Here is a 71,100-nt window from a genome sequence, read left to right as displayed (position 1 = left end):
CAGTATGTCTTCTGGAACTGCCATTCCGGAAAGAACAACAACCATGCCATTTTGACCTGTTAGTGTTTTGTTGTATGTAAACAGTATCATGGGATAGCAGGTGGAGAGTTTTACAGATTCCTTCTTCAGCAACAATTGTCTGATTAATATTGTCAACACATGGCTTAGTTCTCTTGTCAAGAGCAGACAAGTGTCATCAGTGCATGTTTGTGTGTGTGTGTGTGTGTGCGCGTGTGTGTATAAAAGTTGTTAATAAATCAGCCGCTTTTCATGTGAACAAAGCCTGCATCTCCAGCTGACATCTTAATTCTAGGGCTCAGAAAACCCAGGACAGGGATAATGAGACTTTCTGCTTGTAAGTAACACATTAAGAAATTCCTTGACTCCGTGTGGCAAGAATGGCCATACAGATATCTCTGGTTATTGCTTTTCATCAGGAATTTTGTTACTGCTCTCCTGCATAGGAATTAGGGTGAAGCACCTTTCCTACCAGTAATGGATTTGGTGAAATAGTTCCCAGAGAGGACTAATAAGATAAGAATGGCTTGAAGGTGGCTCTCTGTTTCCCAAATAAAACATGTTCTTTCATTGTGTGATACAATAAAATACCAATTTAGAAAGGATTTTTTTTCTTCAGTTGTTTCCAAGTTTATAAAGTATGTTCCCACTCATTTAATTCTTGAAATAGTCCTGGGAAGTCTCTAGAATCATCTCCATTTTGTAGATGAGAAAACTAGGAGCCAAACTGAAAGTTAAATAAATATTAGTGAATATAGGTAGGACCACTAGAATTCACGTTATACGCTCTCATGTATTCACACATTTGCTTGTTCATTCATGCCTTTATTTATTTATTCATTCAACATTTACTGAACACCTGCTATGTCCCTAGCATTGAGTTAGGTTGTGGGGATCTGGAGATAAAAATGTGAGCTATTTTGAGCTCTCTGAATAGAGGCTAATGAAAGAGGGAACAAGTCAATTATTGGTTTATTCTTCGGAACTCTAATTGGTGTTATTTCCACTCACATTTAAATACAAATAAGCAATATTAGGATCTATGAGTCTTCCGGCTAATTCTCCAGTCCCTAAAGACATTTTACTCTCACTTATTCATCTGCACATTTTTGGGTGTTCTATTACCTGCCCAAGTTCAATATTTGCCTCAGTTCAATATTAATTACTTCCTGGATGCATTTCCTTTCTCTTGGTTGCTAAAAAGAAAATGTTTCAATGTATCTGTGTGTTGAATCTATATCAGATAACTTTTCCACTTGAGTCATCTCTATAAATGTTGTCCCCCACTTTCCTTTTCTGAGCCTTCTTGGAAAAGATGATTTAATTCCAAATGCCCATAATTTCAACTTTATAGAATAAAACCTGTTCTCCCTCCTTTGTGCTCCCTTCTGAAATTACTTTGTATTTTTAATATCACACACCACACAGTGCCTTGGAGTATAGCTATATGCTTACACATCCTGTCTTCCTTGCTAAATGGTAAGCTCGCTGAGAGAGAGAGAGAGAGAGAGAGAGAGAGAATCATGGTATATTCAGCACTACACCATTCACAGAACCTAGTACATTCCATGATAAGTTTAAGTGTTTCAATAAACATTGATAAATTGAGATCCCAGAGAGCCAAAGCCCATCTCTCCAAAAGATTCCTTCTTTTTAAAAAAAAAATTAATGTTTATTTATTTTTGAGAGAGAGAGAGAGAGAGAGAGAGCCATCAGAGGAAGGGCAAAGAGAGGGAGACACAGAATCTGAAGCAGGCTCCAGACTCCTAGCCACCATGTCAGTATAGAGCCTGATACAGGGCTCAAACCCACGAACCATGAGATCACGACCTGAGCTGAAGTCAGATGCTCAACCAACTGAGCCACCCAGGCGCCCCTCCAAAAGATTCCTTCTTAAGGGCACCGTAAGTGATGCCACCAGTGTCCTCTCCCCTTAGAAATGTGACCTTGACAGTGAGCCCACCCACTACCACTTTTCAGTAGCCCATGACCTCTCTCGCTGGGTGTTTGCTTTCCTTGCTCCCAGTTTGCTTAAACATTCTTGGGTTCATCAGGCTCTTTGGTGAACACAAGTTCTTTTGCTTGGAGTTAAGTTGGAATCTTTGAGCATATCAGGATGCCTCATCAGAGGCCACACCTGAGGGTTTGTATTGGCCAAGCTGTGGTTGTTCTGTGTCTTCCAGATACCATTTGTGTGGGTGTTGACTGTTTCCTCAAGAGAACACTCAGAGACCTGGTCAGTGTAGGGAGGAACACTGAACCCCATAGAAGAGAAAGAGACTCAGAGTAAATGGGATATGAACTTTTCTGTTCAGATCAAGGACATGGGCAGGTGCTGCCTGGGAATGAAGGGCAGGGAAGTACTTGATTTGGGGTCAGGGATTTTACTACTAAAGTCTTGGGCTGTTCTGAAGGTAAAATTGCAAAGTTATGTAGATCTTTCAAAATGGTTCATTTCAATGTATGGATGTATTGAGTCTGCCCCTTATCCTCTGTGAGTAGCCAAAGCAGGTAATAGGTGCCCATTATGGGACAGTACTGTTCATTATGCAAAGATCTCCCTATTGGACAAGGCTGTGGCTGAGATTATGGGGGTACCAAGAATCTCCATGCCTCTTAGCTTGCACGATGCGCAGCTGGTCTGGGGAAGACAGGTTTGTTACAACCCTTGAAAAATATAGGCCTGTAGCTGGATCCTGCAGAGTAGTTTTGCTGTGCTAAAGAGAAAAAGAGACCTGGACATGAGCTACACTCTTCCAAGGACTCTGTTTACCATCTGTAAAGAGGCGATGCAGTGTTCCATATACTGATATACCTTCAGGGATCAAGTGGGTGATGTCATGGAGAGAAGTAGGCCAAGTGTAGGCCAATAGGGCATGAGGAGAACTGGGGGTGGGGGGAGGTGCAGGACCTGCATAAAGGCTCTCAATTTTAAAATTTGTCAAGCCACGAATTTTCAAGCTCTGTTGTAACATGTTTGGGCTTATCCTTGGAAGGAAGGTGTTATACAAGTCTGTCATTATTATCATCAAACAGTTAGGTAATAGCATTATTTTCATGCTCCCTATGGGTAGGGTTCAATACCATGTGCTGAAGAAGAATACACAAAAGTTTCTACCATATGACCCCTGTTTTTGAGGATTTGAGTATTTGGTCTAATTTTGTAGACAGATGGTCCATCCATCCATCCATCCATCCAAGAAATACTTATCAAATGTCCGCTATGTGCCTTCCTCAGGACTATGAGCCCAATGTGGGTTTGCAGTGGTGATCAAAAGCCCAAGGTCCCTGCCTTAATGGAGGTTACATTTATTAAATACAGTTAAGTCCCTTGAAGGTCCCAAGGGACACAGTGAAGGCCAATATGTGGGCTTTGCCCTCAAGTTGCTCATGTGCTGGTGGGAGGGACAGATATCCATATGACCCCCATTCTAGGCATGAAATGTCACTGCTAGAGTAGAGGTATGCTCCAAGTTCTGTGGCTGCAACTAGAATGGAGGATTATTATACCCTAGGAAGGATCAAGATAGACTTCCTAGACGAGGTGACATTTTTGTGTGTCCGGATTTTGATAGGTAATACAGTTCAGGTGTGAGTGGGTGAGGATGAGTTTTAGGGAAAGAAAAGTATATGAGGGACCCAGAGGGGAAAGGCTGTCAAGAGGTGGTAGTGCTGGGTGACTGAAGCCTCAAGGGATGCTACATGGAAAAGAGGGCTGGGAGATGGACAAGTCATGGACGAATGCACTTACCATGTGAAGGAGTTTGTGTTTTATTTCCTTGCCATCAAGGAATGGTGGAAGATTTTGGACGTTGCAGACTCTTGCAGCAGCTCTCCTCCTCTCCCACCTCAAAGGATAACTCCATTCCCACTTTCTTCTCCCTCTTCTGCCTCAGGAACAAGTTTAACTACTTATCCACACAGCCTGAGTCTGACTTCTCCACAGGAACTCTTGACCTTTGTTTAGCATTTTTCTCTCATATGTCCTCATCAGATTCTCTCTCACCTGCATTTTCCAAATTTTCCTGCATGTCTGGACCCTACTCCCCTTCCTATAAATATGCTCAGTTTCCTCTTCTAAAGTCAAAACTGAAAAATCTTCTCTTAGCCAGGCACATAGTGGGTGCTTAATGATCATAATTATAACTATTACTACTACTCTTTCAGGCTACTGTCTTATCTTTTTCCTTTGGCTATGCAACTTTTTGGTCTACTTCATTGCCATCTGCTTTCACTTTCTCTTCACTCACTGATTCTTAACTCCTGGCCCTCTTGTGTGTGCCTCACTCCTAGCAGGGGCTGGGCTTTCATCCTGATTGTCATATGTTGTGGCCTGTCCCCAGCAATTGCTCCCCTCAGCCTCTATGATCTTTGAGTGTGCTTGATCCAGGAATTTACCTGAGCCCCTAGGGTGGGCTAAATGAGTTGTCCCTCATTAGTGCCTGGTTCCTGTGGTACCTCAGTTTCTCTCCTTTTGCTGCATTTGTTTGGAAGTATCTGTGTAGCCAGCCTCTGCTCCTCGAAGGCCCAGACCACACTTAACTCATTTTGGATCCCCAATATCCAGAATAACCAATACTTAGCGTTGCCCATTATGGTAGCCACTAGCCATATGCGGCTACTGAACACTTGAAATGTGTCTGAATTGAAAGGTGCTAGAAATGTGAAATATACATGAATTCCAAAGATTTAGTACAAAAACATAAAATATCTTGTGAATAATTTTACAGTGAGTACATGTCAAAATGATTATATTTTGGATATGCTGGGTTAACTAAAGCATATTATCAAACTTAATTTTACTTGTTTCTTTTGACTTTTTAAATGTGACTATGGAGATATTTTAAATTCTTTATGTGTGGGTTCCGTTATATTTCTATTGGACAGTGCTGTCCTATAACATGGCTGGGAAGACGGGCCCTCAAACCATGGTTACTAAGCTGAATTGAATTGAGTTGAACAGTATCCTGTCTTTTGAACCTCCTTTCTTATTTCAGTGGTGAGCCTTTCTTGGTGTTCCTCTACCTCTGGCTCTTTCATGTCCCATCCTCTGAGCATTGGTCACCATTAGATCTGAGCCTTTACTCAGCCTGTGTGTCCCCAGCAATGTGGAGACTGACATAAGAGGATGAATAAATGTACAAAGCCATGGTGATATTTTTTAAAGCAAATGAATGAAATAAAAAAAATGAATGAGCCCTGCCAAATGGTGAGAGTTAGCCATTGAAGCCTTCCAGGGTGAGGTGACCTTCCCAGGAGGCTTTTGGAGGTGAGGCACAGGAAAGGGCAGGCTGGCAGGCACAGCTCTCCTCCACCCACTTGCATAAAGGCTGCTGTGAAATGCAGAGCAGTATTTTAAGTGCAACGAAGGTCGTGGATTGAAAACTGAGAGACCTTGAAATCGAGACGTGTTTGCTGTAGTAACCATGGGCGTTGCCTCTCTGGGTAGGAACAGCAGGGAGGCCAGGGTGGCATTGCTGGACTCCTTCTGTGAAGAGCTCCAAGGCTCTTCAGTCCTGTTCTGGAAGAAGGCAGCTGACAACCATCATTGCAGCTCAGGGTTGGGCAGGGGACCTTCCCTCTGCTGGATCACTCCCTGCTTCTGTTTTGAGCGATGGTCAGATTGAAGAAACTTGGATTCTCTTACTGTTGCCACACCTTGCTCTGGAACGTCTCAGTGCCATGACTTACAAGCCCTTCCCTTTGCCTTCTCAGAGCTTGGGGAGATGAGTGATATATAACGGAAAGGATCCTGAGTTTCTCTAGGTAAATGTGAGATCCCAGCTGGAGTTCTGTTACCAGGAAGTCTGCAAAATACTTAACCAATTTGGGACGATCCCCCAGCTCTATTTGCCCCAGTGACAGGGCTTAGATGGTTTAAATACTGATTGTTAATAGTATTGATTATTCAGTACACCCTATGTCCTGGTCCTCTTGCTGGCCAGTGAGCTGGATGTTAATATCAGCATCATCATACAGTTGCTCAAAAGATCCGACATGCAAGGAGCAGAGCTGGAATCTGAGCCCATATGTGTCGCATGCTGTTTTCCTGTTATTACAGACAGCCCTCAGAAAAGCCAGGAGCCCTGAGGCCATGTTATGTATTCAGTTCTCATTCAACAATTAGCCTCTCCAGCACAATTTCATTTGGCCCCAAAACTATTAGGATTTGATAGATAGATGGTGAATGGTAACCCCTAACATTTAACTGTAAAGTTATATTCCTAACTTTCTGGAAAAGTGAACTGGACAAGGATTTTTCAGTCATTTCACAAATAACTAATCTAAGGCTCAACACAGTCAAGTGGTAGGTTCAAGGTCACACAAGGAGTGACTGGCCAAGCTGGGTGTCTGGATTCTGGGAAGGGACCGGTGGAAGGAGCTGTCCCTTCCCTCTGCAGAGACTTGAAATTCAGAGGGTACAAGTTCCCAGGACAGAGGATCAGGCTCTTCCCAGGCTGCTCTTGAGGCTGGGGGAGGGGAGAGGGCTGCTGTCTGCGCATTGGCGTGCCTCTGTCTCTAATGATGCCATCTGTCCCTGCAAGCATCTTGTGTGGTGGCGGCATCCTGTTCTCCCTTGCTTGTATCCTCAGCATGGGTCTCTCCATGGTCTGAGGACCCATTGTTCAGGATTGCGGCGGCTTAGAAGAAAACATATGAGCTCCTTCAGAATGGTGGCAATGCATCTTACCTTAAAAACTGCCTGGAAACAAATGACTCATGATGTCCTCTGTTTCCAGGCAAGATCACACCTACAGCTTCCCCGACAGTGTGTGGGGAGAGACAGTGAGTTACTGTTCTTAATGGTCTGTGTGAGGATGACATAACCCAGTACCTCGTGGGTAGGCAGCTCCTCTTCACATCAAGCTTAAGACTAAGGAGTCAGAGAGGGAGTAGGACTCTTTACTCAGGATCTTTAAGGAAAGGGTGGGTGGCGCCTGCCTCCTGGGGCTGACCAGGCAGGCACCATGAAGCACTGAGCAAGCACCATGGGACGATGGCTGAGACCAGAGACGTGTCCCCTGGGCTGAGGGTGCATACAGGCTGGTCAAGGTCAAAGGCTAGTCTGGAGGCCTTTGGTGGAAGTCCTTCATTTTGCAGATGGAGAAACTGGGCACCTCAGGCAGTGGTTCACTTCTATCAGTACCAGGTCAGAGGCCAGATCAGAATGTTTAGTGATTGCCCCTTCTCCCTTCCTGGAAGGTGTACGACCAACTAGCCAGAGATTCTCAACCCAGACTATGCATGGGAGCCTTATAGACACACCCCTCCCACCACGGAGTCTGAGTCAGTGTTTGGGGTGGGGGTGGGGGGTGATGAGATTTTGTTTTTAGCCTTCACAGGTGATTCTAATGTGTGGCCAGGTTTGAGAATGGGCTCGTGTGAAAGTGGAACAGCCAGGAAGTGAAATCACCAATATTTGGTGATTATCTGCTGTAGCCAGTAAGGTCTTTGGTAGTTAGGTTCCTCCTGGGATGCATGGAGGTAGAAGGCACAGTTCCTGTCTTCCAGGAGCTTGAAGCTTATTGTTTATTTGGGAGGGAGTAAGGCACACATGAAAAACAAGAGGCACAGGAGAGTTGTGTTGCACTGAAATTACTAACGTTATTTGCCTGTTTAGCTTTGACAGAGAACAACATATCCCACAGGGTGCTCTGTACAGGTAACACAAGCGTTGTATGCGACATAAGATAAGGCAGGATTCCAACACAGAAGCAAGGGTATTTCTGTCTTAAGGATGACTGGCTCCTTGTCATATAGGTCTCAACTCTAGTGTTATGTCCTCTAGAGAGGCCTTCTAGAGTGTGCCTTCACCTGTCAGTCAGGCTCTAGCACATTACACTGTTGATTTTCTTACCTTGGACTGGAGTCATTTCTTTGTTTCCATTTTCCACCTCTTTCCACTGAAGCATAAACTCCATAAGAACAGAGAGCTGGTCTTTTTCATCTCCCACTGTATCCCAGCGCCCAGAACAGAATTTGGCACATTGTAGGTGCTTTGTGAACATCAGTGCAGTGGATTGTCAAGGAAGGAAGTTTGTGGTGAAGGTAGCATATGAGTTTTACTTTGGGCACAAGTAAGACTCTCCAAGGAAAGGGAAAAACATGGATGTACAGTGGGTTGGGTGTGGGGCCTGAACAAAATTGTCCATGTGAAACAAAGGATGCATGTGTCTGGGGAGACAGTAAGTCAGACTGGCTGATACAAAGGGGTGTTCTAGGGAGAGCAGTGGGAGATACTGCTGGGAAGGTGAGTCTGAGCTTATTCATGAAGGTTTTGAGAGTCAGGTGCAGAAGTGTGGCCTCTGTCCTGTGGACAGTGGGGTCCACTGAAGGCAAGTGAGGAGGAGAGGCATATGGTCATTCAGCAGCTGCATACAGGTATTTGAAATTGAGAGACCAGCCAGGGACCCTGGTGTTGCAAGGTGATGACCTAAGGAAAAGAAGTCTTAGTCCCTGTGCTCCCCCAAGTACTAGGCGGCTGAAAGCTGAGCTGGAGCCCTCTGCTTGGGAGCTGTGTTCCCCTGCTGTGGTGTCAGTTGTGCTAGAGAGGAGTGCCCCCATGGGAGGTGATGGTGTCGGGTGAGGGGGAGGGGCAGGCGGCCATGGGGATGGGCTGGCATTGCGCCCTCACTGCTGACAGAGAGTGACTCAGATCCCCTCCTGGCACCAGCCTGCTCCGGCAGTGCAAGCTGTTCCTTTGGCTCCTAGAGACTGGGCTGGCTCTTCCCTTCTCCCCTAGGATGGAGGCCAGGGAGGAGGGGTGCTGGTGTCTGTGTTCCCACCCCCTCCCCTTCTCCCAGCGCAGGGGTGGGAGAGGAGGAAGTGCAGACTGGGGTTCTGGGCTCAGGGTGCACTTCCGACAATGCTCTCACACTGTCGCAAGCCTGTTTAGCACACACACAGCAGGATACCAGGCATGCTGGACAGATGACCAGGTGATGCGGTACTTGCATAGAAGGCTTTCCTGAAAAGTTACCATCAAAAACTGGGTCAGGTGAACAGATACTGATGGAACATGGGCAGTGACTCAATGGCATGACCTAAGATTGTTCAGCACAAAGTGTTTGTACAGTACTTTGTAGCTTGCAAACTCTTTTCACATTCTTAATGTCAATTTCCTCACAACCACCGCAGGAGCAAAGCGGTATTCCTGTGTGTGTGTGTGTGTGTGTGTGTGTGTGTGTGTGTGTTTAATCTGAAGCTCAGAGAGGTTAAGTCACTTGGTCACTTGCTGAAGGTCACATAGATGTTGAAAGACAGAGATGAGAACCTTAACCTGGATCACTGGTTTATAAGAGTTTTATTAACCCACACACTTGTGCCAGTTTTCATGAACTCTTAGACATAAGCAGTTGTCATATTTTAACCCTTTATTCTAATGTCACATGAAGAACTATGATTATCACTGGTGCCTCTGGAGACATCCACACCTTTTATGCAGGTGAGTAAACATTGGGAGTCCCTAAGGTTTTGAGTGATGAGTCACTCATTGATCAAATATTTCCTATTTACCCTGTTCATTAGTTATTACTATTCATACTTAGTCTGACATATTTCATTATGTTGAACCATCTGAAATTGCCATTTTTTGTTGGTCAAAAATGGTCAAATATCAGCCATATTTTGAGGTTCAACTTAGTATATCAAAGATGCCAGATAAACATCTGTATTTGATTTAAGAGGATATACAACATTTGGGAGTTCATATTTTCGAAACAGAGTCTCCTTCCTCAATATATATCATGGAGTAAATACAACCCCAGAATGTTGTTGGAGGATAAATCAGATATACATAAAAGAGCTAATTTACTTCAGTGCCTATGAGATTACTCTGAAATTAGCTTCGTCTGAGCCCTTGCCCTCTGTAGACAAAGGCAGTTGAGACTTACCCATCCAGGAAGACTCCAGGGATCTTGGAGTCTAGTGGTTGGTCAGAGAGTGTTAAGACCAAGACCTTGGGTTCAAAGTTCCTTGGCTGGATTTCTGGGTCTGCCATATGCCTGCTCTGTGACCTTGGGCAAGTTACTATTCTCTCTGCTGCTCGGTTTTGTTATCAGTGGAACAGGAATAATAGTATGCTTATCTCACAGAGTTGTGAAGATGAAGACAATGAATGCAAGGGGTTAGAATTATTCTTGGCATCTAAAAAATGCTCAATTTTAGCTGCTACTGTTACCTTTATAATTATTCTTAATATTCTTATTCCTTGGGAGACAGCTCTCTTGGCACACGATAGAAGATCCTGCTGCCTACAACCTCAGGGATAGGTTTGTAGCTTCTGGGAATGCTGTTATGTCTGATCTTTGAGATTCCTTTGACTAGGCTCTATGACTAGGTCTCCCTTCCATGGGAGAGGTCTTCATAAAAATTTGGGGAGTGGAAGCCAGTAGAATTATCCTTGGCCACCCAGAGCATCTGTTGTCTGAATTCCCTGGATTGAGTGAGACTTCTCATGTTTCATATCTCTAATTATATGAAACACTGTGCAACATTTGGGGGAGCACAGTCCAAATAAGACCACTTTCATCTCTGACACCAGCTATAAGTTCAGAGGTCCCTAAGACCACATTTAGTTTCAGTAATTTGCCAAAAGCATTTGGAGAACTCACTGAAAGCTGTTATACTTATGGTTATGGTTTATTACAGTGGAAGGTTACAGCTTGAAATCAGCCAATGGAAAAATCCCATAGGGCAGAGTCCAAGAAAAGTTCCAAATGTGGAGTTTCTAGTTGTCCTCTCCCTGTAGAATCAGGACAGCATTAGAGAATTACAGTTGACCCTTGAACAACACAGGGGTTAGAGGTGCCAACCTCCTGCACAGTCAGAAATCATGTATGACTTGACTCCCCAAAACTTAACTACTCATAGCCTACTACTGACCAGAAGCCTTACCAATAACATAAAGTCAATTAAGACATATTTTATATGTTATATGTATTATATACTGTATCCTTACAATAAGTAAGCTAGAGAAATACTATTAAGAAAATCATAAGGGAGAGGTGCCTGGGTGGCTCAGAGTATCCAACTCTTGATTTTGGCTCAGGTCATGATCCCAAGGTCATGGGATCAAGCCCCACATGGGACTCCATGCTGAGCACAGAGTCTGCTTAAGATTCTCTCTCCTTCTCTCTCTCTCTCTCCCTCTGCTCCTTTCCCCCCCCTTGTACACATACTCTCTCTCTAAATTAAAAAAGAAGAAAGAAAGAAAGAAAGAAAGAAAGAAAGAAAGAAAGAAAGAAAGAAAAGAGAGAAAGAAAGAAGAAAGAAAAGAAAAAATCATAAGGAAAAGAAAATACATTTATAATACTCAACTGTATAAAAAAAAATCCACATGTAGTTAGTGGATCCATACAGGTCAAACTCATGCTGTTTAAAGGCACTTTCCTGACATTGATGAGTGACAGTATACATGAAGTATTGCCAAACAGGGAACTCTTCCTTCAAGCCTTGGTGTCCAGTTTTTGCTTGGAGCCCCATCACACAGGCATGACTGACTTCCCATGTGGCTAATCTCAGTTCCCCAAGCCCTCAGAAGGTTGAGTGTTACCATGTGACCCAAAGCCTTCACCCTACATCATGGTTGTTTTTTGTGGCTCAAAACTTACACCACAAATCACATTGTTACTATCTAGCTGGCTTTAGATCCCCAAGCAAACAGAGATACTCCTATCAGCCATGACTTTCTAAGGGCTTAGGGATTGTCTCCTAGAATTCAACATTAAAGGAAGCCCTCTTTCTGGGCAAGGTTAAATTCTTTACCACACAGGTTCTATGTAGGCCCTGTGGACACCAAGATAATGGGGCATAGCCCCTATTCCAGGGAGCTCTTAGTCTACTGGGATAGAAGGTAAGTAACCAGTGTAAGTGAGCCAGGGTGTGGTTGCTGTAGCACCCAAGGTCACTGGAGGACGTGGTAGTGAGGTTCTTCCTGGGAGAGTTGGCATGACTGGTGACAGTGGGAATAAGGCCAGCCTGGTTAGTGAACTTTGTGTCCCAAGGTTTGGAGATAAGAGGTTTATGACTTATTCTGACACACTGATCAGTTCCACTGGCCCAGAGGATCTTCACATCCAGCCTTCCTCCGTGGTTCCCTGACTGTGGGACCTGGAAGGCAAGGGGAGGGTTGAACCTCCCAGAACAAATGGGAAGCTCAGCATCTCAGTAGGTTGAAGTAGCCTCCAGGCTGAGTGGAAGTACATGAATGATTGGAGACAAAAGTGTGTAGACATGATTATGTAAGCTCTCAGAGACCTGTCCACCCATCAGCCCTCACTTGGAAACTGCTCTGTCTAATAATTGTAACTGCAACACAGGATGCCTCTGGAATCAGATCAATGAGGGGGCAAGGCTGTTCTCCCTCCTCCTCAGTCTTCTCAGTGGCTATCCTGGGTCCCCCTGGGTGGGAGGAACACCCTCAGATGCTCTTTGGCACAGTTTACCTGCTGGCCAGTGCCATGTTCTCCACCAGACTCATTCCCATCTCTCACCACTGCCAGGAGTTTGCTTATCCTGACACTGACCTCACCATCAACACTTTGATGGAAAGCTAAGCTCCACATCCCTTTTCCCCTCCACCCCCACGCATTTCATGTTCTATTTCTGGCCCTCACATTCCTTCTTTGGGTCCATGGGGAGAAGCAACCCTATTAGACCAATTCAGAGGGATGGTCACACCTGTCAATCTGTAGAGAAGTGGCCTTGCCAGGGGGACTGTCAAGTGTCAGTGGGGACTGCAAAGACCACACCTGGACATAGCCCAGTGCAGTGGGACCCCATGGTCTTATGTCCCAGGATGTTTCACCATCCGACTTGATTTAAGCCTTGTTTACGGGGACTGGGCTGCACAGTGCTTGCCACAGTCTTCCCTTTCTTCAAGGAAAACAGCAGACTCAGGCTGTCATCTCAGAGCACCAATCTCAGCAGCCACCTTTGCATAACTTGATGACTGATGATGCTTTTTTTGGGGGCGGGGGAAGGGGGTTTCCAGGCAGCTTTATGTTTTTACACTTCATGATATTTCTCAAAACCATGTCTTGGCTTCTCTGTATATGACCTCAGGGCAACAAGTAAAAAGAAACTTGATTCATTCAATTCATGAATATCTATTTAAAAAATTCACTATAAAACTGACACTACTGAGGTGCTAGGAATTCAGAGATGACAAAGACAAGGTCATGGTGCTTGAGGAACACACAGTCCAATGGGGAAGACAGGCATGTAAATAATGAACTGAGCAGTGAAGTGGCCAATGTTAAGAGGAGAACAGATGATTAATTTTTCTGTAAGGAGTGACAACTGGGGAGGGGTTCCCAGAGAAGGGAATGGTTCAAGCTGGCCTTGAAAGAACACTAGAGCTCCCCAGTTGGAGAAGAGAGAGAAGCTGTACAGTCAGAGAGAGCTGCATAGACAAAAGCAAGGGGGTGTGAGAATGCATGATGTGTTCATTGAGGACACAGAAGAATCAAGGACAGCACCCACAACTGCAGCAGCTGTGTGCTGTACAACTCCAGGGGGTCAGTTATCCAGGCTGCAGTGTGAATGGTGCAGTCTGGCATCCTGCAGGGTGGTGGCCAGAGTGTAAATGGAAGAAGTGCAGGAGGTATAGCGAGGGATCATGGCAGGCTTCACTTTCATGTCATCTGTTGTTTGGTCATCAATAAAACATTGCTCAGCAAATATTGGTTCAGTAACTATTGAGTATTTGGGATTTTAACATATTTCTGCCATTTGTATCTACCTTGCAAGTAGAGGCTCTTGAGGCCTGTCTCTAATAATACTTAGCACTCCTGCCTAGCAGAAGGTCAGCACTCTTCAAACCTGGGAGGCATCATTAGCTCACATTTCAGTGACAGGTGCATGTAAGTCAGTAGTGTTGAGCCTCTATCGCCCAGCATCACAGAGATCTTTGAGCAGTAGGGGATGGTCACAAGCATCTAGTTCAACAACCTCGCCAAATGAATGGGGAACTGAGGTCCACAGGAGGAAATGACTTCTTCAGAATCACACAGGTAGACACTTTTAGAGCATGGACTAGGAGACAGATCAGCTACCTTGAACTTAGCAACATTTCCACCAAATATCTAAAAGAATTGTAATTGAGTACCATTTATTTGTCCTTCCTAGAAAGGAGGATTGTGCCTCCACCAGTTTAAGTAACTCCAGCTGCTCTGATAGTAATCCTGGAAATCCCAGTGAGCTGACACAATAAAAGTTTATATCATATTTTCATGATGGCCTAGTGGGGAGACAAAAGGGTGTGGGGCTTCTGGCTTGTGGCAGAAAGAATGGAGAAGATACATTCATTCTTAACTGCCTGATCTGGGGGAGTGACACACATCCCATTGGTGGGAACGATCACAGATTGCATTTAGGTGCAAGGGGGCTGGACAATGCAGTTTAGCTGTGTGCCCAGGTACATAATATGCATTTAGCGAGCATCCAACCACAGTTATAATGAGTCTCTGTCATAGCTGTTATCCCCAATGCTAGCAAAACAATGGCAGTCAATCAAGTAGTTACCTGGTCTTTATCCCTGAGCCTCTCCCTGTGTTCCATTCTCAAAATGGAAACTCTGGCCCACAAAATGCAGTGGCCTGTCTAAGGTCAGATCCAGTTATAATGTCCCAGACATAAACCCAGGGGTTCTAAATTTCAGGGTGCACTCTTCTCTCTTCAGGTGTATCTGAAGGCATCTGTGTCTTCTCTCAGAGGACCAAGTTCTCAGCACACCTCTGAAGGGTTGTGTGCAGTGGTGGGAGGTCCAGGCAGGGGGGGCCCTAGGGAGGGAGAGGAGAAAGGAACATCTCCAAGATGTTTTTCCTCATCTGCCAGCCCTGCTTTCCTCTTACTCTGTCATGGAATTGTTTATTTTTCCTGACAGCGGGCACCAGGGCTCAGAGTACTTGCCTGCAGGAAAGAGCAGTGGGGAAGACTCCTGGGCCCGGATGTGTGTGGGTATGTGTGCTGTGGGCTCATGCTCACATGGTCGCCTGCTGCTTTGGTTACAACTTTGTTTGTCCTGTGGTGTGGGGCAGAAAGCAGTTTCTTCCCACCTCTGGGCACCAGAGGTCATTTCTGGGGGAAGATTATTTTTGGGAAAACATTGGGTTGGAAAAAGGCATGCCCAGTCTCTTGAGCCCTTGAGTAACATCTGAAGCCCCTTCCCCTGGGGTTAAGGGAACTCTTCCCGGGTACTTGGTACATGTGTCACCCCTGTTTCTTCTATCCCATCCTTTCCAGGGCTCACCAGACTCCTCATTCACCGCCTTTGGGTATTCCTACAGGCACGTGGAGGGCAAGAGGAGGGCATGAATCATTTGATTTGAATCCATTCTGAAAACATGCCAACGGATTGTTTGGCCTCTTTAGAATCACTTCTCAGTTCCTGGGGTCACCACCCCTTAATCTTTAAGCCCTTTTTACTAGCAACCTTAATTCAGGTTGTTGAAGCTTAAATACAACAAATTTCTCTGTCTCTCTCCCTCTCTCTCTCTCTCTCTCTTTACCTATTTATTTTACTTGCTTATTTACTTATTTGAGAAAATGGATGTTAAAATTTCTTGAGCTCTTTGGTGATAGGCACTGTGTTAACTGCTTTCATTTACTTTACTATCTCATTTTATCTTCAAAGCAACATGGTATCAGTCACTGTGTGGAAGGCACTTGATTAGACACCGCACAGGTCAAACATGATTTTAAAATGGTGAATTTAAAATGTAATCTCTGTCATGAGTGATAGCACGGCAGCAAGGCCTTGATTACTGAGTGAGCTCATATTTTGGGTCAGGAAGTGCACAAAGTACTGGATACGCAACACCTCATTCATCCCTCAGAAGGAATAGGAGGTAGACAATCCTAGGAGATAGACATTATTATACCTATCTTAGAGTCTAGTAACCTGAGTCTTAGAGAGGTGAAACCACCTGCCCAAAGCACTGAGCTGGTATGTAACAGAACTTGTGTTTAACCCGTGTCTGGCTGACTCTAGAGTTAAGGAATGGACTGTCTATCACAAATAATGCAAATAGAAGCCAGAATCATGGAAAAGACAACACCAGAGTTACAAGTGGAGAGCCAAGGAAAGGGAAAGGTTAATTAATTCTCAATGGGGATCTTTGGAAGGTGACCTACATGCATTTGAATTTGAATTGGTCCCTAAAACTTGTCAGAGCTCCCTAAGGCAGAGTTACACAGGAGCAAGTCTAATGGGAGAGAACTCCATTTCCCAAAGCTAGAGCTTCTGCTTGAGACAAGGTCTCAGGAGCCCACCGGAACCATAGAAAGAGCCAGTTCATGTTTATCCCCATTTATCCGACAACTCTGTCGAGTATTGTAATAATCCCGATTATTACAGAGATATTTATATGATGATAAGAATGATTGCATTATTGTAAAGAGCAGGGTTATCCCCTCCCATTTGGTACACGGGTCATTAAAGGTCTGCTCAGAACTGCTAAGGCCCAGAGAAAGTTCCCTTCCAGGCCTGTGGCACCCGCACTGTGGGAGCTCTAGGCACATCCCTCCAGGGAGAACAGGCCTATGGTGAGCTGAGAGGCCCTGGAGCAGCCTGTGGCCCCTGAGGCCCCGGTGAGGGCAGTGAGGCAGCAGCTCTAGGATAGGGCAGCAGGTGTTCTCTTGCCTGCCTGCCTGCCTGCCATGCAACCTCCATTCTCCTTGAGCTCTGAGCTTCCCAAGACAACAAAACAGAGTCTGTGTATTGTCATCTCAGGAATAGCTTGAGCCATTGTTCCAGGATATTTCCAGTCCTTTTCTCTGGAGGCAGAGGCTATAGAACCAAATGTAGGGAAGCAAGGGGCCCCCCAGCCCACCCAGCTGACCTCTATTCCCTGCTTGCTCTGTGCCCAGCTCTGTGCCTGAGGCCAGTCCATGCTGCTGCTGTCCCTGCTGATAAAGGCTTCAGGTCTCTTCTCGGAAAACAATCAGAGATGAGCCAGAAAACAGACGGTGACTCACTGTCATTAAGCAAATGAAGTGTTATTGAAGTAGTGATGTGCTGAGGATAGAGCAAGCATAATCCAGCTGCAATTACAACAGGAGAGACGGAAGGCTGGCAAGAGAGAGATCTCCCTGGTTGTTGGGATGGGGAAACTGAACAGACCGGCAAAAGCTGTGTGTGACTTCTGTAGAGGTTTACAATTAGGATAGACATGCCAGATTACAGGAGGAGGGGGCAGTAAATCTTGAAGGGTATTCACTGTGATCAGGAACCCTGGGGAGAGTATTCTCTGCTTCTGGGGGAAGGCAGTGCTCCTCAGATTTTAGTGCGTCTCAGGTCACCTGGAGATGCTGTTACAATGCAGACTAGGCTTCAGATGCTCTGGGTGGGGCCCAAGAATCTGCATTTCTAACCAGTTCCTGTGGATCACTGTTGCTGCTGCTATTGCCAGGCTGAGAACCACACATCCAGAGCAAGGTGGCAGAGAAGGAAGCAATAGGATTCTTCCAAAGCAAGTGGGTTTAAGACTCAGCCATGACTTTTCAAGATTGCTTTTTTTTTTTTTTTAAACATCCCGAAGTATTTATCTGGGGGTGGAGGAAGTGAGGACCAGGCACAGAGAGAATGGATTCTGTTTGTGCAAGATGAGCCAAGGGCTACTTAGGAGCCTGGGTCAACCACTGAACCCAAGGAGCTACCCAGGACCCAGTCCCCAGAAGACCCCCATGTGCCTGGGGCCCTGGGAGTCATGTTAGGCCTCAATGCCCTGGGGCCGCAGGAGAGGGCCTCATGGGTGGTGGTGGAGACAAATGATTCTAGCTTTTCTCCAAAAGGCATACATTCCAGCCTCACTTGTTAAGACCAACAGAGTCTGGGAATAGCAGGATATTCTGAATTCATGAGAAATCCAGATTATGGAGTTTGTCAAGAGCTGTCCTGAGGTGACATCTGCCATGGGCAAACCTACACGTCCTGGGTCCTCTCTCCTGACAGACAGTTCACCTGTACCAGTCCCGTAAGTGCTCCTGGAAGTAGGTGCCAGGCAGGAACTTAGTTAGCCCCCTGTGGGGTGTGGTGGGGCAGAACTCGCGCCTGAGCATCTTGTTTACACCACCTATCAGCTCTGGTCTTCTTCCTTTCAGCTGAGGGAAAAAGTAGACTTCAGCCCAGGTTGGTCTATTTGTGACAAGTACCAAATTATGAGGATCCGAACTATAAACCACCCTGAAAACTGGAAGGGTCTGTATCATTTATTTACACTGGATCTCTACGGGGCAGGGCAGGACACTGTGGAGGCTTATCCCAGAGAGATAGTCCTTGGCTGAGGGACCAGGTAGTGGTCAGTGACATGGCCTCTTGAAACCGCCTTCTTGGCTGGATTGCTTTGTTGGCCCCAGCAGTCTAGCACTCTCAATCTGCCTCTTTACAACCTCCGATTATTAGCAACTGCACTCTGAAGCAGGGCCCCTAGACCAGCAGTTCTCAACCTGGTGTGATTTTGTTTCCAGGGAAATTTAGCAATGTCTGAAGACATTTTTGATTGTTACAGTTAAGGGCAGGTCCTACCGGCATGCAGTAGATAGAGGCCAGGGATACTACTAAATGTACTACAATAAACAGGACAGCCTTGCACAAGAAAGAATCATCTGGCCCAAAGCGTCAGTAGTGTAAAGGTTGAGAAATCCTTCCCTAGACAAGTGTCCAGGGGTCCTGGGCTGACCCAGGGGAGCTGGATACACAGGAAGCCCAGCTGGGACTTTGTCAGAACACTTGCCTCAGGGCAAGGTGTTAGGGCTCATTTTCTCCCCTTAAAATAATGAGGATCCTTATAATTTGCCCTTTTACTTGCCTTTGTCAACTGCCTTTCATATTGTTGTATTTTGGTGTGTCTAGCACTGAAGAGGTTTTAGTAAGTAGTTCTGTGATAGCAGGTGAAATAGTGGGGGCACCAGAGTCTTTCCTTGTGTTATATTCCATACTGGCCGTTCTTAGCAACACTCCTTAGTTAGGGTCAGGTAGGGAAAAGGCACAGACTGTAGCCATGCATCAAACCATGCAAGCATTAAAACACCATGGATATTTAAGAAATGGTAACTAGCATGGTTATAAGCACCCAAAACTTTTATGAAATGCTTGTTTTTCCTCCCAACCCTGGGTGGCCAGGAAGAGAAATTAAGTCCCTAAAGTCTAGGAGTAAATACACTAAAGATGGCAAAAATCACAGGCAGAGAGAGATTCAGGATTCATGCTAAACAAAATGGTTACATCATAACTCTACGTAAGCGAGTGATCTGCTCACCTATCTGCATACTGAGTTGCATTTTGCCAAACCTCAGGTCTGAGGCAGGGGGTGTTGGAGATGGGTTAGTAGTATAGGTTAGAATGTTTGGGCATGTGTGCCTCTGTGGATGCCATGTGGGTACCAGGATGAGGATACTCCAGGGCGCCATAATGGGTAAACATATTTGTGGCTTGGTGCGCAAGACTGTGTGCGGTCAAATGGATTTGATTTCCTGACAATATATATGAGCACTTTGGAGCTTAGTCTTATTTTGTGTTTTTTATTCTTCTTAGCCTCCATTAGAGGTAAACATACTGGCATTATATAAATACTATACTTTTATTAGTTTATTTAGACTTGTCTACTGCCTCTTTCCCCCTCAAAAAAGGATCTGAGATAGGTCACAACTAAGGATACAGAGGATACAGAGAAAGGCATAGATGTAGGTAGACTAAGCTTTCTAAAGCAGCAATGTATTGTGTACCAGGTTTAAAAAATTATGCTAACTCTGTAGGCCAATCTAGTCACTGTGATTGTCATGTTTGTCTCAGAGCATCTTTCCAGCTAAAGTAAAAAGGGAAAGGGGATAAAATAATATAAACTTTTTATGTGTGACCTTGAATGACAAAGTGAACAATTCTCCCAACTATGATTTTACAAACAAATGCCAAAGTGGTTTTGATAACAAATCTTAATAGAAGCTGAGGGCACAGTATTCAACTGCAGGTTAGTGAAGACAGCTCCCCAAAGCTCCTAAGGGGCCACTGCTCTTGGGGTTTCACTTGTATGGGCTCAAACTTGAAATGCTCAGCAGAGTAGAATGTCACCATTCTTTATATTCTCTTCCCTAAATATAATTTCTTTGGCTGCGCTTTTTGCCAGGAGTTGTTTACAGATAATTTGAGGCGTTACTTCCTTATAAACTCCTGGATGTTGGTCTTCTAGATCATAATTAGAGAGATACCTTATATAAAAGTGCCCATACTTGATTTTGGCATCAAGTAGGCACTCTGCATTAATCTTTTTGTTTATTTATTTTTTGCATTTGTTTTTTCATCTGTCTGTTCATCTGCCCATCCATCCATCCATCCATCCATCCATCCATCTGTCCAACCCTCTCCTAATTTTGAACAGAGTGGGAGGGTGTAATGGCTGACATGTTACTTATTTAGATGAGCTTATAGGTCTGTGAGATGGAGGCTGCCATCCTCCAGGCCCCATAAATGCCTGATTGTCACCTGGAATTGTGAAGGCCCATGGGACAGACTGGAGATGAACAGGCCCAGTTGGTTAGCAGGGAAGCAGTTGGTGATATATGGACAAGCCAAGCTGTGGGAGGGAAATCTGAAAGGCCATCCTCAGAGTACCTAATTAAATGGGTTCACCAACTAAAACCAGGCTACAAAAAAGGCTTTGTGGTGTTCCTCTCATAAAAGGAAAATAACCCATTGCTTGTTCCATTTCTAGTTACATATTTGTAATTGAGGCCATGCTTGTTTGCACAGCCAATTCTATGGGTGCAAATCAATTTATTTTTGTTTTTAACACTATGCTATTCAGTTGCCAAGAAACACATCAATTGCTTAGTGGTTTATCTAATTCATCCTGTTGGTTGTCTGCAATATGATCCATTTCTTTGTTCTCGGTTAAACCAATCATGTGACTAGACTGTGCCTGAAATTCTGCTCTTATCACCATCCCCCATCTCCTGGGCAGGTGCACATACATCCATGTACACATGCACATGTACACCTTTGAGGGCCCAAAGCTTCAGAAAGAGCAGATAGCTCAGAGCAGGTACAAGCATCCTCTAACCCTCTGAAATCCCCTTGTGACAACCCACATAGCTGTCACATCCTGAGAAACTAAATTTGAATTCTTCAGGAGCTGTGCTATTCTGGCTAATGAACTATGAACTTTCTTAAAGTTAACGAAAACATTCTTTCCTTGTCATTTTTTGGTTGTACCATGCTACTGAGAATATTTCTGTAACCCATTAGTCCCTTTTCCTACCTTGGCAAATACCATAAATAATTAAATCTACCTTTGAATGATTAAAACTCATTATAAGGATAGAGGCTCATTAAGGCATAAAGGATTTTGGAATGAGACATATGTGGCACTGGATTTCAGCTTTAAATGGCACTTACAGGCCGTGTGACTTTAGACAAACTGACTTAAATTTTATTAATCTCTGTTTTCCTTTTTGGTCTGCAAAATTAGAGATGATCATATTTGCCTTATAGGGCTATTATGAGACTTGGAAATAATGTAGGTAAATTGCCTGGAGCATAGTAGTACCCTGCATATGGTAGCAATGGTTGTCTTGGCTTTTATTATTCCAGAGAGTACCAGACAAACAGAGTTATAAAAGGTGCAGGAAATTGAAATTGAGTCCAATGTGAACTGTGCTCAGAACAGCCTTCTGAAAAATTGAATTCTGATGCCAAAACCAATATCCTTTTTATTAATAACATTGGAGTTTCATGGGTAAAGATCCACATCTGATGTGTCTAATTGGTGTTCTCCTGAAAGCTGCTGTTATAAGTGGTCTGTGAAGGTCTATGGCACCCACTTGGGGGAGGGTTCCATTTCTCCATCACCTGGCTTTGCTGGACCAGGGAAGAAATGCAAGAGTGGGAGTCCTAAGGACTTTCACCACAGCCACACAGGGGAGTGAGGAAGGGGCAGAATTGGACCTTCTGTCCTGGATCCTGCAGCTGTTATCTGGTCCCCAAGCCACATGGGTTTCATTCTTCACTCCATGTGATGGGGGTTGGTTATGCTCAGCAGAGTGACCTGTTGTTGAGCAGAAACAGACTTGAAGAAGCAGACAGACAACAAAACATGGTTGTTGGGCATCTTAAGCCTCTAGTAACTTTTAAGGCAAAGGGCATTTTGATGAAATACCAGCAAATCATAAACATATGGATTGCAGTTCTTGGCCTCGGATTCTTAGATGCAACCTTAAGGAGCAGGGGGTTGGCAGAATGTGTTGTTGAGAAGTTACCTACTTGACCTGACAGCTGAAAATCCCCATGTAGGGGAAGATCCAGATGATGATGTCAAGAATAATGGTGGCTCCCAAGAATCATGGCCATACCACATTTCTAAGAGCAGAACTGTATTCAATCAGTCATGTATTTGCCAAGCCACAGCTTACAACCAAACCTCAAAGAGTCCACTTGAGGGAAAAGAGCTAAGGCCACTTAAATGCCTTTCCTTCCCTTTCTCTTATTCAGAATGTCATAAAATCAAGCCTGGCATCTTCAGCTAATAAGGGATTTGTGGGACAAACCTTAGAAGAGGAGAACTAAGAAATACTCAGCTACCAGTCTCCTGGGACTATCTGTTTCCAAGGCTGGATTTTTAATTATTAATTAATTGCAAATTAGTGAATAACAATAAATGATTAAAAAAAGTGTTACAATGTCTTCTGGTACTCTGGAAATGTTAAATGGCAATCCCCATAGTAGATTCTCAACAAATATAATTAAATTACCTACTACATGTCAAGTGCTCTGCTGGGCACAATGGAAATCATGGAGAAGCACTGTTCCCCCCCCCCCCCCCTACTCTAAGGGAACTCAGAGTCTGGGAAATTCAGGGCCATCATGAAAAGGCCACTGGCTATACCAGGCAGTAAGTGCCAAGTGTCATGGTGAGCTGGCCCCCAAGTTCCAGGAGACCACTGGACCAGAAAACATGTTAGGTGGGAATCTGTTTTCTCCTTGTGGGTTTCAATGACATCAGTTTCAATGGGAGAAATTTCAACTGGATATGTTATGTCTTCCAGACAGTAAGAGTTTTTAAATCCCAAGGGAAGAATTTTTAAAGGGGTCAGGAGATATCATTTTTTCCTGGAACCTTTGCTCCAAGTGACCTGTATTTTCAAGGGGAATGGGCCATAATGCCCTTGTTCTAAGGACTTAACATTCGTGACATTGAGTTGCTACCTGAACTGAGCATGTACTACACCCACATGCATGTGCAGTCGAAGCTAGACCACCACCACCTCCTGCTTCCCCCAGGACCCTCTACCCTGCCCAATGTCCCAGCCAGGGAATCTGACACCAGAGAACCTTCCTGGACATAACCAGTTCTTACTGCTAATAGAGTCTTTGCCTGATTGCCTGCTAGATACACTCAGCATTGATGTAGCCTCTGTTTTTCTTGTGACAATTTGGCTCTGCTCAGCCTCCTCCCTGGAGTTAAGCCACCCATTCTTAAAGGGATGCCCCAAGGCTGTCTTGAAGCTCTCTTTCTTCTTCTCTTCCTTGACCTCCCACCATCTTCTCAAATCTCTACTTGAAAAAAAATTCTCCCCTAAAATTTTCCAAGTATTTGAAGCATTGTGGTATAAAGGAATGAGCTCCAACTTTGGGGATAGATAAGTGTCCATTCAAAGCAGGACTTAGCCACTTGCTAGCTATGTGGCTTTGGGTAAGCAAATTGGCCTCTCTGATCCTAAATTTCTTCATCTGCAAAGTAGAGTCGCTAGGAACATTAGAAGATGCCATGGGCAAAGCATCTAGTATGGTGACCAGCATACAGTAGGCAGTTGTTACTTTTAGTGCGCCCCTTACCCAAATTTCATTTCTTTTCACATGCTTGCTTACACTAGCATAATTAACTTAGTTCATGAAGTGCCATTTTATGAGACAACACATTGTTAAATACTTTCCTAGTCACTGTCTTGTTTAACCCTACCAACTGGTTGTGTGTCAGAGATGCTATTTTCACCATTTTTTAGATAGAATTATAGAGGCCAGAGATCAGCAATGTGAGACAGGCTCCCAGAGGACTCCTGTAGCACCCCTCCCATCATCTGTCCCATTTGCCTCATGGTTATTTACTTATCTCATTGAAGCTGGTCAGACATATCATACAAAGGAAGCTATAGCCCTGTCCTCAAGGAGTTTCTAGTCTGGTTGGTGGGAAGAGAGAGAGAGAGAGAGAAGGTACTGTGCATACTTGCTGAGGACAGGACTGTCCTTTTCTGTTCCTACTGGAACCTCTTCCTGTGGCTGCCAGCCCAGGGCTCAGTCTGGCCCAGCAAGCTGCTCAACTGAGGCACCTCCATGGAGAGCAGAGGCAGAAAAAATTTTCAGGGAAGGAGGCAGGCCAGAGACAGAGATGGCCTGTGTTTCAAGGTGGGACATGCAGGCCTATGCTAAGGCACTTCCCCAAAGCTCCTTTTCATGGCTATTCTACCTGTCAACAAGGTCTATGTTTCTAGGTATGAAGCTTTAAATGAGGGAAGGCAGAAAAATGGAAAGACAATCCTGGCCCACTGAGAGCCTAGTTGTCAGAAAGAGCCCTCTACTAAGCACCAGAGAAATGGATGCCAATGCACAAAGTGCCATGGGTGTAGTAGCCCAGGGTGGGCAATGGGACAGTAAAAAAAGGATGGGGGCCTGGGGGTCTTTGAACATGAGCTTTATGTGGTCTTGAAAAAGACAATATTACTAGAATGGAAGAAATAGCTCAAGAATAAAGGGGTGGAGATTGCCATATTGAGAACCAAGAGGAGCCTTTGTAAAATTCAGGCCACACTGGGTAGAAGAGAGAGGATGGGGAGAGGATGGCATGAGGGGAAAAGGGATGCCCTGACTATATTGTCAAGAAACTGGCAGGTCTGTTAAGTGACCCAGGGATCTTGGTGACAAAGTGAGGCAGCAATTTAGAGAAGTGGAAAAAAAAAATAATGGGGTCTGGACCCAAATACAAGTCCTGACAGTGTTGTCACTGGAACATGGCAGCCCATTTCACTCTCAGCCCAGTCTCCTGTCCTTCATAAGGGTGAGGCCACCCACCTCAAGGGTGCTGGGGAGAAAGAAAAGCGGACATGACACCCCACTCAGCAGGCGGGCTCCATACCTCTCCCTTCCCTCCCTACCTGCTCTCCCAGATGCTTTCACTTCAACCCAGGGCCCCAGGGACATTGTCTTACTTGTCATGACAGAGGTTTAACAGCAGAGAAAGTCCTCTAACCTTGCAGAAGGAAGCACCTTTTTCCTTTGGTGGAAACCATGGGCCCCAAGTAGCTGGGCCTGTGGGCCAAGATGGACAGAGGAGTGGTGGCTCCACATCCCAGCCTTCAAGTCCGGAACCAGCTGCCCTCCTCCATAGGGCACCAGCCCCTTGGAGTTTGCTTCAAGATGATCTTTGCCATTTCTGGAGCTGTGGGATGCAGCCAGGTGTAGTTTTCCTCCCCTGTGGCCTGACCCAGTTCTAGTTAAGAAGTATTCAGATTTCTCATGGAGAAGAAAAACAACAAACCAACTTTATACTCCTTTCCTGCATGTTTTTTTTCTTTTAATTTTAAAGCAATCATTTAAGTAAGCTTCTTATGTTTTGAATGGTAAACTGAGACACAGAGAAGAATATCAACATGCCTTTATCCCATAGTGAATCAGGATCAGGGGACTGGGATGCTGAGCTTGGCTCCAAACCAGAGTTTTAGAGCCTTAATGTACATACAAAGCACCAGGGCCTGTTAAAAGTGGACACTCTGGACCCGCTCAGTGGGAGTCGGGTGGAGGAGGCCTGGGTCGGGGCCTGTTCTCAAGGTCCCAGGGCCTTCTGACCCCGGAAAAGGGGGATCTGGTGACCACACTTGAGATGCTTTTGCCACCTCTGTTCCTTCCCCTCTCATGACAGAGTGTCTTTCTCAGAGTCCTCCTTCACTGTCCTGCTCAAACTTCTGGTCTGGGCATGGTCTGGTGACACCCTGTGAAAACCACTGTTCCAGCCATCTGTCACTACCATAGCCGGCCCATAGATGGGGCCCTGGCTGGCAAGCTTCCTGTGTGGCCCAGAGGGACCACTTGGAGGGCTCCTGGACATGTAAGCCAGGCCACAGGCATGGCCTCAAAGACAGGTGCTTTGGGCCCTGCCCCCCTCTTCTCTCCCTCCTTGGTGGCTGGGTGTTTGCAGCAAGTCTGGGCCAGAGGGTCCTGCCACCCTGGAACCTCTTGGCTGGGCATGAGTCGGCTGTACTTCCTGGGCCTTCTGCTTCGGCCTTAATCTCTCTGGCTCTCATACTGGTCTTCTCAACTCTTAGCTCCCTGAGCTCTTTTGCTCTGTCTCCCAATCTCCTGTCTGATCTCATCCCACTGAGATCCCCAGCATCCAGCCTGCCAGATCGGAGCTGGGAGGCTGTGACTAATGGGCTTGAAGGTGAGTCATCTGCTAAATATAAAAACCCACTCACTCCTTGGAAGCAAAAGATTCCAAGAAGCTCTGCGTCCTTCCCACCCAAACCCATCCTTCCTCAGAGGGTCAAGAGAAGTTTATTCATGAACAGCAAACAAATAAACACCAAAGAGTAGCAACAGCTGCATTGTTTCATTGCCCTTCGGCTCTCTCCTGAGGATCTCTGAAGGCGGTGAATTTCTCTGGTCCCTCTACCTGCTCTAGGAGGAAAGAGCTGAGTTAGGAAGACAGTGGCTTTGGCCCCCTGTGGAATTATGAAGGAGGCAGAATTTGTCTTCAGGACTCCCTCTCCCCTCTTTCTGCCCCATCCTTATTCAAGAGACACCAAACTGCCCATCCTCCTGCAAAGGTAAAGATGAGCCTTATAAATACATACGCGTCTTGCAGGAATTAGACAATGCTTACCCATGCATGATTGAATAGCAAATGGAGGGGTTCGGGTATGGGGTCTCATAGTTGGACAGGTGCCCTCCCTTAGTGTCACTCTGTTACCCTCCACAGCGTGCTTTCTGCTTGGCTTGACTGCTATGGCTCTTTGGCACCCTTAGAATATGAGTCCTTGTAGTAGATGCATAAAATATCACAGGGATATTTAATACTTAACCCTTACTTTGTGCCAGGTACCATGCTTAACATCTTGTGTGGATAATTTCAATTAATTGTCTCAATCCTGTAAGTCTATCACTACTCTCAATTTACAGGTGAGGAAACCAAAGTTCACGAAGATGAAAACAATTGTGTAAAAGCCCAATAATAGGGGTATTAGAACCATGATTTAAACCAGTACTTTATACTTTACCTCTAAGCTAAGCTAGTGACTTTCAAGCTTCCTTTGATGACAACCCATAGCAGGAAAAATATTTTGTCATGATGCCACGAATACACACATACACATATACATATATATCTGTACATATGTGTCTATCCGCACACGCATGAATATGAGAAAAATGTTTGGGGAAACAACACTTACTCTTACTGCCTTCTGACTCTATCATATTTATTTATTTATTTATTTGTTTATTTATTTATTTATTTATTTATTTATTTATTTATATTTTGAGAGAGAAAACATGGGTAGGGGAGGGGCAGAGAGAGAGGGAGAAAGAGAGAATCCTGAGCAAGCTCTGCACTGTCAGCACAAAGATGGATGTGTGTCTCAAACACACAAACCATGAGATCATGACCTGAACTGAAACCAAGAGTTAGAAGTTTAACTGACAGAGCTACCCCGGTGCCTTCTATTCTATTCTATTCTATTCTATTCTATTCTATTCTATTCCTTTCCATTGTAGTCTAATTTTATTTTAAAAGTTGTGTAGACCATCAAATTGCTTTCATAGCCTTCTATAGGTCTTTACTTATTATTTGCCATTGAAAGACGCTGGGCTAAACCATACTTAAACTATAGTGATTGTTCCACAGGAAGGTGTCTGGAAAGCCGAGTTCCCGTCCTAGGACAGCAACTAAAATATGTGACTTTAGACAGTTGTCTTCACTTCTAGGACCTCATCCTGCTAAAGCCTGATGTGAAATGGAGTTTAATGAAATGCTATGGGGGCCCAGCTCATGCTTTTCTTTAATTTCCTCAAACCGTCTGCTTACATCTTTGTCTGGGGAAGAACAGTGGGTGCCCCTCCCCCCAGCCTTGTATCTCACATCTGCCTACCTGTGCACACAGGTGATGCAGGAACAATGGACTGATGGCCTGGTGGTCTTCACCCTAGCTTTGGTGGTAGGCTTGATCACTGCAGCATGGGTCACAGAGAAAATATGGTTTCCACCTGTCTGTGACTTGTGATCTGAAATGAAGCCACACGTTTTCTCATGTAAAATGTTCATTTGATTCCCCTTCCCATCTTTTTATTTGCCTGCTTTTGGATATCTTTCCTTTCTCAGGCTTTCTGAAAGGCAGAGGAAGGATCATTCCAGTGGAGACTGGGAAATGTGAGTGGCAGGAGAGATACAGAGAAAGAGAAAAAACTAACAAATCAGATAAACCAGAATGGTGTGTCTGGATTCAACAGGACTGGGTCCCGGTATCCCCTTGACCATGAGTGGCTATGTGACCTTGGGCATGACGCCCACCCTCTGTGGGCATGTATTGGATATGAGGGACTTAGCTGAGGTCTCATCCAGCCCATTCTAGAATTATGAGTCCACACATTGAGACAGAGAGAAGAGAGAATGAGCCCTGGGTGGTGCTTACCATGAACGGCTAGTCCAAGAAACCCCTGCGGATGAGAATTCCTTTGTTTTTAATAACTAAAATAGCCTGTCATTCTTCCCTTGGCCTCCCTCAAAAGGTGTTTATCTCATTCCAGTGAGTCTCAAACTTCCAAATTGGCTGCCTGTGGTAGGTGAGCTCCTCGGTGGACAGATTGCACACCCGTGCCAAGTACCAGCAAGTTACTAGAGCAGATCTGCACACAGGAGTTTCCCGTCCCATAGATGAGGTCTGCTTGGGTCCCAGGCTAATTGGTTGCCCTGGTCTGTGAGTGATGGTCACGACGTCTGTGGCTGAGGCCGAGCCAGTTCGACTGTGAGGTTGGCTGGTTTACATGCAGGTCCTCGTGTCTCTGAATGGGGGGTGAGGATTGCGTGGGGCTGGTATGCTGCCCCCAGCTCTATGCAACTCAGGTGGCCCAGGAAAACATGCTCTTCCCTGGATCCTGGCCCCCAGGTGGCAGTATTGGCACCGACACCCCTGCAGCAGCTTGCACTCCACCACCTGGAGGCCCAGCGCAAGGGCAAGGGCACCACTGGCATGTGCTCTGTCTGGAGGCTCTGCCCTGCACACACCCTTCACCTCTCTGGTGAGGACGCAAGCCATTAGGCCTGTACCCCTTAGCCCTCTGCACTGTTTTAGGACTGGGGGTGTCCTGGGGGTGCTCAGGAGGCTGAGCTGCTTTTACCTGTCCCTAGGCTCCTCTTTCCTCTCCCTGGCAGCCCCTCTAGGAGACTACTGTGCTCTCCAACTGGCTACAGAATTCACAGACTGAAAGAGACTTGAAAGGGTCACCTTGCCCCGCTACCCAGAGGGAAGACACAGAGCCATTCTGTGACCACGGTGTCTGAGGGCAGAGGTGGGGCGAGCTGCTACCCTGGTGTAGGGACTCCCACAGGCAGAGAGGGCCGCAGCTAAGGCTGCCTGTGCATTCTCCCTCTCTTCCCATCAGCAGGGGAGGCTGTCTCCGCCTCTACCAGGGGCAGAGAGACCTCTGGCTCCCCTTGAAGAGGCAAGAGGAGGAAGATCCCAGCATTGCTACATTCCGGAGCAAGTCCGGTCCGCGTTTCCGACAACTGCTTTGTAAAAAATGAGCCACATACCTCCAGCCAACATTCACGGATCACCTGTTATGTGCTAGGTGCTTCCCCATTCTTAAAATGAATTTGTGCACAGCAGCAGGCCCCGGTTTATCTCTGGAATGATATGCGGGCAGGAGGTAGGTTCCCCATGTGCTCCTGCCCTTCCGATGACGATAACAGTGTACGACCAAACACATAGGTGCTGCCTCCTCTCCCTTCTCTGCCCCAGTTAGTTAAGGAGAAGAGTGCTGTGCCCCGCTCACAGCTGGGGAAAAGGAGCATACGCCTGCAAAATGTTTCCTACAATTGCGGCAGGAGAAGGAGATGCAGTTATGTTGGCTTGAGCCAGGTTCTGAGCCGACACTGCAGGTAAGGAACCTGGGGTGCTGTCTTCTCGGGGAGAGAGGTGCTGTCACTCAGTGGGTGGGAGGACCCAGCGGTGCTGTGACTGGGCCGGGCCCAGTGTGAGCCCCAGCCTCACTGTGTCTCCTGGGAACACAAGCCTGGCTGCTAGCATTACAGGCAGTGAGAAAGGGCGGGAACTAACGAGTGTAGGACCTGTACTTGACACAAGCCTTGTTAGGACCTGGAGCCTGCTGACAGTGCTTTGTCCCTTGGATGCCCAGAAGCTTTTGCTGCCCCCTATCCCCTACCCTTGTGGTGCCTGTTGTGGGATTCTCCCCAGCCCAGTTAGCTCCTGTTCCCTTGAATCAAAATGGGTGAAGCATTGAGGAGAAAAGACAAAAGAAAAAGACCTAGGATTTGTCCCATAGAAACTTGTGTTAGTGGGACGCCTGGATGGCTCAGTCAGTTGAGTGCTGACTTCGGCTCAGGTTGTGATCTTGCGATTCGTGATTTCGAGCCCCACATCAGGCTCTATGCTGATGGATCGGAGCCTGGAGCCTGGAGCCTGTTTAGGATTCTCTGTCTCTGTCTCTGTCTCTCTCTCTGCTCCTCCCCCTCTCATGCTGTCTCTCGCTCTTTCTCAAAAATATAATAAACATTAAATTTTTTTTTTTTTAGAAACTTGTGTTAGTCCTTATAAAACCTTTGAAAAGGAGGAGCAGAGTCAACATAATTTGTAAGTTTGCACTCTTGATTTCTTTCCGTCTTCAGCCTTTCCACTTGAGGTCCGGGCAGAGCAGACTAGTTTGCCTCACAGAGAGCTGGCTGAAGGGGAGTGCAGGTCACTGCCACCCACTTTATAGATGAGCAAATAGAGGCTACCAGAAGCCCCCAGTCCCCACTGCCAGGAATCAGGAGATGGATGGAGGTGCATTCCCTCATTTCTCAGCCTCAAGTAATGAAATCCGCTAGCTGCCGACTCTGCCCAGACGGCCCCTGAGGCAGAACGCCCATGCGTGGTCAGTGCTGGGCAGATGCTTCACCTCACCCTGCCTTCCTCCTCACCACAGCAATGGAGATTAAGCCATGCAACCTTTGTAGACTTGTGAGGGCTAAGTGAGGTGAGGAATGTTTGATAGTTGGTGAAGCTCTTTACATGTGTTTATCTGCCCTGGATTTCCACTGTATTCTCTATACTGCCTTCTCCAAAGTCCTGGTCACCTCATGATTGGTGGTCTTGTTGGGGGGAACAGCAGAAACTTTGAAGCCAGATCACCCTGTGTTTGAGTTCCAGCTCAGTCATATGCCAGCCATGTGACTTAGAGCAAACTAACCACTCTGACCCTCAGTCTCTTCATCTGCATAATAATACCCACCTCTCCAAAGTGACTTGAGGATCAGTTCAGATGAGGGCTGTTAACAAGCACCCAGGACAACCTGGCCCTGATCAGCCTTTACCCCAAACACACCCATGGACACACATTAAGATCTTCCTCCTTCCTCAACTCCTCAGACCTGCTTCTGCTTATCAGCAATTTTCCAGCTGGAAATATTTGCCTTCACTCTGGAGAGTGGGGTGCAGGAAGGTGACTCCAAGGTGAAAATGCCTGGGATGAGAACACAGAAGGGACTCAGAATCCTTAGTTTGAGGATCCCCACTGCAGAGGCAGCAGAAGGGAGGCTGGGCTGAGTTTCACCCCTCACCTAGAGTGAGGCCACAAGACTTGCGATATATGCCTTTGTCTACTTGGTACATCTGCAGTGATCTCTGAGTTAGATGTATCTTGGCAGATCCATTTAGTATTCTGTTCTTTGGGGAAGCCAAAGGTGCCTTTGGAGCCTGCAGAACTGACTGGCTGAAGCCAGGCACGCACCTGCCCTCTAGTGGTGATAAAGGGAAAGGCATGAGCAGCACCACGGCTGAGGTACTGTATGGTGTGTGTGGTCCCCCGGAGATTCAGCAGTACCAGGCAGCACAAGTCCAGACTAGCCCAACATGTGCGGGTCATACAGATTTGGGGTTCCACACACCCATTCCTTTGTTCATTGCTTCAACAAATATCTACAGAGTATCTACTATGGGTGGGGAGGAGGGTGGTTCTAGGTAGGGATGTTAACAGTGATCAAGACAGGCAAGTCTACATGCTCATAGTTTTCATTCTAGTGAGTATGCTGTTTCTGGGCATGGGTGGAGGTGCTTCTCAGCCCTCCCCTTGCCTCAGAGTCAAGAAATCAGCAGCCAGGCACCTGATTCATGCCAGGATTTCTCATTTCTGTTCCTTTAAAAAAATGGTACCAGCAATTAAATGACACAATATAATAGAAAGACCATCGAACAGAGTTAGTCGGGATGTATCTGAATCTTGGTGCCTCCACTTACTAGCTGTGTGACCTTGGACTCCTCATTTAACCCCCCAGCTTGGCCTGTTACCTTCCAGCAATATGCTAGGAGCTAATGAGCCAGTGCTGGATGAGAGCATACAGTCCCTTCAGCTCTCTGGTTATGGGTGGGGGGGCACTGTGACAGCCACCTGCCCTGTGGCTATGAATGCTGGAGTGCCTTTCACCTGGCATTTGGAAGGAGTAAATAATTAATATATTTGCTTTATAATTTAAAAAAAGGAAATAAATTCATGAAAATTAATTTGATACAATTTTATCAGTTTCACTGTGTGCCAGTATTTCAGTTACCCGCTGCTGTGTAACAAACCACACCAAAACTTAGTGGCTTAACACAACAGTGTGTCATTACTTCTTGTGATTTCTGTGGGTTGATTGGGCTCAACTAGGCAGACTTTCCACTTAACATGACTGCTGTTAGGGCTGGGAGGTCCAAAGTGGCTTTTTCACATGCATGTGTGGCACTTCTGCTGGGTCAGCTGGACCAGCAGGGGGAAAGAGAGGACCTGATCAGGCATCTGTCTCTTCATCATGCCTCCAGCGGGTACCTGGCCCTCTTCTGTGGCGGCTCAGGGCTACTAGAGCTTTACAAGAGGCTGAGCCCCAAGGCACAAGTCCTTATCAAAACTCTGATTGCATTGCACTGACCAGAGGAAGTCCCAAGGCCACGCTCAAGGGCAGCATGGGAAGGAGCCACACAGGACATGAGTACCGAGTGTCATGTCCATTGGGTGCCACTCACATAACAGTCTCAATGATGATGTGAGGAGCCCTTCCTAAAGCAGTGGGGCTGTGTCTTCAGTAGTTTTGGGAATCAAGGTGCATTTTGTTGCTGCTGTCTTTCCCAGGAATGACTATTAATTGGGAAGTTCAAAGTTTCCGCAACCTGGTGTGTCAGGAAATAAAAAGATGAGCCTGGAGGAGTCACTCCTTCATTTCTCTGAGTGGAGCCACCTCAGAAAAGAGGTTGTCTGCACACTGAGAACTCCATAAACTTCCTTATTCATTTCTCCTTTCCTGTTTGTCACCAGGGAGAGAATGGTGGCATTGGAGGACTAGGACATAAATGGCACTAAGGTTCTGTGACAGCAAACACATCAAATTTTAAGGTCACCAGGCTCTAGACACAAGCTCCAAAAAATAATTTCCAGCTGTCAAGTCTTAGTGGGTTTTTTTTTCCTGTTTTTATCTCTGGTGTAGAGGTGTGGGTTAATCATACTCCTCAGGTCATTAACCCGCCCTTGTCTTGTTTTACTTATTTTTGTATGTATGTATGTATGTATTTATGCTTTTCATTCTAAGGCACCTAATGTGTATCCTTTCATTTGTACACATTCTTCCAAGCTGTGTATTTCTCTTTTGTTGGCATATATGTTATGTTTAATTTACACAGCCAGGACTGTATTATAAATCTATTTTTGCTTTTTATGTTTTCCCTTAGTACCATGGTTTTTAGGTCCATCCGTGTGGCTCCATATTTTTCTAGTTGGCTGTTTTTTGGTGTGCACTCACCCAGTGCCCTCCTCTCTCCTGCCCAGTGGGGGACTCCTGGAGTGTGTCAGCTCCCACCCTACAAAGATCACCTCTGGGGACAACCTCAGCATATATGTGAGTGTTTCTTTAGGCTCTCTGTGCAAAAGCTGAATCTCTAGCACAGTGGGGGTGTTTATAACACATGTGATGAGGTAGTGCCAGAACTTTTCTGAGTGGATGCCCCGGGCTGTCCTCCAGCAGCAGTACCAAGGGGCAGAACTTCTCATCACAGTCCAGCCCTAGCATTAGCCATAGCAAGAAGATACAGACACAGCCCCTGCTCACAAGGATCCCGAGACATCACTCTTCCATGCATCCTTGACACAGACCCTTGTGGACATGTGTCTTCAGATTTCTCCCCGACAATCTGACCTGGCCCTGGGCACCCCGAGCCACATCTACCTGTCTCGGTACCCATGCCTCATCCACCTGCCCTCTATGTGTCAGCATATCTATGTCATGGCAACACACCAAAGCAGCTGGGACTGGATTTTTTCAAAGAGGGGAACTCAGTGAAGATGAGAGATCTCACCTACCCAGGTTTAGCTAACACATCTCAGAAGTAACCATAGACAGTGCACTGGAACACAGTCACTGGCAGCAAATGCTTTGTCTTACCATTGTCAGTGAGTCTGAAAAGCTGGCTTCTTGTTTGGTAGGGATGGAGTAGACAATGTTACTTTAGTGAAATGACCTGATGCCAACCAGATCACCTGCTCTAGACACTTCTTCACTTCACAGGAAAGGACACTAAGACCCAAAAAAGTGATCTCAGGACCGTTGGGTAGTTGAGAGGCAAAGCTGGGGCCAGAACCCAGGGTCCCGTTTGTCCAGCCTGACTTCCCTCCTAACCACTGCCCTTGTTCCTTCTACACTTCAGGGACCCTGGATCCACAGACAGTCTTCAACTCTGTTCCATGAGGTTGAACTCCTTCCTTCCCCAGCTTGGTCTTGAAAAAGGCTCATAAATACTAAAATTGGGTTTATTGGGTTTATTATCCCTCCCTCTCCAATTTAGTATGGCCAACTAAAATGAAACAGGAATAAATAAAATAAAGAGGGGGAAGAAGAAAATAACAATCAAAGCTATTTCTCAGTAGTGTAAAGTCAGTTATGGAATAAGGGAATAATATCCTGCAAGAATTCTAGGCCAGTGCGTGTTTCCCCCTTTTTCCAGGTGGAGAAAGCAGAATTAGAAAGGCACCCAGGGAGGGACTGTGAAGAGACATGACCAATTATTTAGCAAAGAGATCTAAAATTACCTGTACAAGGAGGTCTGGGTGGCCCAATCAGATAAGTATTTGGATTTCAGCTCAGGTCATGATCTTATGGTTTGTGGGTTCAAGCCCCAAGTCAGGGATTCTCTCTATCTCCTTTTCTCTGTCGCTCCTTGCTCGCTCTCTTTCCATCTCGAAATAAATAAATAAACTTAAAAAAAAGAAGATAAAATGACACCTACAGTCCCACATTATCCTGTTCACAAGAGTCACAAGGTAGGTTTTATTCCTTATAAATGTCTCTTCCTTGTATAGCTCAAAGCAAAAATTCCTAATGTCCTCCTATGGTCCCTTCATTCTTTCATCCGACATTCTCTGAAAGCATAACCATAGTAGTAGTTTCAGAAACAGTCAAATAACATTTATATGCCTTTGTAAAATTGACAAAGTTGAACATAGGAATCTATGCTTAAGAAAATCTTAATTCTGGACGAGTGATTAATTAGGTAGGAGGGCAGGATTTGAAGATAAGGGGATGAGTTCTGGTAGTAAATAAACAAATAGCTCCCTGGAGATGGTCAAAGAAGAAGTTTGTTGTTCCACATCACAACACCTTAGGATACCCCAAAAACTTGCTCTGCAAATTAGAATAGGTTGGGGGAGAAGGGGATTTCAGAATTTTGAGCTAATTTTCTATCTACCCAATAAGAGAAACGTTAGAAATAACGCATGCTTTCTTTGTAATCCTAAGCCACACCAGGCACCAACTTTGTGAATGGGGTCTCCCAAAGAATCCTCTGAAGGGAACATGACGTGTAAACATCATGGTGTCTGTTTGTTTGTCCCAGGGACTGTGCCACTGCACACTGTCCCTGACCCTACAAGCCAGCGCTTGACCTAGCTGACCCCATGCCTTGGGTTCAGGGGAGATTTTTAAATTTATTTTTGAATTCAAATGCTGTAAAATTCACCCTTTTAATAATGCACAATTTGGCAGTTTTTAGTATATTCAGAGTTACATGACCACCATCACTATCGAATTCCAGAACATTTTATCACCCTGAAAGCAACTTCATACCCACCAGTGGTTACCCTCAATTTCCTCCCTTCTTCTGCCCCCCAGCCACTGGCAGCCACTAATCTACTTTCTGTCTCTGCAGAGAAATGGCCTATTTCGGACATTTCATATAAATGGAATCATACAAAATGCGGGCTTTTGTGACTGGCTTCTTTCATTCAGTGAATGTTTTCAGGGTTCGCCCATGTTATAGACTGAATGAATACTTCATTCATTTTTATGGCTGAATAATATTCTGTCATGTGGACATGCCTACCACATTTTACTTATCTGCTCATCAGTTGATGTGCTCAGGGAGGATTTTATTACTAAAAATGAACTGAACTGAACTTGAAACTGATAGACAGTGAGTAACTTTTTCCGATTCCTGAGGAGGCTGTTAACATGACAAAATCAGTGGTTTAGGATGATGTCTGTGGTGGGTGGACCATGAAGATCTGATTTGCAGTGAGGCAGAAATGGGCATGATGGAATTTGGAGATTGTTCTACAAGAGAGGGGAGAAAGGCCAAGGTCACCCAAGAAATCTATGTTCAAGGAGAAAACCTGAACTCTCACTCTCTCCAGCTCTGACCATAAAGCCATAAAGCCACAGGCTTACAAAAGCAGCTCATTCTGAGGGAGGGGAACACCCAGTGATGGTTTCTACCTTGTCTCATATGTCTCCTGGAAGCTCTGTTGAAAATAAGCCTACCACACTCCTTCCCGGAATGCTCATGACTGATAATTGCCTTGTGCACAATTTTCTGCCAAACCCTGTTGTTAATGAAATGATGATTTAGTTATCCTTGTCAGTACTAGCCCAAATTGTACGAGGACCCATTACTGCATCTGTGAGGCTGGCAGGAATGCCCTGCCAAGGCACCTGTGAGCGGTTCCTACAATGGGCATTCTCAGCTCAAGCTTGACTGCGGAGTGGAGGCTGCCAGAAGCCATGGGTGCAGCCTGCTGCCTGGACCCCCACCCCACAAATATCAGAGTTGGAAACACCTAGGAGCAAAGTGAGAAACCAGGCCAGAGCACAACTCTGTCAATTTTGACCTGCAAAGCCTGGGGCTGCTTCTTGTCAGCATGTGGGGAAGGGATGCACTGAAGGACTGTGGTGACATGTCAGATTCCCTGAGGTCCAGGGAGATGCTCAGCTGGCTGGTGGACATGGGCATCCTAAACCACCTCCTCAGGTGATGCCCACAATATACCTTTCTTCCCTCCTCCCCAGTCTGCCTGTGGTTTGGGGCTTCCACTCCTTTCCCTGCCCCTGTTCCCAGGACTGCACTCTCCAGCCTTCCTGGACTGCTCATGCTGGCTGCTTTGCAAGAGAAGAGAGCAGTAGAAAGAAAGGGAGAGAGACATGGGTATGGTTGGGGCAACCCCATGGTTGCTGGTCAAGGCAAATATACACAGAAATAAAGTTAGTTGGCTCACATGATGTTCAATACACCTGTGTGGGCACAGGAGTATGTGTGTGCACAAACACACACACACACACACACACACACACACACACACACATTTCCCCTTCTCTTGTCTTCAGGAATATTCTGTTTAGGAGCGAGGCCCTCAGGTTTGGAACTAGTTTATCCAAGTTGTGATGGAGAAATGTAGCTCAGCTAGGAGTGTATTGCATGCCTTTTTGGGGCTTTTGTGAAGTTAGCAGAACCAGCCTCTCACCTTGGTAAACCGGGTAGTGGAGGCTATGTGGTGGAGGAGTGCTGGTGTAACTCTGGCCACCAAACCCACAGCAGTGTGTAATAGATGCTCAAAACCTGGTTGCATGCCTAGTCATTTATTCTGATCGCCTCCTGCATTCTTCTCTAAAAAGGTTGTGGCAACTTACAACAGCATTAATGAAACAGATAAGCTAAATTATGTGAGAGGAGCATATAATATAATAAAACAGAATATAATAAAGTCAGAGGTAAGATCAGCACCTGGGAATCTCTCTTTTGTGGCTGAAATTTGGCCCTGTGAGTCACAGAGCTTCCTGCTTTGGATCGTGAGAAGGTGTCATTGGGGGTCCTGATATGGATGGTGTGTAGGGTCAGAGTGTGGTGCCTTGATACTATCCTTGAAGTAGAGAAAGAAAAGATTCCATGACTGCTTCTGGGGGCACCCCTCACAGGAGGTGGGGGTGGGTGGGAGGATGCCAGCACTCCTGTCAGCACAAGCAACAAAGTATTGCAGCCCAAATTATCCAGCTGGAGCTGGGGGTAAAATCCCCATGATCTAAAGTGGCCATTTTCAATGTTTTGTAAAAAGCAGTGGTACCCTTCTACTCCAATAAAATCTTGTGCAAGCTCCTCCCAGAGAGAGGGGGAAAAAGGATAGAGAGAGGACTCCTTCCTCACAGCAGATTTGTGCTGAGCTCAAAAAAGGCACTAGACTATAGTGTGTCTTGCCTAAAATCTATAGTTCTGTTCTCTTGATGCCATCTGCTTCCTAGGTGGTGTCAGGACATCTCAGGCCCTATGTAGGAGATTTTCCAGGGGTCTCCCCCAAAGATTATAAGGAGATTCATGTGTAAGGGGTTGATATTATGAAGACACAAGGTGAGAGCTACAGCAGAGGGATGGCCACAACCTTCACATGACAACAGCCTCCACAATAGCTGTTTCCACCTTCTTGGCCCCATGTTTCCACCTTCCTGACATCACCTCTAGGGTTCCCATGCAGTAGGGGGTTATTTCCCACAGGGGACTTACCATTTACTCTGAACCACCAAACTCACAAGCTAACCTCCATGGTAGAGACAGTGCCTGTTGTGGGCAAGGGGTGGGTGGATAGGGACGTCTGTGGCAGAGAAGGTACCTGCCATAAAGAGGGAAGATGGAGGTGGAGGAGAAAGCATGGCCGCATCAGAGAAGTGAAAACGGGTGTGGGTGTGTCAGGGAGGGTGAGGAGACCTGATGGATGCACATTTTGACTTGATTCTATAGGAAATGCCATGTGACGCATGACCAAGAAGGACTTGTCCTCTGTCTAGGACCCAGCTAGGAAACATCCCCAAGCAGAGGGAAGGGCAGGGGCAGTGTGAGGGTCTGCAGCAGCTCCTGCGAATGTACATGAATACAGCTGAGCATGTGTGGCCAGCCACATCTCTAAACCAAATCCTTCTGGTGGGGATTATCCATTACTTTCTCTAGTTCTTCAAGTCCCTTAATCCTCTAGGCTCTGAGCATGGATAATCCAGGGTTTACATAGACCTGATTTTTCACAAGCCTTTGCAAGACCACTGTGTACTATCTTGCTGGAGGAGAAACTGAGGCTATATGTTCTAAAAAGCCTAGTTCTAGAGCTTCCCTCGGATCATTCTGTGGTGGGCCTTGGGGTATGGGCTGCTGGCCCCTTGTTCAGTGATCGGGCTTCTAAATTTGGTTCTTTCCCCATATCTTATCAAGGGAGGAAAGGATGTACCTAATTGCTTCTTGCAGGCACAGGTTGAGATAATCCCCATTCCCTGGTGCTCCTTCAGCCTACTGGTGAGAGGAGAGCAGGCTAAGAAAGGTATACACTTAATCCTTACCCATGTGGGAAAAAGGGACAGAGGGAGGAAGAAAACTTGAACTTGAGCTGAGAAGGGATGGCCAATGCTGGCAGAGGTACAATGTCCCCATGCACACCTTCTTCCCCGAGAGGATTGCCTGTGCTAAATATAAAGAGTTCAGGGCACAGGTCATGGGGATGGTAAGGGGACCAGTGGGCTGACAGTCTGCATCCATGTGGGCACTGTCCATCTATCTGTAAGCTTTGACCCACCCTCTCCAAGCCACAACCTCTGTCCTTTGCCCTCTTAGTTCCCTCCTCCTAACTGAGCTGCCTCTTGCTCTCTTTCTCCCTGAGGCTATGACAATGTCAGGGTACCCAGCCATGGCATGGACGTCAGCCTCAGTTTCCAGTTCTCAGCAAGTGTATGAGTGTGAGTGTGTGTGTAAGGGCTGGGGCTGGGGTCATCCACAGAGCACAGAAGTAGAGAGCTTCTGAAGGTGGGGCTGCCCGTCGGTCACACCCTACACCCTGGAGCCCTGAGGACCTGTCACTTAGACCCACCACCAACCTCAACACCATGAGCAGCCAAAGCAGCATCAATCACTGACCAAAGGAGCCCAGACGCCACAGGAGTAAGTTAAGCCCTGGAGGGACTGGGTGTGGCTGAGCTCAGTGAAGGGCAGGTAAAGCCAGGAACCCTCAGAAAGAGTAGGAAGCATAGAGCAGAAAAGAGGAAACAGCAGAGCTTTCTCTGGTCCTCCCCTTGTTCAGTGCACAATATCCACACCCCTTTCCCTCAGGACTGAAATCTGGGGGACGGGGGGCACTGCAGAAGCTGGAGAGAACTGGTAGAGGAGCAAAGAGTGTGAGGATTGGAGGGAAGTATGACCAATGGGGTCTCTCTAAAAGTGCATGGTTGGTAGTCATACAACGCCCAAAGGCAGGGACAGGGGAGGCCCAAACTCAGTGGTCATGTGGGGACTGCTGAGGAAACTTGTAGAACCTCAGCTGGCCATGCGATGAGGGACGGAGATAGTGAATGGGGGGAGGGGTGATTTGGACAAGAAACAAACCCTGCTTTCACTTACAGGTGCTCGCAATGGCCAGTACCTTGAAGAAACTCTGGAATAAATACATCTGGGCCTTTGAAAATGGAGGTAGGAGATGGTGTCATTTAATGGGAACTTTTGCTTGTTTATTCAGCCCATCCTGATGTCAGACATCTTAAGGGACAAGACATAGTAATGACCAAGACCTTGGGAACTGGCTGAAGGGAGTGCTCAGGGAAGTGGGCATGGTGGCCAGTTCAGCTGTCTCCCTGACCCTTTGCTTTTCTAGACCCAAGGATGGATTCCTGGCTCCTCGTACACTTGCCACTCCCTGTCATTCTTCTTTCTGTCTTCTATCTTTTGGTGGTGGCAAGTCCTTGCTTCATGTCTGGATGGGAGTGTCTGAGGTTTGCAGGATCCCTCGCCGCCTATAGCCCAGGCCTGGTGGCCTTCTCAGGGTACATATTCTATGAGGTAAGCCCGGTGGGGCCCTGCAGAGTTCTAGGGTCTTCTCCTTTCTGGGGTGCCCAAAGACCATGATCTTCCTATGCATAAAGCTGAAAAGCTTTGGAGGGGACACATATAGGAGCTGGGGTTCTGTTCCATCTTTGGTGACCCTGCCTTCCCTATAGAGACACAAATCCCATCACCAAATCCCATTTACCTTTTCTTTAAATGGAAAAATAGATGTCAGCAGCAAGCAAGATAGAATGTATTACCCCCCATGCACACCTAAAAGAACCCCCCACTGCCTCCTGTTTCTGCCTAGGCTCTGTTATTCTCTGCCTAGTGTTCCAAGCTCCAAACGCAGGGTCCCTTCCAGACACCTTGCTGTCAGCAAATCATTGGTCAGCATGTGTGCACTGGGCATGAATTGGGTGCCTGGCTGTGCAAGAACCTGCAGAGCCGCTGCTGGAGAAGGCACCCCTCACCCCTGCAGTTTCCGCTCTAGGTGGAGAGTCATTTGTGGAAATGGGTGATTACAATTCACAACAGGAAGTATGTGCTAGGGATGGGGAGGAGGCGCAGAGACCCATTTGGGGTGTCAGGAAGAGCTTTCTAGAGAAAGTGGTCGTCATCACTGGCATTTTACTGCGATTATTACAGTGAGGCACTGCTCTAAGTGCTTTCCAAGGACCTGCTCATCAGTCCTCATACCAGCACTGCCTCAAGATACAAAGGGGCCAGGTAATGTAGCAGGTGGTAAGCCTCTCTGGCCACAGAGCTTGCCCCTTCACCCCCAGCCCCTCTGCCTCAGTGCACCAGCTGGGAGGAGATGATGCAAGCGGTCCAGCCTGAAGAAGCAGGTCCTGACAGCCACACCTCTCACCTTCCCTCCTCTATCCACTGGTCTCCATTCCTTATTAATGTTCACCTCCAGGCCACCCTCTGCACTGCTGACAGAATGATCATCCCAGACACCTACGCACCAAAAGGAACTGCTGACCCTATGAAGGCTTCCCAGCAGCAGGGGTAAGGCAACCCTTTCGATGGTTATAGAAGCCTCCCACAGTCCTCTCAGCTCAGCCTTACATTCCCACCTCGCCTCCTTCTACTGCCTGGGCAGCCTGCATGCCACCTGCCTCCTCCAAAGCCACACCGCTCCCCAGGCCCACAGCCTTGCTCCGTGGGCTCCAGGCCTTGGCTGTTACCTGACCCTGACAAATTCCTACATATTCTGTAGACTCAGGCTTCTCCTGAAGCCTTCCTTGGCTCTCCAAGTCCAGGTCATTTGTTTCCTTCTTTGGGTTTCCACCTCTAATCTCCATGGTGGACCAGGGGCAGGTCTACCAGCTGGGCAGCACTGCTCATGTGTATGTCTCCCTAGCTCTATGTTCAGTGACTTCCTGGTAGCTCAAAACCAGCCATGGTGGGAGCATTTACACCATAGGAACTGGCCAACTCTACAAATCAGTCTCCCCTCTCCTACCCTAAGGGCCTGTTAAACGATTTGTTGGTCTCACTCTGAAGGGCAAGTGCTTCAAAGGCAGGGTCACTCCTCCCCATTTTTATTTTTATTTTTGTAATTTAAATTAACGTTAGTTAACATACAGTGCAGTTTTTGTTTTAGAAGTAGAACCCAGTGATTCATCACTTACATACAACACTCAGTGCTCATCCCAACAAGTGCCCTCCTTAATGTCCATCACCCATTTAGCCCATTATCCCACTCACCTCCCCATTAGCACCCCCCCAGTTTGTTCTCTGTATTTAAGAGTACCTTATTGTTTGCCTGCTTCTCTTTTGTCATCTGATTTTTCCTTCCCTTCCCCTTTGTTCATCTGTTGTGTTTCTCAAATTCCACATACAAGTGAAATCATATATTTGTCTTTCTATGACTGACTTATTTCACTTAGTATAATACATTCTAGTTCCATCCACATTGCCGCAAATGGCAAGATTTCATTCTTTTTCATCGCCAAGTAGTATTCCATTGTATGTATATACCACATCTTCTTTATCCATTCATCAGTCGATGGACATTTGGGCTTTTTCCATACTTTGGCTACTTCTCACTTCTCTTTTAAAAGTCAGGCCCAGCATAATGTCTGGTACCTTGCGGAAGATACAGATACTTTGTGAAACACAAGACATACCCCAGAGAGCTTGTCATTTAATTGTGGCAACAAATTGCTCTGCTTCCACCATAATCCTTTGAAAATCTGCCATGTCCACATCGACTTCTTGCTCAGAAGCCCTTGGTAGCTCCCTTGGCCTATATGACCCAAATGTGAACTCCCACAAGGTAAGGATTTGTCTCAGTGCTCAGAACAGTGGCGAGCATGGAGAAGTGCATAGTACCATTCAACCTGTCATTTTCAAATGAATACTAAATGATAAAGTTCAAGCTCCTTAAAATAGCCTTTAAGTCCCCTCATTAACCAATTCTGTTCTCTCTCTGCTTCTGTGGCTGCTCCTCCCCCAGTGGAAGCCTCCACTGCATTCTCACTGATCCCTTTCTGGCCTCAGGGCAGTTAGGAGAGGTCCAGGCACCCTGCACTTCTCCTTGGCATGCTCAGGCCCTCCTCATTCTCCAGTCCTCTACCAACTTCTGGAACACCTCGTGGTTCCTACTCTTCTTCCAGCCCCAACCTTACAAGGTTTCCTACATCTCGGTGAGCCTTTGAGCTCCTTGGGGGCAGGGTTGATGTGTATAAAGATTCGTGTCCCTCCAACACTCCAGCACCTGGATTAGGGTCTCACACATAGTAAGTGCTCAGTGTGGCTGTGTGGCCCATAGTTGTGCACATTAAAAAAAAAAAAATGAGAGACCAGCAAGATGTATGCACATCCCAGCCTCTGCTCTAGCCACTCCATGGAGGTGATCTGACTAGCAATCACTCACTGAGTATCACTGAGGGTTGGAGAGGGACGATGGTGTCCAGAACTTGACTGGAGGAGGTTTTAGCCTCACAGGCCCTGAGCCAGGTGGGTCTCACCATGGTAGAGCAAGCTTTCCTTTTCTCTTCTTCCTCCCTGTTCATAGCCACCTCACTTCTGGATAACTACAGCTACTTCTGCCAGTCTGTAAATTGTTACAAAGATAAGGGGATGGCAAGACATGGCAGCATTAGGCCTGGAAAGAGTGTTGATAGGATGCACTTTGTAAAAACTGGAGCTTGATCGGGGTGGTGTCACTTATGATGGGAGGCAGTGAATCCATTGGTTCCATGCAGCTTTGGAAGACCTCAGTTTGAATCTCAGCTCTGCCAATCACTTGCTGTGTTACAATGGGTGGCTTACTTACCTTTTATGGGCCACAATTTTTTTAATCTATAAAATGGGATCAATAATACCTACTTTATAAAAGGCAACAATTGTAAGAAGATTGAAGTGGATATGTATGAAAGTGTTTAGCCCTGAGCCTGGCACACACTGAGTGGTAGCTAAGTGGTAGGTATTTCATTGTTTTTAGCTGTTCTTTGTTCAACTGTAGCAGAACAAAAAAACTTCTTTGTAGAAAAAAATCTGAGTCTTGACAAGTCACCAGATAGTGATTTAGATGCTGAATTGAGAGATACTGAGTGATGGGCTGAAGTCTTGCTACTCAAAGTGTGGTCCCCAGACCAGCAGCAGCAGCATCACCTGGGGACCTGTTGAAAATGCAGAATCTCATGTCCCACTCCAGGCACACTGATTAAGAATCTGTGTTTCAACAGACAAGACGACCTGGAAATCCTCATGCTCATTAAGATTACATGGCTACAGGCTACAGCACCTTTGGAGAGTCCTTCTGTTAACACTCTCAGTAGCTTCTCCCCATTTCCCTGTGCTCACAGGCATCTTCCTGCAAACAGGTAAGCACTGTGGGAGCAGGGGGCACCTAGGAACAGTGGGGACTGGAGCTGAAGCCAGCCTTGTTGGGGCCAGCTGCACCACCAGCAGGACAGTGGTCTGACTGAACTTCCCCTTGATTCCCAGCAGATGGCGAACATGTGTTGATGGTGCTTTTCAAAGGCCATTAAATTGTTTGATACTGAAAACACCAAGGTCCCTTTGGCTCTTACACACTTATATGGCAGAGATAACAGAGTTATCTCTGTTAGCCGGGTCTGGGTTGGGTTTTAAGGTGCTCTGTTTGGACGCTTCCCTCAAGCATCCTTGTTGATGTCCTCAGGGTTTGTCCAGGTGGCCACATCTGAGGCTGATCTCAGAGCAAAACCTTGGTCCCATTACCTAGCAGAGGAAAGATCCTCCTTGATGTAACACCTCCCACCACCAAACGCTCTCATGGGCCCCCACTCTTTATTCATGCACCTGCATAAAAGTAAGCACTTTCCCCCATTAGCAACAAGGTTCTAGGCTAAATGAAAATGGAAAGATAACAAATTTAAAAACCTAATATTATGTGGCAAGGATCATCATGCAGCAAGAGCCATTCTTAAGTGTTAATGAGGAGAAAAAAACACTACTTGTGAATCCAGACAGTTTGTAGGATTGAGTGGGATGGGGCGAGGTCATAATTTGGAGGAAGTTGAAAGGGAGGGGGCTCTTTCTAATCAAAAACTTGCCAAAATGAAGTCTGAGCAGAGAACATTTGGGAATTTGTCTTATGGGACTTGGGCTGGGTGTTCAATACCTGAGTTCTCTTCCCATTGCCCTGGGAAGGATATTGGAAGGAGCCCAGTCTCTGAAGCCAGACCGTGTTCAAATAACCTTGGGCAAGTTACTTAACCTCTCTGTGCCTCAGTTTTCCCATCTGTAAAATGGAGGTAAATATAAACCACATACTATTGTGAATATTTATATAATAACTTAAACATGCAAAGTAGCTGGTACACAGTAGATGCTACATAGGTGTTTAACAAGTGTTATTTCCCTCAAGTTTTAGTCTCCCCTTCAGCAAAACAGGCAGAATCACCCTGTCTTTGGCAGTTAAGGCCCCAGGAGAAGAGTAGAGAATCGACACCATCTTTTCTTCCTCTCCAGGTCTTCTTCATATTACGAAAGAAGCCAGAGCACATCACCTTTCTGCATGTCTGCCATGTTCTTCACACAGTGGGCTGGCGTCAGATATGTGTCACATGGTCAAGGTAAGTGACACAGCTGCAGGCAACCTTGCCCCAGGCCCTTCTGAGACAGGTCCCTGTCTGCTGGCTGAGTCCTGAGCTTGGGAGGTGTGTATCCCTGTAAACAACAGTTTGGTGCTAAGGTTCCCCTTCTTTGTGGCCATGAGACCAGGCATCTGCTCCCATTTTATCTCTGTTTTTCTTCAGAGCTTCCTACCACCCTTGGGCAGGGGACTGTGGGAGATTCTCAGAGCCATCTGCCTTGACAGTACAGAGGGAGTTATAAGCACTCTCGTTTGGCATCCTGTCAGCCCCAACCCACCATGATGACCTTAAACAGCTCGTGCCAGACCTCCTCATGATAGGACCTTCCCAAGGACTTTTTCTGTAAGGTATGCAGAAATGCTCCCTGCAGCTTGGACAATTGGAAGATGGGAGAAATAAAAAAAAACCACTAGGCCCAGCTCCACTATTTCGCTTCATCTCCCCACGCCACCCTATAGCCTTCTTTGTCAGGATGCTGAATGCTTTGGTCCCCGTCTCCACATGCCTGTACTATGGACTGGCCAGTCTGGGGCCCTGTGTGCAGCTCTACCTGTGGTGGAAGTGACATTTAACCATCCTTCAGCAGGTAAGAAAGACCCATCAGCTCCAGGGGTCTTGGCTGAGTCCTGGGTTCTATTCTTAGTTGCACCAGTGATGTGGTATCTGAACACAAACAAGCCCTTCTTAACACTGTTCTTCCTTAGTTTCTAAAGTTGTAAGGTTCTCAGTAACCATCTTGTCAATCCTAGAACCAACCCTAAGTCACTGACCTGATGTGGGACCTGGAGCAAGTGACTTCCACACTTCAGACCTCAGTCTAATCCGTGAAGTAAGGGGGGTGGGCTATATGACCTCAAAGCACTAATATCCTGAGAGCCTGGGATAACTGATGACCCTTCATGTGACCAGAGGGTGCCTTGTGGTTTGGGGAGTGCCATTGCCAGCTGGTGGTAGCAGCCTGAGGTATTCCTCAGGCCACCTAGGATTGATTGAGTCCATCATCAATGTTCACAAGACATGGCTGGATTGGTGCAAATGGGGAGCCAGAACTGGAAGAAGGATCAGGAAGACTCTTAAGATCATAAATTGGGAGAAAATGGGGGCAATGCCTCACCCATCCCCCTGCCGGTAGACAGGGAAGTGAAGACAAGAGGAGTCAAGGGTAACGTTCTTCCAGTTCCTCAGCACTGCTCACTGCTCTCCTGTTTATGTTCTCTCATGCTTTCCTTCACCCAGGGTCAGTTGCCACCGTTGCCCTCTCCTCCTACAGCCACTTCACTGAGTGCTCCTTCCCTGATGGATTCAACATGGTGGTCCTCCTCTGCAGCCTCAGTGTCATCAGCCTTTTCCTTAACTGCCACCACCAGACGTACCTGAGGGGCAAGCGGGAGAAGCTGACTTCAGGGGCAGGACCCAAGGACTGAAACTAGTAGAGCTGTCCCCACAGAGAGTCGGCAGAAGACAGCGTGGGTCACAGCCCACCTGTGCTGAGCAGATACCTCTGGGCCTGCATTTCATTCTGTGAAGGGTGGAGGAGAATTGCCTTCTTTCTGAAGTTTAGGAGAACAGAAATGGACCAAGCTCCTTGCACTCACTTCTGTTACAGCATTTCTCACATGGATTTGTCACTGTTTGATGTGAGCCCTCTCAGGAGGGACTGTCTTGTTCTCAATGTCCCCCCCACCTGGCACAGCACCTTAATAAATGTGCATTTGTGTCCTTGTATTCCATGACTGGCCGTCATGACGTTTGGTGAAGATCAGGGCTGGTGGCATGCCTAAAGCCAAGGCTGGCTTGATATCCAACCTTGCAGTAGGAAATGATGCGAAGAATATGCAAGGGTGGGTCTGTTTGGTTTCTAGCATGGCTGTGTCAATGTTTGCCCCTGTGTCTCTTCTTGTCTCTTCACTCTTACCTGCACTTGTATGATTCTGTGTGTGTAAATGGGAGAGGGTTATATGTATGTCTAAATTTTTGTTTTCAAGTAAACATGCATGTTCCCATTTGAGTTTCTCTCAGTGTCGTCTGCTTGTCTCTTCTGTATGTCTATGTAAGTGCCACATGGTAACAAAAGCCAACTGGGATCAATATTTTTCCTGTCCCCAATGGGAAACATGGAAGTTCCCTGAGAAATCTGAATATATGTTCCACTGAGGGCCTCCCAAGAGGCATGTGAGAAAAGGAGAAATGGAAAAATGAATATAGCCATCCACTTCACAGAGAGGGAAACTGAAGACCAGAAAAAGGGAATATATGTCTGAGATAATATAGTATGGTGGAAGCAAACATTTGCTGATCCATTTAAAACCAGGAGTTGATTCATCAGGCTCTGTGCTGACAGCTCAGAGCCTGGAGCCTGCTTCGATTCTGTGTCTCCCTCTCTCTCTCTGCTCCTCCCCTGCTCATGCTCTGTCTCTGTCTCAAAAATAAATAAAAACATTAAAAAATTAAAAAAAAAACTGGAGTGGATGGGTCTCTGGGAAGCAGTTGACCTGGGAGCTGCCTCTGGGCTTCCAGGATGCTTATTTTTCTTTATAATCTCTCTTCTTCACTCTTTCCGCCCACTAAGTAAATCCTTATTTTGTGAAGGCTCCCCAGTAAAGAACATTCAAGAACTGTTGAAGTTTATGGAGTGCTATTTGGGGACTATCTATCCATCAGATACTTGAGCTAATTAACCGAAGGCCAGGCAGGGCTGCATCCTGTGGACAGTATATTCAAAGAAAATTTCCTCTAAGTTAGCAGGATGTGAACACATCCCACACAATTTTCCATACACAGGTTGAGTGCCTTTGGAGGTGGGTGCATATCTCCTTAAACACATAAGACTAAAGTCTGTTCATGTGCTTAGCAGCCAGGATAAGGAAATATTACTCATTCCAGAGTTCAGAGCTAATGTTTGTCCAGGTCTGTGTAGCTGCTTTGCCTGATCAAGCAGCACAAGAGGAAGTGATATGTCCCAGTTCATGTCTGAATGTAAGGTTTTGGCTGGGGAGACCCTGACTCTACCTGGTTCAGGAGTACTGTGCAGGTATTGTTTATCAGTGTAGAAAGATTGTGTGAATCTTATAAGACACAAAGTTAATTTGTATTTGTCAAAACATAGCCAAATTCATAATTAATATTGTAGTTCATTTCTATGAACTTTTCTGTTTTGAGATAATGATAAGCAAGAGTGCTGGTTAAATTCTTAAATATATAGCAGAGCTGAGTTATAGCCGACAGTGGCCATGGGCCAAGACAAGGAGGCTGTGAGTAACCAGTGGGATGGTCCCAGAGACAGAAGCGAGGGGGCTGTGCTGAATCTGACATGAGGGTGCAAAAGATGATGGTCTGGGTTCCTACCTATCACTTCCTAAATCAGATTCCATCTAGTTGAAGGAATAAAACCCACCCAAGATGGAGCAGCTTCATGGTCACCTTCTAGCTCAGAGTTCAGTGAACACCCCTACCCTTGCCAGCTTCCATACACACTCCATTGTACGCTCAGCTGAGAATGTGTCCCAGGTGCTGCTGGGCCTGGACAGGTGCCTGGAGCCAGAGGTTAGGAGAAAAGCCATGCTCCTCTTTTACACTCCCTCCATTACATCACCCTCCTTTACACTATTTCTTGGGGTTCTCTATGTAAATGGAGGAACCCTTCTATAAGAAGACAGACTCTGCCTTTTGTCTTTTGTCCTTGGGCGGTCTTAAGGTAAAACATCTGCAAATGTGGACTTTAACTAAGGTTTTTGGAATTCAAGTCCTCCCAATCAGGATCTAAGATCTTATGGATTTGCAAGTTTTGGGTAGTCAGCAAGCTCCTGCTGCAGATACCGGTGGGAAGAAGAGGGAATAAGCCACCAAAGAACTAGAAGACCTTGACTTGAAGCATCTGCTTATCAACAGGGAGAGGGAGAACAAGGCTCATGAATAAAGTAAGGGATGATCCATTTCCAATAGCTCACACAGAGCCATTATAAAGGTGGAGACCCATGCTGGAGGACAGCACTCACTGGGCAGCAGCCCTGGACTCTCAGACAACAGCCAAGGTCAGAGTCGGCCTTTGGCCTCTTGCTGCCTGGGGAGGATGTGGGGCAGTGCACATCCTCTTTCATTGTCTTTTCTTTTAGTCTTATTTATTTAAGTAATCTCTACACCCCATGTGGGGTCTGAACTCACGACCCTGAGATCAAGAGTCACTGCTCCCAGACTGAGCCAGCCAGGAGCCCCTAGGGTCTTTTTCATGTATAGAACTCAAGTAGGAGAGGTTTTCAGCTCTAAAAAATATATTCTGACAGAACTGAAATAATAATATATGATCATAAAAACCCCTTCTTTTAAAAATATTTAATAACTTAGCAATATAATATTAAATAAAAATGTAAGAGCATCCCAATTTTGTAAAGAATTACATATAAAGTATAAATACAAAACTGTTTGCAACAATCATCTATAGATGGTGAGATTATGGATGTTTTTAATTTCTTTGTATTTTTCTGTTTTCTTCAATGCTTATTCCTTTTTTTAATCGTAAAAATTTTACTATTGCAAATACAGCATACCTAAGCTGTTCTTTTTCCTGAGAGTTACGAAAGTGTTTATTGGATCTGCTCATCAGATCTTCATTATTGACACGGGTGGCACAGTTGACCCTACTACTGATCTCTCGGTCATGCAACATACAAATATAGAGGGCTAACTGTATTCTAGGTGCTGAGCTCTGTGTTAGGGATCTGACACATGGCAGGTATGATTTGCAGTAAAGGACCATGTGAATACGTAAAAAGCTAAACCTCTGGCCACTTCCTCTGATCCAGGCAGTGTTAGGAAGAAAGCCATTTTTGTCCCATGGTGGTGGTCAAAGAAGATTTTGAAAATAGACTTACATATAGTGTCAAATGTGAAAATGGGGCTGAACCCCACCCTTCTGTATCCAATCTTCCTGTGTGACTCCATTCCTTGCTTTGAAGACAGCTTCCAGAGCATTAGAAGTGAGGTATCCAAATGGAAATCTGAAACACTTTCTCAAAAATTAATCAAATAGGGTACATTTAAAAAAAAATATCTGTGTTTAAGACATAACTTTTGCCCATACCATGGACTCATTTTTGGTTTGTTTGTTTATTGATTTTTTAATGTTTATTTATTTTTGAGAAAGAAAGAGGGAGACAGAGCAAGAGTGGGGGAGGGGCAGAGAGAGAAGAAGACAGAATCCGAAGCAGGCTCCAGGCTCTGAGCTTTCAGCACAGAGTCCGATGCAGGACTAGAACCCACGAGCTGTGAGATCATGACTTGGGCCAAAGTTGGACACTTAACCAACTGAGACACCCAGACACCCTTCATTTTTGGTTCTTAACAACACTTTTTGAAGTGAGTATCTGAGGGTGGGGAGACTTCGTAACAATCTTTATATATATAACAAAAGTTGATTGATAGTTGTGAATGATAGTGATCATTGAATTACAGATTTCTCAAGTTTCCAATGACCTTAGTATCTAAAAACTTTTACTTGAGGGCTGCCTGGGTGGTTCAATCTGTTAAGCATCCAACTTCGGTTCAGGTCATGAATTTGTGGTTCATGAGTTTGAGTCCCATGTCAGGCTCTCTGCTGACAGTATGGAGCCTGGAGCCCGCTTCCAGTTCTGTGTCTTCCCATCTCTCTGCTCTTCCCCCACCCCTGCCCACAATGTCTCTCTCTCTCTCTCAAAAATAAATAAACATAAATAAACTTTTACTTGAGAAGTGGAGAAAATGCTGTCCATAGATGAAAAGAGACTTTGTCCTGAATCAATATGATGATGGTTACACCTGAGGCCTTGGTTTCTTGACTTATATCCAGGGTTCTATGTCTTCAGTGTCAAGATAAAAGAAATATATTCTTGTAAACAGGGCAGTTCGGATATCCCAGCTCCTGAATTCTAGCTGGTAGCTCATCCTACTGGAAAAATTGACATTAGGTTTCTATATGCCACTCTCTACCACCATCCTGTGCCTCCTTTTTTTTAAAATATAACTTATTGTCAAATTGGGTAACGTATAGTGTGTAAAGTGTGCTCTTAGTTTTTGGGGTAGATTCCCATGGTTCATCACTTATACACAACACCAAGTGCTCATCCCAACAAGTGCCCTCCCCAATGCCCATCACCCACTTTCCTCTCTCCCCCGCTCCCCCCTCCCATCAATGCTCAGATTGTTCTCTGTATTTAAGAGTCTCTTATGGTTCGCCTCCCTCTCTGTTTGTAACTATTTTTTCCCCTTCCCTTCCCCCCATGGTCTTCTGTTCAGTTTCTCAAGGTCCACATATGAGTGAAACCATGATATCTGTCTTTCTCTGAGTGACTTATTTCACTCAGCATAATACCCTCCAGTTCCATCCATGTTGCTGCAAATGACAGGATTTCATTCTTTCTCATTGCCAAGTAGTATTCCATTGTATATATAAACCACATCTTCTTTATCCATTCATCAGTTGATGGACATTTAGGCTCTTTCCACAATTTGGCTATTGTTGAAAGCGCTGCTATAAACATTGGGGTACATGTGCCCCTATGAATCAGCATTCCTGTATCCTTTCTGTGCCTCCTTTCTTATCCATTATTTCAAGCATAGGGTGCTTCTGTGGTGATTAAATTTACCATTTAGCTCACTGGTTGCAAAATATCAAATAGGATCAGGATGAAAAGAGGAAAGACACAGAGGAAAAAATCGTTTAAAATAGCCTACTTTTAAAAGGAAGAAGGAAAAAAAAGGTATCTGCGGTCTTCAGATTCTGTAGGAGCAAAAAAGGGGAACGCGGGTGTGGTTTTAGAAGCTCCAGCACCAGATGTGAAGACAGTAGCCTTACAGAGACTGTTTCACCAACTCCCACAATCGCATAGGGTCAAGTCCCTGTTATTAATTCCTTACCATACATACCTCCTAGTGGTCAGCTTCTTTGATGAAACCCTGACTGATACCATTTTCCCGCAGTGTATAAAGCTCCACAAAGTTACAGACAGCCCTGAATTAAAAATGGAGAGAAGTTGCCTTTCAGCAGCAGTGTCTGTATCCTGTAAGAACTAAGCAGAGGAGGCTGACTGACCCAGCAGCTATTGCAGGGAGTGCCTCCCGAGAGAACCAAGAGCGCCCTCTAGCGCCATGATGGTGAACTTCACCCCCGCCCTGGACCACCTGGGGCTGTATGAAGACCCAGCTCCTGTTTGCCTTTCTTCATTAAGACAGCTAGAGAAGGGGACATTCATTGCTTTAAGATAATCAACCAAAAAAGCCTGAGAACAGAGAACTGAAATTCTTGGCTTTTAAGGAGAAAGGTCTCAATTCACATGTGGGGAAAGTTTGCAAAACATATATGTGATTCTGCAGGGCTCTTTATTTATTTTTTTCTTTTCCCCGGCCAATAAAACCAAGGAGGGAGAGAATAGTTGGAGAATATGCAATGCAGTTAGATGTCAGTGTGGAGACCCTGTGTCGTGCACCACCTTCATCTAGCGAGGAGAGACTTTGTTGAAGTCCAGGGATGTGACAAGTCTTGCAGATGACACAGTGGATATACAAATGGACAATGGTGAGACCATATATAAAAATAGAGCTCTGATACCAGTCTGCAGAACCAGCCCAGGAAACTAACCCATTACAGATAGCTCCCAGCCCAGGAAATCAGCCTGCTATCTACAAGTCAGACTTGCAGGAAGTAAGACCATGATCTCTGTAACTGGTCCAGGAAGCCAAACAATAGCCCTATAACAATCACCCCAAACACTAGGATTTACTAGCTGACAGTTTCCCTAATTTTTCCCAAGAAAATTTAAAACTGACCACCACCACCAACAACAACAACAGCAACAAAAAACAAAAAAACACAAAACTAAATATGCACCAATTACACAGGATGCCCTGTTTCTAGTTAGCACACCAATAGTGTCCCCACATGAGCAAGCCTCCAATCAGAGCACGTCCAAAGCTTTCCCTTCCCACTATCAAGCTTTCCTACCTCTGTCTGCCTTTGAATCTCTGTCAAAATGCAAGTAATGATGGTTGACTCCCTACTATCACAAGCTTTGCTTGTCTCTATTTGGTTGGACATACTTTATTTGCACATAAAGAAGTCTCCTGTCCTTGCAATGTGCAGCAGCCTTAAGGTGAGATGGTGGTATGGTCTTCCTATGCTGGAGAGGGCTGGAGACAGCTTCTTGAGTTCCTCATGTCTTTGCCCTAGTCCAGGAGGTAGGGTTGCCAAATAAAATGCAGGATGTCCAGTTACAACTGGAAAGAAAAAGTTAAGAAGGCAGGAGTGAGAGCCCTGGTGAGGCTATAGCGAGTTTCAGAGCTAAAAGAAGGCAAACACATCAGAGGTGATGTGGGTAAGCCTCCTAGGGATTGGATGAGGATTCAGCTGTGTCTCAATGAATTGTCAGGGTAGAGGAGGCATGCCCAAGAACTAGAAGCAAAATGATTATTCTAGAGCAAGAATATGAGCTCAAGACATATCTAGGTGCAGAATTGGATGCCCATTTTTCACCAATGCTGCCACTACATTTGTGTAAACACTGCATCCCCCCTTGCACCCACAGCAAGCCCAACATCAACCCTGGAAGAAGGAAAGCGGATGGAAATATCCTGGAAGGAAATATCCTGAATATGGCCGAGTTGTCGATTTAAAAAGACATGCTAGGGCTTCTAGGGGGGCGTGTGTTGACTTTGACTGGAAGTGACTAGATTAAATTTCTGCACCAGTCAGAATGGAGCCTCAATATTAAAAAGTAAATCAAGTGATCAGAAATGTTTTAAAAATTAACATTTTGCATATATGAGTTCATTGTCTGTGAGGCTTTCAAAAATTCATAGCCATCATATATATGAATGTCTGGTCTTTACAACCACCAGCTAGAGAAATAGAATCTCCCCTTCTTATTCCCCAACCATCTCTCTCCAGTGTGGCAATTTTCCTGGGGAATTTGACAAATTCCTCCAGAGAGACATGTTTAATCTCATTCTATTTGGTCTGTGTTATGAAAACAATAGTGTTGTTTTTCATTTACCAAATAGCAAATGACATTTTGTTGAATATACTTTTCGGCCTTCATACTGACCTCCTATGCCTTCAACGTCAACGTATTCTCCTAGGCTCTCCATGCTTAGAATCACTGACTTAAAGTCTATCTTGTTTTCTTGATTCTTCCTACCCAGCAGATTGATGATGATGAAGATGACGATGATCACGATGGTCATGATGACAATAAAGAGGCCCCTGATTCAGGGCCTGCTGGATTCTACTTACTTTCTATATATCATTGATCCAGGTGACAATTCTGCAAGCTAGACATCATTGTCCCCATTTTACAGAGAGAAGTAAGGCACGGAGGGTCCAGTGACTTGTTCAAGTTAACAAAGAGTAAACGGTAGAGTCGGATTTAAATCCAGATTTGTCTAATTCCAAAGCCCATGATTTGTCTGCACTGCCACACTGCTGGCCACCACAGTTCCCTAATTCGCACGAAATTCCTGCATCCTTCAGTTGACTCTAATTATAGTCTTTCTAAAGAGGAATGTGCTGGGCCCTCTTCCTGGCATTGACTGCACCTCACTGGGAATGTTGGGCATCTTTAAAATTTCATTTATTAATAAACACTTATATAATGCCTGCTGTGTGCCAGACACTGGTCTGAGCAGTTTACAAACATTAACTCATTTAATCTTTATAGAAACCCCATGAGGTTAAGCACCATTATTATTATTACTCTTGTTTTACAGATGAGAAAACTAAAGCACAGAGAAGTTAAATGACGGGCTCAAGGTTATGCAGCCAGTGAGTCTGGCAGAGCCAGGTTTAAATCTATTATTATGCAGTGCAACACCCCTTCCTTTAGAGATTTGGATTTCTCATCCTAACCTTTCCCTTAACTATTTCCTGTGAGTGCTGAGAGAATGGTGGGGTCAAAGGCTTGGAGTTCCCTAGAAGAAAGATTTTGAATAAGCTTAAGTCTTTTTTTTTTTTTAATTTTTAAATGTGTATTTATTTTTGAGAGAGACATTTATATTTGTGAGTGGGGGAGGGGCAGAGAGCAAGAGAGACACAGAGTCCTACACAGGACTTGAACTCACTAACTGCGGGATCCTGACCTGAGCCAAAGTCAGATGTTCAACCGATTGAGCCACCCAGGTGCCCCAAGCTTAAGTGCTTAAAAAATATCCATCACAAGATGAAAGCCGGCATGGTCCAGCTGTAGCTCCCAGCAATTATTAGTTCTGTTTCAAAAAACAGGCCTTTCTTTAGTTCCAGTGTTTGCTCAGTGCTAATGATCTCCAAGAAACTTCCTTCTTTTGAGACTGAAAACCCAATCTCTAGTCTTGGTGGTCTTAATTTTCCTCTTCAGAGGTTTCTTCTTGCCCTCAGTCCCTCTGATCTCAGCTAAGCTGCACAGGCCAGACTGGTGCAGGTGGAGGGAGGAGAAGACAGAGGGCGCTGTCTCCTCTGAGTAAGCAATTTGGCTGTCCTAACCTGGGAAATCACACGCCAGGTAGAAAATCTCTGCCTCTTGGAGTCACTTGACTTTGACAAGATGCTGGACATCCCACCTCTTTTTTACATGTTAACAAGCAATGACCTGGAAACTTTGAAGGGCCATCAGTCATTCACACTTTTATCACTGGCTTTTCCCCATTAGGAAATAACAGGGACTTGACATGAGTGGGAATAGGGTATAGAAAGTTAGGAAGAAACATCCCATGAAAAACTCTCTCTGCTGTACCTTGGTCAGAGGCGATGCACTAATAATGGCTTAACAATAACCAGTGGTAACCAGGAGCTCTACATTTACTTCTCTACAAACCTTTGATAATTTCCTTAACTACATTAACTCTCAGCTTCCATATCTATAAACTAAAATTAACAATAGTGTCTACCTTTTAGGGTTGTTACTGAGGATAAAGTACCATATGCATGTAAGAGGATCATATATGTAGTTCAAGTTTGGGTACATAATAAGAATCAAGAAATGTTAACTGTTCTGATTACATTGTAGACACCAGATGAAATGCAGTTTGTTGTTTTATGTGAACACAATTTTAAGCAATGGAGTCAATGTTTATTTCCCATGTTAGGGAATGGGAACATTTAGCAAAAATGTTAAAAAAAAAACATTTAGAGAAGCTAAATTATTTGCTCAAGCCATGTGTCAATAGAGGTACAGAGTGAGGCCCAAAGTCTTGGTTGCCTGCCTTCTAATGTCATGCCTATTACATTGCCTAGAAACAGTGTTAGCAGTCACCTATTCCCTCCACCTTAACTCACTCACTCACTTGCTCACTGCCATTTCCACTTGTCCCTGAGCTCTAGGAAAGCTGTCTTCACAACGTGGTAATTGGCTTTCACATCACCCAGTGTAGTACAATAACACTGGGGAGTGGAGAGTAGCCAGGCAGTTCACAGAGTCAGTCGTGGGGGCATTTGCCAGCCATTTCTTTGTTGGCAGAGACACAGGCTCTGAAGCTTAGTTGAAAAATCCAATGGGTGGTGGCTGAGTCCCAGCTTAAAGTGTGAAAGTCCTTATTATGATCCTCCTCATCATATTCCTACTGGTAGCATAGGCCTACTAAAAAAAAGGAAATTATTTCCCAAGATTAATAAAAAGAAAGAGGCTGGGAGGTGGGGGGTTGGTGTTGGGCTGGGGAAGGGGAAATAGAAGGCGACAGACATTAAAATAGCAGCAAATGAATACCATGTAATTTCCAACAGTCGATAATGTCACGCTGCAAGGTTGGCAATTCTGCTGAGATAATTGCCCTTCCTCAGATTACTGTCTTTACCAGAGAAGGAAATGATGGCCGTGTGTGAGAAATCATGCTGCCTCCCACTTCACGAGAAGTGGCAGTGATTAATGAGAGATCAGGCTTCAAGTTCGCAAATATTTCATCCATGCACAGGGCCTTTCAGAAGCAGAGAGCTCTTAGAGCAGAAAACATGATAAACTTCTTCCACAACAGGGTGACTGACCTACTCATGGGATGATTTAGCCTGTAGAGTTGCCCTTCATCTTCCAGCAAGTCTGGGTCTGGAGAATTATGATTTGACATGACTGGTCATTCATGGGTTTTTCCTCGCTGCAGAGAGATTGTCTGCTGGAGAAACAACTGAACCTGGAGTCTGCAGACTTTGGTTGGAAATGGGTTGCTCTGCCTCTGATCCTTCTCAGGGGGAAAACCTCCAGGTGTTTGTTATCTGTATAACAAAATGATTTGACAAGCTAACAGCTTAGGCTCCATTCAGCACTCAAAGCCCCACCCTAGGAGTGTCACTGGGAGGGGTGGGAATAATGGCAGACTGAATAATGGTCTTTCAAAGATGTCCAGGTCCTCATCCCTGGAACCTGTGAACATGTTACCTTACATAGCAGAAGGGACTTTGCAAATATGATTAAAGTAAGGATCATACAATAGGAAACCAATACAAATGGCAAGGTCCTTAAAAGATGGAAGAAGACACAGAGAAGGAGATGTGACAAAAGAAGCAGAGTTGGAGGGATGCAAGTATGCTGGCTTTAAGGATGAGGGAAGGGGCTATAATCCAAGGGATGCAGGTGGCCTCTAATGAATACACCTTGGAGCCTCCAGAGGGAACCAGCGTTACTGACACCTCAATTTTAGTCCAGAAAGATGAATTTTGGACTTCTAACCTCCTGAACTATAAGATAATAAATTTATGTTGTTTTAAGCCATAATTTTGGGGTAGTTTGTTAGAGTAACAATAGGAAAGTAATATTAACAAGAGGGTCAAGAGCCAGATCATGAATGGCTTGCCCCCACACCCATCACTCAGAGAATGCTGAGGCTAATACCCAGGCATCCGGTTTCACTTTCCACCAAACTGGGAGCCCATAGCACCATGACTCGGTTAACAGAAAGATGACACCATTAGTCACTACAGGCAACTAAGGTTAGCTAGCATTAACAATATTAACTAATATCAATTGAGTGCTTGCAACTTCCCAGACATTTTCATGCTTAAAACAATTACAGGAGGTAGGCACTATTAGTGTCTTTATTTGACAGATGAAGAAACTGAGGCCTAGAAAGGTTGAATGTCATAACAAATAAGAGGTGTTGCTGGAACTTGACTGGAATCTACCTCAAGCCAGATACTAAGCTATTTATCTCAAAGAACTTCCAAACCTCTGAATTCCTTATGCAACACAGCGTCTAATAAAAGGACCAGACTCCTGAGTAGGACAGGCCCTCTAGGGACACTGGTTCTCAAACTTTGGTAGCATCAGAATCCCCCAGAAAGCTTGTTAAAACAGATTCCTGGTAGGAATTCTGACATTCTGATTCAGTAGGTCTGAGAAGGGACTTGGGAAATAACATCCCTCATAAACTTCCTGTTGACCTTGACACTGCCCTTCCATGAACTGTTCTTGGGAGTAGCAAGCCTCTGCAAGCCATTCCAACTCAGCCCCTACCTCCAGGTCCAGTGACATTGAAACTGAGGCTGAGCCCTAATCCTGTTTCATGATTTTTGTCAAATCAGAATAAAGAGGATTTATTTTGATAGGAACATTGAGAAAAATGGGTGCTGCCTGGCCTGCATGAATTATGTAGTGATCACATGTTTTTCCAGCTTGAAAGGATGCTCCTTCCATAGGAAAGAAACTATCTTAGGGGTGTCTGGGTGGCTCATTTGGTTAAGTGTCCAACTCTTGGTTTGGTTAAGGTCATGATCTCACAGCTCCTGAGATCAAGCCCCGTGTCAGGCTCTTCGCTGACAGCGTGGAGCCTGCTTGGGATTTCCTCTCTCCCTCCCTCACTTTGTCTCTTCCCTCAGCTCCTCCCTCACTTTCTCTCTTTTAAAATAAATAAATATACTTTTCTTTAACCCTCTCTTACATTTGCTTAGCACTTTTAAAATACTTTGTTCCTATATCTTGATACATAACCTAAATTCATACTGTATTTTTATGCAATGTGGGCAACAATTTAGCTAGAGAAGCCACTGAATACAAAATTCTCAACTAATGCCTTCCTTGATCTGGATGCCTACGCAGAGAGTGAGGAAATAAAAGTTGCACATGGTATTGACAAAGTATAAAAAATTCAGACATCTCTAACCCTGACAATACATGAAGCTACTGGTTCACAATTTCAAAGTCAGGAAGTTTTCATGGTTTATAAGTGAGTACCATAGTGAGGTGTGTTGAAGGAGAAAATGAGAGAGCATGAAAAATAGTCATGATGTACCTATAATCCATCAGCTCATCAATGGAGGAGGGAAGGGGAGGGAGGGAAACCATTATTCATCAGGGCAAGCCGTCCCTTGAACCTCCCAGTCCCTGTGCATCTAGGTCACTTCCCTTTCTATGTTTGGCTCTGAAAATGCAGTGGACCCATTAATGAATTTATTCCTGGATTAAATCTGGGGAAGGTGGGAGTGAGGGAGGGAGAGAAAAAGCCAAGCTCCAGATGTGAGCCTTGATTTGTGAACGGCCTCTCATCTTAATCCCTGCAAACGGGAAATCCTAGCACTAGGCTTGAGGTCTCAGGATCTGGGTCATTTAAACATCATCTTTCTGCTGTTCACCGTCTTCTGCTTCCATCTCTAACACAGCAGATAAATCCCCTCCCCCCACCCCACAAGTGCACACTTGTTTTGTATGTGTGCCTTGTTGACTCCACCTCTGCTGCTCCCATCAATCCGGAAAGGAAGGTCATTTCCAGGGCTTCCTTCCCAAGGTGTCAGATTGAGGGGCAAGTGAGAAGGGAAAGGGAGGGAAGGAAGAACAGCTGCTCCCCTCATTAAAGATGTTTTCTACTACAGATCTGGAAGCAGAATGCATCTGGGAGAGGGGATCAGGAGAGAGACAGCTTTACCCTTTTGCTGATTAATACTCTATTCCCAGTTATTGCTTGATAATATGCCCTTGTGATATTACTTAATAGTAATGAGCCATAGGATTATATACTTTGTAACATTTAGCAGTAAGACCCAGATCATCAAGTTTTCCTCTTAAAAATTTTTTTTTTAAAAAAACTATGTATTTTGGTTGATTTTAACTATGCTGCCTCCTATTCGGTTCTCCCTGCTCCAGCCTAAGAAACCCTGAACCCTCTCTCCTGACTTTCAGAAACTCTGTGTTTCCATAACATCAAGGAGTTGTGGGAAGGTCGGGGGAAGGCAAGCCTTCCCAATTTGGGGGTGACAGCTTCCCTCATGGAGGAGACACAATGGTGGTTTTGTTCAATTTCCTTTTATAATGAAGAAGAGACTCAGTTGGGATGACAGTAATTCAACATAACTGGCTTATCAGAGTGATAGCAGGGGGACTGGGGAAATGGCTCAGATTGTACCTTTCCTCCTTAAGAAATCTAAGATCTCTCAGCCATGCATGGTGCCTCGGAACTTTAGAAAGCCTGGTGTTGGTAGAAGCAGAGCCTTTCTTTCTCCTCAAAAAGGAGGAGCAGGAGTAATTGAGCCCTGAGCCCTGGACAGACTGGTTAGTACTTTTAATGGTTTGCAAAGTTAGTACCTTTAATGGTTTGTCAGCCCATGCTCTTGCTAGGACCCTCTCGTTGCATTTTTAAAAAAAATGTTTGTTTATTTATTTATTTTGAGGGGAGGGAGGGCAGAAAGAGAGGGAGAGAGTGGATCCCAAGCAGGCTCCCCGCCCAGCACAAAGCCTGATGAGGGGCTATATCTCGAGACCTTGAGATCATGACCTGAGAGGAAATTAAGAGTCAGTTGCTCAACTGACTGAGCCACCCAGGCGTCCCCCATCTCATTGCATTTTTGATGTGCTTCCCAGGTCTGTAACAACCTCCAAGGTAGAGCAGCAAAACTGATGTTTGGCAGGAAAGACTACTGGCATAATTAGAACACAATTTTATTTTTGCCTCCTTCTGTTCCTTTAAATTTTGCCTAATGGTGGAAGCTTTTCCCTTGACCTAGATGAAAATTAAATGGACGTTTATGCTTTATGGTTTAGTCTTATACAATAAACAGTTATGGTAACTTTAGGTCTCAAATACTATCTCAATCTAGGAACTAAATTGCACAGTCTTATATATTAAACTGTTTTTAGCCACAAAGTTGTTTTTTTTTTTTTTTTAACGTTTTATTTATTTATTTTTGAGACAGGGAAAGACAGAGCATGAACAGGGGAGGGTCAGAGAGAGGGAGACACAGAATCTGAAACAGGCTCCAGGCTCTGAGCTGTCAGCACAGAGCCCGACGCGGGGCTCGAACTCATGGACCGCGAGATCATGACCTGAGCCGAAGTCGGCCGCTTAACCGACTGAGCCACCCAGGCGCCCCCAAAGTTGTTTTTTTTTTAATGTTTATTTTAAGAGAGAGAGAAAAAGACATGGGGGCGAGAGAGAGAGAGAGAGAGAGAGAGAGAGAGAGATTGATTGATTCCCAAGCAGGCTCTGAGTTGTCAGTGCAGAGCCTGAAGACACAGGACTTGATCTCATGAATGTGAGATCATGACCTGAGATGAAATCAAGAGTTGACGCTTAACCGCTTAACCAACTGAGCCACCCAGGTGCCCCACAAAGTTGCTCTTATACACAAAATTGAGCTGGTTTGTGTCATAACAGATAATGCATATAACCTGAACATAGAGCCAAAGCACATTTAATTCACTTCCCCTATCTGGCCACCCAAATGAGTCTTACATTTTTCTGATTGGGCTCCAGCTCCACGATCACTTTGACTATTTAGTTAATCTCCGATATCAGATTCAGTTCCTATCCCTGTTTCCCCTCCCTTCCTGCTCCATAGCTGAGCTCCTTTCTCTTAACTCAATTGCATTTAACACATACTTATTGAAATTCCTAAGACAAACAGAACACAATGTTTGGTGTTGTAAGGGAAATGAGATGAGTAACGTATGGACTTTGATTTCAAGATATCTCTGTTTTTCTCTATTATCTATCTATCCATATACCTGCCTACCTACCTATGTATTATAAATGATAGATAGATAGATAGATAGATAGATAGATAGATAATAAATGGAAGATAAGTAGATAGACATATACACACATAGAGATAAAGTTAAGATATATTCTGGCAGACGTGGAGGGGAGAAGAGACTAAAAACAAGTAGTGGAGAGTAAAATAGAAGTACATTGGCACACTTGCTTTCATAGAGGCAGAAGCAAAGTGTCTGAGGGTGGAAGGAAGAAAGTATTATTGAATCTTGCTGGGGAGATCATGAAACATGACCTAGGGAGCTCTTCATAATCTGGATCTCCTCCACCTCTGTAGCCCCATCTCACAGAACTCTTTCTGAGCCCCCCATCAACAACACTGTCTTTCAATTCCTCAAACCAGCCCTGAGGCCTTGGGACATACTCTTTTTTCCACCTGGAATAGTTTTTTCCCCATCACCACCTCAGGAAAACTTCCTTGATGATGGGTCCTTGATGATGTCCGGCTCCCCGCTAATCTCACAACACCCTACATTCTACATGGTGTCTCTTAAAATTGCAATTAAGCAACCAGTGGAAAATTAGATGCTTAGTGGCTTTTGCCTCCCCTGAGATATAACTCCACAGAAGTTAAGAAATATGTTTGTCTTTGTTCTCAGTATGCTCCCAGAACCTGGAACAAGGCCTTGCACATAGTCAATGCTCAATGAATTATTTTTGAGTGGATTAAGAAAGGTGGCATTTGGGATTTTTTTTTCTCCTCTTCTTCTTATCTATCTCCTTTCTCTTCAACCCCAGCCCTCCTTCCCATCAATGCCTTACTTCCCTTAATATATTCTTTTTTTTTCTTGGTTCTGCATACCTTCCAAGTCCTCCTGTGGTCTACTAGGACCAGTCCGATGAATTAGGGGAAGACTTCCCATTTGTCTGCTCTGTATATCTCATTCTGGGAGACATAATCTAGGTGTCTAAGTAATTCCTTCGCAGGCCCTGTCTGGGGTTTGTTTGAGAGGAGGTGACTCACAAGTGCGACCTTCAGACAAGAGCCTTAGCATTACTGCGGGTCTTGTCTGAGATGTGGTCTGAATTCTCCCTGCATCAGAGTCTGTGTTTGGACCAGATCCTCAGGTGATGGTGCACATGAAGTTCTGTTGTGAAGGGGCTTATCTCCTAGGGTTAGTTGGGTAGAGGGGGGAGCAAGTTTCAGTTATATGACAGATCAGTTAGTGTTGGAGTGCAAGAGGTTTACTGGGAAGTGATAGAAGAAAGAGAAAAGAGCCTGCAGAAGCCAGTAGAGACAGCCTTCAGCCCATGATGCTGATCCCATGACACCTGTGAAAGCAAAGAGATGAGGAAGAAGGTTGAATGGAGTCTCAGACTGAAACATATTTCTTACAAAGTCGTGGCCAACCCAATGGGGGAGATCCAAGGCAAAGAAGGTACAGCAGAGGAGTTCTGCATTGGGCATAAATGGCCAGGTCCCTGGAACCGTGTTGTTCTCAGTCATTGGCAGAGGGCTGCCCAGGAAGGGTGAGAAGTTGCTAATGGCTGGAAGCTCTCAGCTAATGGCACTCATTGAAGCTGAAAAGCAACTGCTTTCTTTAAAGCACATGCTCCCAGTATACCCCCATGGCTGCCATATGTGACATCTGAAGATAATTGTACAAGAAATGTATAAATGCTGGTAAATGTATGGAAAGCAGATTGAAGGAAATACCACATTAAAGGAAACCTGCTTTATATGCTTTTTCAGCACTGTTTATGTTGTGCTCTTATTCTTCAGGGAACAGTCTCTCTAAGGGCCCCTGGAAGACAAGGTCCTGAGGACTCTATCCCATAGGGAGCTCAGGCAGAGCCCTTGTGTGAATCAAGATGGCATCCCTGTATTACAATGTGCATGAATCAGTAAAGACGACTCAGTGGCCATGGGTCTCTTGAGCTCACCCTCTACAAACTCAGTAGGCCCCAGGCTCCCAGGGGCAAACCCGATCCTGACCAGACAACCTGAGAGCCAGAGAAGAATTAAAAACTCAGGGCAGATGGAACAGGGATAGCAGAGGTCTAGGGAGGGGAGGACAAGGCTCTGTAGTTACAGTGATACCCTCACATATTGATTTTCACTTTCCTGCCCCTTCCTCACCCAGGCACATTTGCAAAGACAGCCACCCCCCCATGCACAGAACCACACACAATGAAAACATTTACATAGACCACATTCACATCTACCTTCACGCAACACACAGAAAGGCCCCATGCAGAAAATCCCTATTTCTTCATACCTGACATAAGCTTCTATGTGCACACCTTGCTATTCCAGCAAACACTTGTGCACCCCGTAGCAAGTTTCCCAAACTTCCCTTATGTGCAGATACATTTCCAGACAAGAGGCCGTAACATCCATATATATTAACAATAAACAACATACAGGAACAAAAAGAGACAAACTTTGAATGAACTTTGAACATTCAGAAACAGCGGCTTTATGGTAACTTAAAATCAACAAATATCTGGAGGCTATGTCTGGAGATGGCAGATATGACTTGAAAGATATTTCTGTTGTCCACTAAAACCCCACAGGGGCTGGGGCTGGGGCAGGGGTAGATAGCCCATTTCCTAACCTAGAGAGACTTGGCTGTTACTCAGCCAACCTCCTGCCTCCCGAGGGAGAAAATTAAAGCTCTCAGGCCAGATGCCAGGAAGGGGGAGCACTTGTACCTGGAACAGGGGTTACACATTTCTGTAGAGGTGTAGAGTGGAGGGAGCAAGGGCCCAAGCTCTGCTTGCTTGGATTTGAATCCCAGCCTCACCACTTTCTACCTGTATGACCATGGACAATTTAGTCAATCCATGTGTCTCATTTTCCTCACCTAGGATATAGAGATAGATAGTAATAGTGCTCAGAAAACACATTGCTGTAGGAATACACCGGTCAGTATTCATAAAGTGCTGAGGGTAAACCTAGTGCATCCTAGGAGCAAAGTAAGTATTGCTTCTTATTCTACTCTTGGGAGTCCTCTAGCCCTGGGATTCCACAACCTCCCTGCCCCTCCTCCCTCCCCCCCCCCCCCCCCCCCCCACAAACCCCTCTTCACAAAGCTGTAGTTGCTAGCTCCAAGCTTCACAGCTCTCACCAGGATCTTTCCCTTCCTCTTCCTCTTCTCTGTTAACGGTTTTTATAAAGAGATTTGTGGAGAGAGCATGGAGGAGTTGTGTGTCCTCAGCAAATTTGTTCCGCGGGCCATCACTTTCTGGACTGGGAATCAGGGCTGTCCCAGCGCAATGGCATGGGGCACTGCCAGCTCTTAACCTTTTGTTGGGTGTGTAGGAAGATGGGAAGAGACAGGCTTCTCCACTGGTCTGGAGGTATCTCCATTGCTATGGATCTCTAGATTTCTAGATCCGCAGGAGCTCCGCCCAGCCCCTTCCTGTCTGTAATTTTTCCCCAAGAAGAGAGAATAGGACTGTTATTTCTTGTCTCATCCGTCCAACCCAAGGCAATTCATTTCCCCTGGAGTCCAGAGGCGTTCAGCGAGCTCCCAGGTGAACTGAAATCCACAGCTATTCTCATCTGGTTGCCCTGGGAGTTTGGGCGCTCTGGGTACAACCTGTTCCTCCAGCCTCTCCATTCCCTCCCCCCTCCCTCCCTCCGCCTGGCTGCGCCCCGCTCAGCCCCCCTTCCTCCCCTCGCCCGAAGCCCCAGCAGTGGCCTCCGGGGAAACACCCGCTGCTGCGTGCCCTGAGAGGTGAGGCGGAAAGAGGAGGGGAGGGGGCCGGAGGGAGGGGTTGGGGGGGAGGTGAGGGAGGAGGCGGGGGAGCTGCACAGGGTGGAGGCTGAGCACCGCCCCGCAGCCAGAGAGGGGCGGCTGAAGGTTGCATCTGCTGGAAGGAGGCTTTGGCTGCTTGGTAACGGGCTGCCAGAACAGAGAGCGAGGCTGAGAGCGGGGCAGCAGCTTCTTGACGTCAGGACCCAGCCAGGGGATCCTGCCAAGCAGCCCCAGCCCTCCCCACAGGGGGGCCGGCCGACGGTTCGAGAAGAGCCCCGGACGCGAGGCGCCCAGCGGGGCGTGAGGTGGGGGGCGCAGACGCCGGTCAGCAGGGGTGAAGCATGCCCCCTGCCCCCTGGCCATGGAGATCGCCCTGGTGCCCCTGGAGAACGGCGGTGCCATGACCATTAGAGGAGGAGGTGAGGCCCGGGCAGGCTGTGGCCAGGCCATAGGGGGAGAGCTCCAGTGCCCCCCGACGGCTGGGCTCGGCGATGGACCCAAAGAGCGGGCTCCAAAGGGGCGCGGCGCGCAGAGGGGAGTGGACCCGGGAGGGCGGCCTTTGCCGCCGCTGCCACGGGAGCTGCCACAGCCTCGACGGCTGCCACCGGAGGACGAGGAGGGAGAAGGCGACCCTGCCTTGGGCATGGCAGAGGACCAGGTGCTGGGCGCGGGGTCCCTTCACCACCAGCGCGTCCTTATAAACATCTCCGGGCTGCGCTTCGAGACGCAGCTGGGCACGCTGGCGCAGTTCCCTAATACCCTCCTGGGGGACCCAGCCAAGCGCCTGCGCTACTTCGACCCCCTGAGGAACGAGTACTTCTTCGACCGCAACCGGCCGAGCTTCGATGGTATCCTCTACTACTACCAGTCGGGGGGCCGCCTGCGGAGGCCGGTCAACGTCTCCCTGGACGTGTTCGCAGATGAGATCCGCTTCTACCAGCTGGGGGATGAGGCCATGGAGCGCTTCCGGGAGGACGAGGGCTTCATTAAAGAAGAGGAGAAGCCCCTGCCCCGCAACGAGTTCCAACGCCAGGTGTGGCTTATCTTTGAATATCCAGAAAGCTCGGGGTCCGCGAGGGGCATCGCCATCGTCTCGGTCTTGGTCATTCTCATCTCCATCATCACCTTCTGCTTGGAGACCTTACCTGAGTTCAGGGATGAACGCGAGCTGCTCCGCCATCCTCCAGCGCCCCACCAGCCTCCTGGGCCAGCCCGGGGGGCGAATGGCAGCGGGGCTCTGGCGCCTCCCTCTGGCCCTACGGTGGCACCTCTCCTGCCTAGGACCCTGGCAGACCCCTTCTTTATTGTAGAGACCACTTGTGTCATCTGGTTCACTTTCGAGCTGCTTGTACGCTTCTTCGCCTGCCCCAGCAAAGCAGAGTTCTCTCGGAACATTATGAACATCATCGATGTTGTGGCCATCTTCCCTTACTTCATCACCTTGGGCACTGAGCTGGCAGAGCAACAGCCAGGGGGTGGAGGAGGAGGTGGCCAAAATGGGCAGCAGGCCATGTCCCTGGCCATCCTCAGGGTGATCCGCCTGGTCCGGGTGTTCCGCATCTTCAAGCTGTCCCGCCACTCCAAGGGGCTGCAGATCCTGGGCAAGACCTTGCAGGCCTCCATGAGGGAGCTGGGTCTGCTCATCTTCTTCCTCTTCATCGGGGTCATCCTCTTCTCCAGTGCCGTCTACTTCGCAGAGGCTGACAACCAGGAGACCCACTTTTCCAGCATCCCGGATGCCTTCTGGTGGGCAGTAGTCACGATGACCACGGTAGGCTATGGGGACATGAGGCCTGTCACTGTAGGGGGCAAGATCGTGGGCTCGCTGTGTGCCATCGCTGGGGTCCTCACCATCGCCCTGCCTGTGCCGGTCATTGTCTCCAACTTCAACTACTTCTACCACCGGGAGACAGACCACGAGGAGCAGGCAGCTCTTAAGGAAGAGCAGGGCAGCCAGAGCCATGGGGCAGGGCTGGACAGTGGAGGCCCTCGGAAGGCCAGCTGGAGCAAGGGGTCCCTGTGCAAGCCTGGGGTGTCCCTGGAGAATGCAGACGGAGCCAGAAGGGGCAGCTGCCCCCTGGAAAAATGTAACCTCAAGGCCAAGAGCAATGTGGACTTGCGGAGGTCCCTCTATGCCCTCTGCCTGGACACGAGCCGGGAAACGGATTTGTAAGGGGAAGCCTGGGCAGATTGGTGGTAGTGGGACAGGGATGGGGGAGGCCTCCTGAGTCTGGGCATCTACTTCATACCACAGAGTATTTCAAGCCCACCTTGAAGTCTGTCCCTCTTCTTCCACTTCTTCTATCCCTCCCCCTCCCTCCCTTGATCCCCCATTTTTCCTCTTCTTTCCATGACACCAAGGGTCGCCTATTTTTAAAAAGTACCACATTCCATGACGCAGGAGCTGTTGAAATGGTGGGCACTGTAAATGGGTGTATTTGTAGCCAGTTTCCTATACCCAGCAGAGGGATAACCCAAACAAAAATGACTTTAAATAGCCCAGATCCCAAGAGATTTTGTAACCCCCTCCATGTGTTCCAAATTTGCTTTACATATGATTTTATTTGTGTATGGGGGAAATATTATTTTTATGGCTGGTGAATGGATTTTTGTACTGTAGTTCAGATGGAGATATTTTGGATATATTTTCCAGAAATGTTGTATTTATGGAAGAGAGAGTTATTGTGATGTTTTTATGTGATACGTATATTACAGCCAGAGACCCTGGTTGTGGCTGTTCTGGTTCCTGTGTCTATAAGCCTCTCTCTTTTCTGGGATGTGGTATTGGTGCTTTGAGTCTAGGGCAGGGAATGTTCTGGAAGAAAGGAAAATCTGACCTTTTCTGTGCGCCTTAAACAATTCTTGTAACTTTCTTTGAAAAGCATTTTAATGACGTTGAAGAAAGGCTTCTGATAATTCATTCTCTTTATTTTTATCCCAGGAAATAAAATGTTACTTGGTTGAGGCAAGTGTTAGTTTTGGTTTTGTTTTTGTTTTTGTTTTGAAATTTAGAAAGGAGTCTGTGACTTACTGTTTCTGGTTTTGAAGTCAGAGCAAACACCACCTTCACTGGGGTAGATCACTTTGAAAGTTAATGGTTTGATTGTCAACTTCTTTTGCTGGGCCCCCTCTGCACATCACAGACAGAGGGATGAACTCTGTCTCAGACTGTTTATGACATGCCACCTGATGGTATGGTATCAGACTCAACCATCAGCAGGGGGGGGGGGGGGAAGGAGCCAAAAGGCATGAGAAGATCAGACCCCTTATGACCCCACTGCTGTCTCCTGGGACTGCATTTCTGAGTTCTCCTTTGTCTGCAGGCTTTAAGTCCTGTTTAACATGGCTCTCAACAGCTCTGTGAAACAAGCCTGATTCTCACAGACATGAAGCCTGTTCACAAAAGTGCAGCCCTGGTGTGAAAGTCATGGAGGAGGGAGGGACTAGTGCTTTGTTGTTAAACTCTGCCCCTCAACCATGGTGTGGGAGAAGGGAATGCAGTGACTTTCTGGTGGACAGAGGCAGAGAGAAGCCAAATGGAAGGATTTGCTTGTCCACATTGAAGGCTAGTTTCTACAGATTGTGGCCTTGTGCCGAGTAACCCCCAAACTCAGAACGAATGTCTTGGTTCCCTTTTCACTGGATGGTTGTGGTAAATATCACAGTAGGTATAACACTGGCTGCCATTTCTCTCTGGGATTAGCTACCTTCTGGGGCTCTGGATTCCTGCTGTTGCTTTTGCTGCTAAAGAATACAAAGACTGGTTGAATTAGATCCTCACCAGGGTGGGCTGGTGATCCACAATCACACCTCCCCCACGACCACAGGGAGAATAATGACTGGTTCTGAGAGTGCATCCACATCTCCGTGGGGTGAGGGAGGCTTTGCTAAATTGATGTCTGGGAACTGTGGATTTAAATAAGATGCCGACACAATAATAAAAGCCAGTGTCTGTGACTGCCTGGAGTCATTTCCAGTCAGGA

The 71,100-nt window shown here is 46.0% G+C and overlaps 2 protein-coding genes across 7 annotated transcripts; both read left to right on the top strand.

Moving 5' to 3' along the window:
* The first annotated feature begins 26,895 nt into the window (after positions 1 to 26,895).
* Positions 26,896 to 48,464, top strand: LOC109276187 (uncharacterized). Of its 6 annotated transcripts, none has more exons than XM_019464783.2 (7): positions 26,896 to 30,158; positions 40,202 to 41,004; positions 41,186 to 41,370; positions 42,278 to 42,369; positions 45,057 to 45,194; positions 46,327 to 46,430; positions 47,688 to 48,464. In XM_019464783.2, the coding sequence occupies exons 2-7, from the start codon at positions 40,887 to 40,889 to the stop codon at positions 47,873 to 47,875; spliced, it is 825 nt and encodes a 274-aa protein (XP_019320328.1). In that variant the 5' UTR covers positions 26,896 to 30,158; positions 40,202 to 40,886; the 3' UTR covers positions 47,876 to 48,464. The 6 variants fall into 6 exon arrangements, 4 of the variants coding, with proteins under 4 accessions (XP_019320328.1, XP_019320330.1, XP_019320327.1 ...); XR_002084521.2 differs by lacking the exon at positions 26,896 to 30,158 and adding an exon at positions 46,614 to 46,798 and having other exon boundaries at positions 30,169 to 41,004; positions 47,688 to 47,792; XR_002084522.2 differs by lacking the exons at positions 26,896 to 30,158; positions 47,688 to 48,464 and adding exons at positions 46,614 to 46,798; positions 46,910 to 47,415 and having other exon boundaries at positions 30,169 to 41,004.
* Positions 48,465 to 67,159: 18,695 nt separating this feature from the next.
* Positions 67,160 to 70,086, top strand: KCNA5 (potassium voltage-gated channel subfamily A member 5). Its single transcript, XM_019464781.2, has one exon. It carries the CDS (start codon positions 67,479 to 67,481, stop codon positions 69,288 to 69,290), a length of 1,812 nt encoding a protein of 603 aa, XP_019320326.1. The 5' UTR covers positions 67,160 to 67,478; the 3' UTR covers positions 69,291 to 70,086.
* Positions 70,087 to 71,100: the final 1,014 nt, after the last annotated feature.

Source organism: Panthera pardus, unplaced genomic scaffold (genome assembly GCF_024362965.1).
Source record: "Panthera pardus isolate Hobbes unplaced genomic scaffold, ASM2436296v1 HiC_scaffold_6, whole genome shotgun sequence".
Classification (NCBI taxonomy): Eukaryota; Metazoa; Chordata; class Mammalia; order Carnivora; family Felidae; genus Panthera; species Panthera pardus.
This window is presented reverse-complemented; position numbering and strand designations above follow the sequence as displayed.

Bases quoted from the DNA above. Each gene is read 5' to 3' on its own strand.
- LOC109276187 (XM_019464783.2), top strand. From the start codon at position 40,887: ATGGGGGGAGGGGTGATTTGGACAAGAAACAAACCCTGCTTTCACTTA. The intron at 41,371-42,277 runs GTAAGCCCGGTG...GTTCACCTCCAG, and splicing joins CAGGGTACATATTCTATGAG to GCCACCCTCTGCACTGCTGA. The intron at 45,195-46,326 runs GTAAGCACTGTG...CTTCCTCTCCAG, and splicing joins AGGCATCTTCCTGCAAACAG to GTCTTCTTCATATTACGAAA.
- KCNA5 (XM_019464781.2), top strand. From the start codon at position 67,479: ATGGAGATCGCCCTGGTGCCCCTGGAGAACGGCGGTGCCATGACCATT.